The sequence below is a fragment of the Arachis stenosperma genome, chromosome 9 (genome assembly GCF_014773155.1).
Source record: "Arachis stenosperma cultivar V10309 chromosome 9, arast.V10309.gnm1.PFL2, whole genome shotgun sequence".
NCBI classification, from domain to species: domain Eukaryota; kingdom Viridiplantae; phylum Streptophyta; class Magnoliopsida; order Fabales; family Fabaceae; genus Arachis; species Arachis stenosperma.
Window position 1 is genome coordinate 119,001,047 of NC_080385.1, and position 72,089 is coordinate 119,073,135.

Sequence of the window (72,089 nt, forward strand, 5' to 3'; positions counted from 1 at the left end):
ATTTGTTAATTGTCATCATAAAAGTACTCATAATTTTGTTGCATGTGACTATTAGTATTGATATTGATGCTTGAGCTACTCTTCTCATGCTTGTTACTTGCATGTTTTTATCCCTCTCGCATCTAGTTGTTATGATATGCCTTCATGATTTTACTTGATGTCTTACTTGCATGTTGTAGCTACCATGTATTTAAGACATTCTCTTTTCTTTTGGCATTCATTATTACTTAGACTCTCTTACTTCCGGTGTTTAGCTCTCTATATTTGACATTCCTTCTCTTTCTTCCTTCCCCAGGATGACCACTAAGAAAGGAAAAAAGAAGGCTTCTGATAAGACATCAGCGAAGAAGAAAACTAAAAGAGCACCGGTTAAGACGCAACCATCCACAAGGGTCAAGCCACCTACTAAGCGGGTGAAGAGGACCATCCGAGTTGATGAAGCGGAGAAGACATTTCCTGCATAGGACTCTGCACGTTTCACTAACCATTACTGTGAGCGGATGTTTTCCCTCTTAAAAGAGAGAAACTACAATAATGAGCACCTCCTCATGCTTCCAAAGCATTTCATTGACTTTGTGGTGCCCCGCATTGAAAGGAGACAGTGGGGATTCTTAAGGAGGCAGCCGCGAGAAGCCAATCTATCTTGTGGTTTATATATGCTTAATTACTGTCTTATGGTTTATATATGCTTGATTACTTGTTTATTGTTGGTTTTGTGAATGGTTGGTTATAGTTTTCCATTTTCCTTTGCAATTTCTTATGTTTTGGTTTTATGCACACAAGGTGTTTGTGAAAATGCCAACTTTAGATTTTGATTAGATTTTCACACATTGGCTTGGGGTTTGAGTTCCTAGGATACTAGAGTCATAATGTCCAACATTTAGTGGCAATTCTTGGGTAGTAAGTTGATGAGCGGATAATTTATACGCTTTTTGGCATTGTTTTTAGTATGTTTCTAGTAGGATTTAGTTAGTTTTTAGTATATTTTTATTAGTTTTTAATTAAAATTCACTTTTCTAGACTTTATCATGAGTTTGTGTGTTTTTCTGTGATTTCAGGTATTTTCTGGCTGAAATTGAGGGACCTGAGCAAAAATCTGATTCAGAGACTGAAAAGGACTGCATATGCTGTTGGATTCTGACCTCCCTGCACTCAAAGTGGATTTTCTGGAGCTACAGAAGCCCAATTGGCACGCTCTCAACGGCGTTGGAAAGTAGACATCCTGGGCTTTCCAGCAATGTATAATAGTCCATACTTTGCTCGAGATTTGATGGCCCAAACCGGCGTTCCAAATCAGCTCAAAACTGCCCAGCGTTAAACGCCAGAACTAGCACAAGAATGGGAGTTAAACGCCCAAACTGGCACAAAAGCTGGCGTTTAACTCCAAGAAGAGTCTCCACACGAAAATGCTTCAATGCTCAGCCCAAGCACACACCAAGTGGGCCCGGAAGTGGATTTTTATGTCATTTACTCATTTCTGTAAATCCTAGGCTACTAGTTCTCTATAAATAAGACCTTTTGCTATTGTATTTTCATCTTGGTAGCTATCTTTGAGTAGTTTTATGCTATCTTAGATCATGGGGCTGGCCTCACGGCCATGCCTAGACCTTGTTCTTATGTATTTTCAACAGTGGAGTTTCTACACACCATAGATTAAGGTGTGGAGCTCTGCTGTACCTCGAGTATTAATGCAATTACTATTGTTCTTCTATTCAATTCAGCTTGTTCTTATTCCAAGATATCACTTGTTCTTCAACTTGATGAATGTGATGATCCATGACACTCATCATCATTCTCACCTATGAACGTGTGACCGTCAATCACCTCCGTTCTACCTTAGATTGGGTAGATATCTCTTGGGTTCTTTAACCGGAATCTTCGTGGTATAAGCTAGAATTGATGACTGCATTCAAGAGAATCCGGAAGGTCTAAACCTTGTCTGTGGTATTCTGAGTAGGATTCAATGATTGAATGACTGTGACGAGCTTCAAACTCGCGATTGTGGGGTGTTAGTGACAGACGCAAAAGAATCACTGGATTCTATTCCGACATGATCGAGAACCGACAGCTGGATAGCCGTACCGTGACAGGGTGCGTTGAACATTTCCACTGAGAGGACGGGACTGTAGCCATTGACAACGGTGATGCCCAACATACAGCTTGCCATGGAAAGGAGTAAGAAGGATTGGATGAAGACAGTAGGAAAGCAGAGAGACGGAAGGGACAAAGCATCTCCATTCGCTTATCTGAAGTTCTCACCAATGAATTACATAAGTATCTCTATCTTTATCTTTATGTTTTATTCATATATCACCCATAACCATTTGAGTCTGCCTGACTGAGATTTACAAGGTGACCATAGCTTGCTTCATACCAACAATCTCCGTGGGATCGACCCTTACTCGCGTAAGGTTTATTATTGGATGACCCAGTGCACTTGCTGGTTAGTTGTGCGAAGTTGTGTTTATGCCATGGTATTGAGCACCAAGTCTTTGGGGCCATTACTAGGGATTATTTGAGTTGTGAAAAGTAGTGATCACAATTTCGCATACCAAGTTTTTGGCGCCGTTGCCGGGATTGTTTCGAGTATGGACAACTGACGGTTCATCTTGTTGCTTAGATTAGGTATTTTTCAGAATCCTTAAGAATGAGTTCTAGAGTTTCATGATGATCTGTTGAAGTCTGGCTGGCTGTGAAGCCATGTCTAATCTTATTGGACCGAGGTTTCAACTTATCATCACAAGAGCTTGTTGATTTCTATCAATCTTGCTATTGGAGCAATGATCTGCTAAGGCTTGGCTGGCCATTGGCCATGTCTAGTGTTTTGGACCGAAGCTTTCTTTGAAAGCTTGGCTGGCTGTGAAGCCATATCTAATTCCTGGACCGAAGTCTTAGACTAGCATTGCAATGATTCCTGGGATTCTCATTAAGAATTTTGATACCTTTACTATCTTTTCCACTTAATTTTCGAAAAAACCAAAAAAAAATTACAAAATCATAAAAACCAAAAATATTTTATGTTTCTTGTTGAGTTTAGTGTCTCATTTTAAGTTTGGTGTTTTGCATGCTTTGTTTATTTGATCTTGGTTCTATTTTCAAGACAATAATACAGGGAACTGAAGATTCAGTACATGCAGCAGAGAAATTATACAGAAAAAGCTGGGCGTTCAAAACGCCCAGTGAAGAAGGAAAAACTGGCGTTTAAACGCCAGCCAGGGTGCCTGGCTGGGCGTTTAACGCCCAAAAGGGTAGCATTTTGGGCGTTAAACGCCAGAATGTGCACCATTCTGGGCGTTTAACGCCAGGATGGCACAAGAGGGAAGATTTTGTTTTTAATGCAAATTTTTTTCAAGTTTTCAAAGTTTTTCAAAATCAAATCTTTTTCAAATCATATCTTTTCAATCAAATCTTTTTCAAAATAAATTTCTTTCCTTTTTTTTTTAAAAACATGCTATCAATTAATGATTTGATTCAATATTTCAAGTATGTTGCCTTTTCTGCTGAGAGAGGTTTAATGTTTGAATCATATCTTTTCTTGTTAGGCAAGTCATTAATTTTTAAAATCAAATCTTTCTTTTTAAATTATTTTTCAAATCATATCTTTTTAATCACATATTTTTCAAAAATAGTTTTCAATCATATCTTTTTTATTTCTAATTTCAAAATTTTTTTCAAAAATCACTTGATTTCTTTTCCACTCTTGGTTTTCGAAAATCAATTAGTGTTTTTCAAAATGTTTTCAAAAATCTTTTACTTAATTTTCGAAAATTTCTTTCCCTCTTCTCACATCCTTCTATTTATGGACTAACACTATTCCTTAATGCACAATTCGAACTCCATCTCTCTTGATAAGTTCGAATTCTTCTACTTCTTCCTTCTATTTTTCTTTTCCTCTGATACCTCAAGGAATCTCTATACTGTGACATAGAGGATTCCATATTTTTTTGTTCTCTTCTCTTTCATATGAGCAGGAGCAAAGACAAAAGCATTCTTATTGAGGCTGACCCTGAACCTGAAAGGACCTTGAAGCGAAAGCTAAGAGAAGCTAAGGCACAACTCTCTGTAGAGGACCTAACAGAAATCTTCAAAGAAGAAGAACCCATGGCAGCCGAAAACAACAACAATGCCAACAATGCAAGGAAGGTGCTGGGTGACTTTACTGCACCTACTCTCGACTTCTATGGGAGAAGCATCTCTATCCCTGCCATTGGAGCAAACAACTTTGAACTTAAGCCTCAATTAATTTCTCTAATGCAATAGAATTGTAAGTTCCATGGACTTCCATTGGAAGATCCTCATCAGTTTTTAGCTGAATTCTTGCAAATCTGTGACACTGTCAAGACTAATGGGGTCGACCCTGAGGTCTACAGACTTATGCTATTCCCTTTTACTGTAAGAGACAGAGCTAGAATATGGTTGGACTCACAACCTAAAGACAGCCTGAACTCTTGGGAAAAGCTAATCAATGCCTTCTTGGCAAAGTTCTTTCCACCTCAAAAATTGAGTAAGCTTAGAGTGGAAGTCCAAACCTTCAGACAGAAGGAAGGAGAATCCATCTATGAAGCTTGGGAAAGATACAAACAATTGATCAGAAAATGTCCTTCTGACATGCTTTCTGAATGGAGCATCATAGGTATTTTCTATGATGGTCTCTCTGAACTGTCTAAAATATCTTTGGATAGCTCTGCTAGAGGATCTCTTCATCTGAAGAAGACGCCTGCAGAAGCTCAAGAGCTTATTGAAATGGTTGCAAATAACCAATTCATGTACACTTCTGAAAGGAATCCTGTGAACAATGGAACAAATCAAAAGAAAGGAGTTGTTGAGATTGATACTCTGAATGCCATACTGGCTCAGAACAAAATATTGACCCAACAAGTCAATTTGATTTCTCAAAGTCTGTCTGGAATGCAAAATGCACCAAGCAGTACTAAGGATGCTTCATCTGAAGAAGAAGCTTATGATCCTGAGAACCCTTCAATGGAAGAGGTGAATTACATGGGAGAACCCTATGGAAACACCTATAATTCTTCATGGAGAAATCATCCAAATCTCTCATGGAAGGATCAACAGAGACCTCAACAAGGTTTCAACAACAATAATGGTGGAAGAAACAGGTTTAGCAATAGCAAGCCTTTTCCATCATCTTCTCAGCAACAGACAGAGAGTTCTAAGCAGAGCCACTCTGACTTAGCAACCATGGTCTCTGATCTAATCAAAACCACTCAAAGTTTCATGACTGAAACAAGGTCCTCCATTAGAAACTTGGAGGCACAAGTGGGACAGCTGAGCAAGAAAATTACTGAACTCCCTCCTAGTACTCTTCCAAGCAATGCAGAAGAAAATCCAAAAGAAGAGTGCAAGGCCATCAACATGGCCGAATTTGGAAAGGAGGAAGAGGCAGTGAACATCACTGAGGAAGACCTCAATGGACGTCCACTAGCCTCCAATGAGTTCCCTAATGAGGAACCATGGGAATCTGAAGCTCAAAATGAGACCATAGAGATTCCATTGGATTTACTTCTGCCATTCATGAGCTCTGATGAGTATTTTTCCTCTGAAGAGGATGAGTATGTCACTGAAGAGCAAGTTGCTAACTACCTTGGAGCAATCATGAAGCTAAATGACAAGTTATTTGGTAATGAGACTTGGGAGGATGAACCCTCTTTGCTCACCAAAGAACTGGATGACTTGTCTAGGCAGAAATTACCCCAAAAGAGACAAGATCCTGGGAAGTTTTCAATACCTTGTACCATAGGTACCATGACCTTCAAGAAGGCTCTGTGTGACTTAGGGTCAAGTGTAAACCTCATGCCTCTCTCTGTAATGGAGAAGCTAGGGATCTTTGAGGTGCAAGCTGCAAGAATTTCACTAGAGATGGCAGACAATTCAAGAAAACAAGCTTATGGACTTGTAGAGGATGTTTTGGTAAAAATTGAAGACCATTACATCCCTGCTGATTTCATAGTCCTAGAGACTGGGAAGTGCATGGATGAATCCATCATCCTTGGCAGACCCTTCCTAGCCACAGCAAAGGCTGTGATTGATGTTGATAGAGGTGAACTGATCATTCAAGTAAATGAAGAATCCTTTGTGTTGATAGAGTAGATATTCCAACTTGGCTTGGGAGTTGATTAATTGGAAACCCTTGAGTTGGAATACTCAAGTATCAATTTGTAATTAGGAATTGCTGGCTAACTCAATTTTCACTAACTCTAGTCCTTCCCTAGAAAGTGACTAGGACTTGTGAATCACAGTTAGTACTACCCACTTGACTTTTCTTCATTAGTTAAAGGATAACTAAGTGGAAGCAATAAACTTTTACTATTATTCTTGGGAAAATCAACAAGGATAGGAACTCCAATTTTCACTTCTAGCCAAGACATTTTTATTAAATACATAATATCTCTTGTTATTATTCATTGCTTTAATTCCTAGCCATTTATTTTTCTGTTCTCAAACTTCAAAATTATTCAGAAAATTCCTGACCAATAATTTACATCATTGTGTCAACTCTTTGGGAAACAACCCGGGATTCTACTCCCGGTTATTTATTCTTAATTGTGACACACTTCTAAATTGATAGTGAGAATTTTGTCAGTTAAGACTGTACTTGCAACGCTTCTTTTATCATAATTTCTTAACCGATATTTTTTCACCCATCATTGGTCACTATTTTCTAATTAGCGACCAAGATTTTAGCAACCGCCATAAATCGGTCGCTAAATTGGTCGCCAATCCGGTAATTTCTTGTAGTGTCGGTTGCGTAGCTTACATAGATTGTCGCTAGACACATTGGTAGAGCAGCAATCGTGCAAGTCGCCACGGCCTTCCTAAATGTGAAATTGGCCATGGAGTGCAACAGAGGAGGGAGTGCTCATAGTTGGAGTCTTAGAAGCTTGATAAAATGGTTGCCGATTTCACCTAATCCCATAATTGGATTTGCTTATGACCAAAGACGGCGGGGAATTTTTCTCTGCATCATGTGGGAGGGTTGGTTCTAGCCATTTTCGTTGCTCTATAAAGGCTTGCCATCTTGAATTGGTGTATGGGTTGTACATGATTCGGGTCAAACCCCTGTTGAGATTTCACATTGGTTTCAAGGAGGAGCCTGGTATTTATAGAAGAAAGGGTAACTTGGCCTTGAGGGATTCTAGTAATGTATCCTTGAAAAATTGATTACCCCTTGCGACGTCGTTTAGACTTTGCTCGGGGGCTCTTTACTTTCCCGCCAAATCCCAATCCTTCACCATGTGAGCAGGCATGATGGGACAACGTGATTGACAGGGCAAGGTTGTTCATTTTGTGTTCCTCGGGAGACGGACAAGACCAAAATGATGATGTTGGACATCCAAACCATGTGTTTCCATCAACACGTGCCGCAGGGATTGCTGAGAGAGGTCTTCGTGTGGTGTCTTGCACAAACTAACAAGGGCAATTCATTCAGACGGCGTAAATAGTGTTATAGTGGTGCCTTAACGGGAATCTTAACTGGTGGTTTAGAAAGGATGCATTCAGTCTCGGTATTCTTCGCTAACCAGAACACATGATGTTATTCTCACAACCACTCCCACTGTGCGGATAAGTAGGGGGAATCCCTGAAACCCTTTACCAATGCAAAGAACTATTTATCGTCACAGGGGAATCTAACAAAGGTAAACGACAAAATGAGTCAGGTGGAGGTGTGTTCATTTCTGGTGAGGGCTTTCTGATGCAAGACACGTTCTCCATGCTTAGGCAGTACGTCTTCTCACTAAAGCCATGCATGGTTCGATACCCATGTAACTAGAAGCCTCTAAGATGTTGACCGCATTCATGTTACAACTTTATTTCTGCTTCGGTCCCTTCCTTCGGAGGGGGGAATTTGTCGCATTCCATATTCCACGGTAAGACCCGAATGATATGTCTTATCCCATGTCATGTAGTAGCTATCTTTTTTTTTAGGTGGCAAGTTTGAGATGGTTTGCTCCATGATGGCATATTAGGGCTACAGAAAGTTCCGTATTGGGTTTAGGGCTGTCCAATCGTTACACCCCATTAACATTAGTTTTACCTCACAATTACCAACGGGCTCTTTTCGAAAGGGCTAAAGTTGGGTCATTCTAGAGAGTTTCATTCGTGCCTAAAGTAGTCTTGAGATCCTGTTTTGCTAATGAAGTTAGTGGGGTTGCTTAATTCCTGCTTCGTGGCTATACTCCAGCATAAGGTGCCCTTGGTCATGTAGTTGGCGACATCTGGCAAAGCATAAATTGAACAATAGGCATGTGTGTCCCCTTTTTTTATCTTTCATGCTGGGCTTGGAGGCCCAAATTAATACCCACACACTTGGTCGACTTTGAGAGCCCAGTTGCGACTGTTTCTACTTAGTGTGGGCCCGGTTGTTTTTTTCCTGTTTCGTTAGTTCCTAGTATTGGTGGAGTGCGATAACTAGCAGTCCGGATACATAGTTTGTAAAGGTTTTAGTTGTGAATTTTTTGGTTTGCAATGGGCTTGTTCTTGTCTCTTTTCGTTACTTGGGTGCCAAATAATGGTGGGGTTTGCGCACTGGAGCTCCACCTAATTAGTTTATAGAGGGAGCGTTATCCATTAACTCATTATGTGTATGTTTTTTTTTTTGGGTCAAGACCCGAACCGCCAACCCAGCCCATATCCAAAGAGAAACGAAGCTCATTATGCATATGTTGAGTTTGAATAAAGCAATACCCCAGCCCATAGAGTTTATGGGCCAACAAGTTAGAAGATTTTTTTTGGTTCCTTGTTGTTTCATTCGTACATGAATGTGTCGGCCCCAACACCCATTCAGCCATGGTACTCCTGAAAGGGCCCAGCTCTTACCACACCTTGAAAACATGGTACACATCATTTTATTCAAAAGAGGTCCTCATTCGGTGGTCAAACCGGCTCACAGGAAAACAAAAATTGGGCTACATGTTGGCTTTGGATTCCTTCTTAGGAAAAAGATGGCACAGTTTCTTCCGTAGCCTACGCCGTGCCCTAGCCTCCCTTTCTGATATCGCATTTTGTCTGCGGACCTTGGTCGATCGGCGGCATCAGCAACCCCACTGAATCTTCCGTTCATTCCACGGAAAGGAAGCTGGTTTGCTCCTTCAGAGGTGGACATTTCGATCAGATCCCGCCGTTGTATTTCATGTGCGAGTCACACAGATGGAGTAGTCGGGATGGTTTGCTTGGAATCCTGTACGGGTTACTCCAGAGGTCGGCCTGTGTAAAAGCGGGGCTTTTAGTGTCGGGTTCGCCCGTGGTTGTCTCGGTCGATGACACGGCTTGTTGGTTTCATTACTCCTCCACCGTAAGGTCAGCTCTTTGCAAGATTTCGTTGCTGCCGCCCTCCATTTTTGGTTCACTCAATTTCATGCAGGTTACTATCCTTGCTAATAATCGTCTGTGTTTTTATTCCCCCTTTTCTCTTAGTTATGGAAAAGAAGGCGGTTTTGTTATTAGGGGAACAGTATTCCTTGGGTGTACATGGTTCGTGACCAGTTTAAATTTAAAGACCGGGTTCTTGCTGACAGTTGTTGGCACCTCGGATTTGGCTAGTGTGCGTTTGTTTCCCTAATTGGCATTTTATGGTTCAGGGTAGTCGTAGAGAGGAAATGCCTTGAAATACCCTTTAATTGCACGAATGTAAACTCGTGTGTGTTTTGTATTAATTTATTCTACTTTCTCATGGTAATTTCATCTTGTGAACGGTAATCCCCGACTGTTTAGCCATACTTCGTAAACTATGAAAGGAATGGTGGGTAGTTGTTCTGTCGTTGAGTATATGCTACAATGTTTTACTATGTCATTATTTTTCGGTTCCTATCATGGAGATACAAATGTATAGCTTGTTGACTCTTAGCATCATTTATGACCACGATGAATGTAAGCTCATGATCAACAGTAGTTCATGTTTATATGATTTTACCTTGTATTTGTATTTTGCAATCGCATGATGACGTCTTCCAATGTGTTTCTTGCAGGAGTTCCCCTCGTATCTCCATTGGCCAGCACCCAGGCAACAGCCCTTTCCAGTCGTCTAATGGTCCCATTCCATGTTAGCTCCATCCCAGTTCAACATGTTCTGTGTCGTGTGCCCGGAAAAGCACCAAACAAACCCCTGTCAAATAAGCTCGTGCCTATCTGCTTGACATCGTCACATTGTTCTATTAAGTATGTCTGTTCCAAGTGGCCCATTTTGGAAGAGGCATTCTTAGGGTTCAAAATTGTTCTTGCAAGGTTTTGCATGCGGGCGACGATGATTCTCTCGTCTCAGCTGCAAGTTGTGGCTCCTCCTGTGGAGCACACCACCATGTAAGGATCCTCAACTTGCTACTCGAATTGATTCTGCACCTAAGACAACCGCTGGAGATAATGTAAAATCCACTGTTGTTTGTGTCACAAAGAATTGCAGTCCCGTTGTAGAGACCGTTGCTAGCACTGTTTCCGATATGAAGTATAACATCAAAAGATTGTCAAATGCCATTTCCCGACATGATGAGGTGGTGTCGGAGATCAGAGATGCGATCAAAGAACTGGCGGCCGAAAAATCCTTTATGCTGGTAACTGAACCTTCGAAGGCGTGTTGCGACAGTTGCAAATGCTGCCAGATGGAAAACTGGTCGTAAGCCCCTGAACGGTTAGTGAGAAGTTAGAAACCGGCAAAGCATCCTCGACCCGGTAAAATCCAGAAGGCGCGCCCCACAACAAACTGACCAGTTATCAACACCATCTTTAGTGTCAACCACATTCTGTTTAGCACGAAGAGAAACAAGGTGCCAATGTTGCAGCCCCGTTCAAGTCCCAAAGCATCACCGACAAAGCCGTCACCTGAAGTGGTGTGTAGTATTCTAGTAGTTCTTTGTTTAATCATCAAAACTGATTACTCATTAACTTGTGTGGTTTCCATAACACAATTCGGTGGCACATTTCAGGTGGATTTAACCTCTGACAGCATCGGAGACACATTCGCATTGCACAACGATGCCAACATCAAATGTGTGAGTTCTGGAGGAGCCGGAGGGCGTAGGTGCAACGACTGGCCTCATACTCCCGATAACATGGTCAACTTAGGCAATCTACAGAGTATGAAGGTTGAGCGCATCCCACAGGTTAGGATTTACATTCTATCTTTGAATACACCATGCCAAATCTTATTATTGAATAACGTGATCTGGTGTGTGAATTATCGGTAACCTGAAGTATATCTTGCAGATAATGAACCTTGTCTTCCGTCCAAAGGACGGGATGAATTTGTTCGGGCTGGAGTTGGCCATAGCAACCTACGTCTTTAGTCAAGATCTTCCAGAGAGGTATTTAACACTATCCACCGGTGTATGATTAGCCACGTGACATGTGCACAGGTACGGTCCTATTCATTAGAGTCTGGGGGCATTTGCCCCTATTGAGTTTTCAGAAAAAATATATATATACAATACACTTTGTTGTGATGTGTATTTACTCCTATATGGGAAAAAAATTATTCATGCGTTGAAAAACTTTATATTATTAAATAATAACAACATATCAATAAAAATTATCGTGGTATATAAATTTAAACTATCAGAGGTCAAAAAATCAAATTTAATCATAATAAAAAACAAACAAACAGATAAACTAATAATAACAATTGTCACCCCTCTAGCCAATCAGTTAATTAACTAAAGCTAAGTGTGATTTCCATAAAAGATATTATTAGTATTTAATACTTTTCTTAAAATTGATATATATATATATATATATATATATATATATATATAATTATATATAATGTAATTTAGTTACGAAACATAATAATTATACTATCGTTTTTATTTTTATTATATTTAATTTAGTTTTAGTGTTACGCATAATAATTACTTTATCTATCACATAATTATATATTGAGATGTAATTTTTTATTCATCAAGAATATATAATGTGATAGTTACGAAATCTTTGACAAACCATCAGTGCTAAACATTAAACGTAACATTGTCAAAATATTGGGATTAGAAAAAAATACTTCTAAATTAATATGCTTTTTAATGTATTAATTAAATTATAAAAAATTTGTTAACATACTTTTGCTCTGGCGCCAATCAGGATCCTTAATTTTTTGCTCGAGCCCTGAATGTTTCACGACAAACTTGAGATGAATTTTTGGGGTTCTTTTTTATTGCACAGTGTAAAACATAACCGTCGCCGTCTTGTTATTTTGTATATATCCTAAACTTGTTGCCCATTCGATGTCTGCATGAAACGCATTGACTGAAACCGTGCTGCATAAACTTAAAATTTTTTGGGAAAGTATGCACTAGTGTATTGTATACCGAAGTGTGTGTTTTAATTGCAAATGACAAACAGGAGTTTGCATAAAAATGATTCGCGCCTGAAAATTTTATTTTCATGAGCCTTGCACATTAAAAGGAACTCAATATTTTTTTTTGATTCTGAACGCAGTACATGTTAGCAGTATCATGAGTTATCACTTGTCAGTATAACATATTTTGGCTTTAGGCCGGATACACCCACACCAAAAAAAGAAACACCAACAATCACGTTCCAAGAAACAGTAGTTGTGCTAGGAGAGCAACACATTAAAATCCTATTTCATTCACAACTATGCCCAATTCCACATTTTCCTTCCAGTTCAGATGAATTATTTCTTCTTCAGCCGTGATCGACATTCATTTTTCATTTACTTTTAATTTTGTGGGCTAACCTCACTAAATGTTGGGCCGACACACATGGTCCTCTGGTTCCTATGCATACGAAACAAAAATCACTAAATCACCTGGAAAGCTGAAAGTAAAAGAACGCGAAATTCTTTCAATCCAACTACTAACACATGTGTTGTTTGTGATACCTATTTACATGTCACCAATCAAATACACACCTGTTATATTTCTTTAGTCTGCATAAACAGTGACCCAACTCACAAAGGAAGAAGAAATTTGACCAGAGTATATATAACACAAGACAAATACTTGACATGATCCCCACACACATGCACAGAACTGATATTGCTCCTGTAAAATAATATAGAAAGCAATAGAATACAACTTGTTCCTGGGGGTGGTTGGCTCCCAACAAACAGCGATACTCAAACGAGGGCTTGACTCGCAGCAATATCCCGCCTCATTGCTTGGGAACACTTCCAGGTTTTTCGCTGCTGGCCATTATACCGACGACATTCTATGTAAGGCCACAAAAAGTACTCTATCAAACAATTAATAACGCAAGACAGGAGAATAAAAGCACGTAATAAGCAATATCCAAACCGGGTTCTCCAAACTGCACTTGTGTCAGCCACCTCTCAAACAAATCATCATTTGTCCACGCAATGGGATTCCTCAAATTAGGGTCGGCAGCCTGTGCAGATGGCTGACCTGTGTGCCCCGAACAACTTTAAGTAATATAAAATTGCTCAATGTGTTGCCCGCCGAGGAAGAAATTAGCGCCCCCACTCCCAACACCGACTGGGTCGCGGCAAAATAAACTGCTACACCCATGAGCGATCAACAGAGTCGTCCTATCTGCACGCGCTTGGGGAGTGGCACCAGGATTGCCGCTCTCCGATTGCATTCTCTGCTAATCATGTATAACATTTTCACATACATGATCAATTCTCAAGGATTTTGGGTCATGTTACGTACGCACAAGAAATTGTTCTAACACTGCATTTAATATTTTCAAGGATTCATGTCATGTTATGTAAGCATCAAGAAATATCCTATGTAACTTGTCCTTTTGGATACTGTCGACTATAAAGTGCACACTCAAGGTAGCTTAATCTCGAGAGGCTTATGCAAACAGATACAGAGACGTTTTTTGCATAGTGATAATTGTTTTATCTACCTAACTGCAAGATTGCAGAATCTGCAAATCAACACGACTCAAACATTGTAATACAAAAAGAGCTGCTGTATGAGTTACAAAAGGTATGTTAAGGTCAAAAAGAGGTAACACGAGACTCATAGAACGAAAAGCAGCAACACTATGCAAAAACTATACCAACTACGTTGAATTCTTTTCTACCAAAATCACATAATATTTCAAGGTAGTTGAAAAGTCATATTTCTTTATATCCGACATTTACACTCCTCCAATTGACATAGCCGTATTGGATCAAATATTATTTTTACTTGTGCAATGAATCTTTTGTTTTTGGGTGTCACATTCCGGCAATTAACCAAACAATGTTACCCACTTGTTTCGAATCTACATGAAACCGCTTACTTACCTCGTTTGTGCGACAATAACACGTCTGTGGCGTTGCGGAAGGGGCAGTTGCATCATGCGAACCATGCTCCACGTAACTTGGACCACCTGCACCATCAGTCCCCGTAACACCCTCTCCTCGGTGCCACGTTCAAGTCCTTTTCGTGTGACCAGCAACCCCACAGTTGGTACAACGTCATCTCTTTGGTGCCCTTTTACCTTGACTAACCAGTTTGAACTCCTTTTCCTTCCTCGGTGCCCCTTTTGTCTTTGATATGACGGGGTTCTTGATCCTGGACAATGGCGATAGACCAAGTTATGCAGCATCTTTAGCCCCAAGTTGTGCAACTAAAATCATTGCCCCACATAGGGCACCATATCAAAGCAAACGGCCTTCAGGGCCGTCTTTACTATCAACGGGTGTCAATCTATAATCATTTTCATCCTTGCACCATCTTCTCAAAATATGACCAAGCGGTATTTCTTCCAAACCCTCGTGCTTCATCGCATAGAAGATATGACTACAGGGAATCCCCTCACTGCTCCACATCAAACACTCACACTATTTTTTTCTCGTTCGGGTCAAACAATACCTTGTGTGTTCTGTTAGGTTTTCCCATTTGCGAGAATGTGTACACAGTTGTCGTGTTGATGTTGTCTTTGCTCCAAAACAATAGCGTAGCCACAGCCTTACATTGTTTCTTCACTTCTCTAAACACTACTCTTGAATACACCTTTGATGCAAACCGCTCGATCAAATCAAGGCCAGTGGTCAGCACCGGACTATAGTACGTGGAGTAGAATTGGCCTGTAACTTCATTATTCCGATAGTCCATTACAACCCGATCTAAACTATGCACAAGTTCCAAAATGCTATCAGTTGATTTAAGGAAGCCCTTAATGAAAGCATTGATCCCTTCACATCTTGAAGTCGTCCTGTATCCCGCACAAAAGGTTCCCCTAAAGTACGCCATTGCCCAAGTTTCTCTAGATTCATATGTGGACTTAACCCAATTGTTATCATGTAGTCCAAGCGACTCGACGGATGCCTTTCAATACTCCTCAAAGTCACTGATTTCAAATTTTACATAAATTCATTTCCTAAACACCTTGCAAAATTCTGATTCTTTCACTCGTTGGACGCAATCCTTCTCCAAGTGTCAACCACAAAGTCTATGTGTCGCCGTCGGCATCATCTCCGCAATTGCAGTGCGCATCGCCTTGTCCCCGTCAGTCACCACTACACACGGCTTCTTTTGCCCCATAACATCGAGCATGTTCAGCAACGCCCACCTATAAGTGCAGACCTCTTCATCCTCCAGCAATGCGAACCCAAAAATCGATGTCTGTTTGTGGTGATTTGACCCGGAGAAAACCACTAGTGGTTTCCTGTACTTGTTAGATTGGTACGTCGAATCAAAAGCCAAGACGTTACCAAATAGCTGATAATCCGTCATCATCTCACCGTCAGCCCAAATTAGGCTACCCAAATGATTGTCCAGTGTCCATGTGTATCAGGCCACCGTCCTCATGTCAGCATTTGCCTTTCCCTCCAAGTAACTGATAGTCACTGCGGCATCGCCGTCGCATTTTCACGCAACCCTTTGCCTTTGCACATAATTATACAAATCCCGTTTTGTAAATTGGAGCATGCCGTACCCACCAGATTTTTCTGCCATGTAAGCCATTATTTTTGATGTGGCGATTGAAACTATCCATATGTGCCTTGTCACCGTCACTCATCTTCCGATGACTAGGAAGGCAATGTGCAAACACTGTTGGGGCAAGCTCGTGGTTGTGTTCGTCCACGATGGTCCTAACTCTCCACACACTATGCTGCATATTATAATAAATCTTCAACTTTGCCTTACAGTCTGTGTGACTCTCCAACCTCTCCTCCCTTACTCGCTCAGGACGGTCATAGTGCTTAGGATGTCTTGTACCTTGTCGATGGCAGAAAAAGTCTCTCTTAATCAACACCTCATTCACACGAGCTACATCTCCCTTCCGAACTCCAAAACCCCTTAATTTAGCAAATTTCTTGTAGGCAGCATAAGCATCCTCCTTCGTTGCAAACTTTTTTCCCAAGAAGTCCTTCGCACCAACTGGCCAGTGGAGACCACCATCTGCCGCATCATCTGCATCGCCCGACCCATTACAATCAACAGCACCCCCTACACTTTTTTCCTCGCTTTCGCGACCCTCATTGCTCTCGACGTTTTCGTCGTCGTCATATTCATCATCACTCGCACGATAATGTCTACAACTATCATCGAATGCACTCCCATCCGAGTCTTCACCCTCACTGTTGAACAAACGCCTGAAATCCATTGGCAACAAAAGGGCAATCTTCTAGCCTGATCACATACAAAACAGACAAATAAAACTCATAACCATGCCATTGATACAGTCAAAACATCAACTATAGCTATCAAAAGGGGACTATATCTTACTCCACAAATAAGGCAAAACTAGTGCATTGTAACTGTCTAAACATAGAATGACCAAATAAAATATAGTTCTTTCAATCGAAGACCCTTAACCTCCCTAAACTACAAGGACCCAACCTGAGTATCTATCCTAAACTGAACAAACAATTTCTTCGCCCCCCACATCAAAATCTCAGCTACTCCAACTTCAATGTGAAAATCATACATCAACTAACCCGATAGCGACAATCCATGTACATATTCATAACCATATCTCCTGAATCCTACAAAAATACACGTGAACCCCACCACCCATGGAACGAAATAAACCCTCAAGTCCGGACAACTGCATGACTCTACGAACTAATCCCATCAAGCAATGACTGAAAGTGACAACCACCAGCGCATTATAATAAAAAAAACCCTTCATACCACTAGTGAAGTTATGATTAACTAATTAAAACACATTATATGACTTCTAAATTCATCAAGACATTTACCAAAAACAAAAACGAAAAATTTGGGCTTAACCAAACCAACAACAAATATTCGCTCATCTTGTTTTCTACTTCACCGCCTCAGTTTAATTCATGTATCTTTTCGTAGACCGATAAAACTAGGTTGAACAATGTATTCTTTCGCCTAACAGAGCTCACCAACTTTAACGCATTTTAAATAAGTTAAAAACAAAAAATTAAGAACCTACACAGCACCATAAGTTCAACAAGGTTCCCAACAGAATTGTAGCCAAAAGGGTAAAAACCCTTTCCAAATTTTATCGGCAGGAATTAAAAAACAAAAAACAACAATGGGTCTTATAATATCAAAAACATATCAAGATCTAATTAGAAATCAGTTACAACCTTCTTTTCATGATATACGAAATAAAACATCGAAATTACCATGTCTATGTGTCTAGTATCTGTGAAGGTGCCCATACTTAGTAGAATGCTACAAGTCCTTAATTTCACAACAACACCGATATTTAGACACAAACAGGGAAATGACATTCCATTTTGAAAAAACAAACTACTTTACATTAAGGGTACATCAAAATAGCAATTTAACAAAATCACCGTGGAGAAAATCTGAGCCATCAAAGTTCTTACTAAAACATGATAATTACCTCTGGGGCGGTAACAGGAAGTGACCTCTCAACAGCCATGTATACATTATCTTGCCTAGATTGCTAGTAGTACTCATTGCATTAACAATTTTTCAAACCCACAATATATTGAACTTACTAATTTTTAAATAAAATATATGTCTAAAAAATCTACCAATTTGTTCATACACGAGTTCGTCGAATGCGAAGAATGATCTAATTTAACTTAGTCTTTTACTAACTACCTTAGCTCCAACTGGACTCAAACCATGGATTCCTAATCCTTTATCCACAACATCAGGGGCATTTCAAATTTCCACCTCGAAGCCAATACCAGAATCTAGAAATTCACAATACAAGTTTCAAATGCAATACTCATACTCGACATAACTTGAACACGTTTCGAGACCGACACTCAAAGATGATCATTCACTGGGCAGAGCAGCCCTTACCTTCGACTGACAAGCACGACGGAGAACGGGCAGCAACACTGACTACAGGACAGGGGCACCTAACCAGCATGGCGTTTGTGAGCACCACCGCTCCCTGGCTACGACGCATGCTCTGGAGAATGATGTCCATGGAGAAGTCGTTGACCAGGAGGGAGCAGCCGGAACAGACACAGAAGCCAAGCGTTGGAGACAGTGAAAGTCTTGAGACCCGCAGCGGCTGTCTTGGTGAACGCTGATAGGGTTTCTTTTGATGAGAGGAGAAGACTGACCCAGAGAACCAACTTCCTAGGTTACTCCTATTCTTTTTGGGAACAAACCTGAAGGCCCAACTACGGCACTAACGGGACCCTCTACAATGAGAACCCCGTTCTGAATCACGCTATCCAGCCGGCTCACCTAGCCCTCCAATGAGCCTCGCCAACTTCTTGTGAGCTACCTTCTTCTAGCTATACAGAAACAACACGTGTCCGCAACAGATGCAATAAAGACAAAAATTTGTAAATCTATACGAAGATGCATCTTTACACTAGATGGACCCTTACCTCTTATATTTAAATGATATAAAAATTTTCAACTTTACCCAACTTCAAATTCACTTTCCTTATAACAAATTGGATGGACTCTCTCTTTATAAAAAATCCTCCTTAGTATACTATTCTTCGTAATTGTTGATATATAGTATTCCAAAATACTTAATAGACTATGAGTTTAAGTAGTGTTATTTTGTTTAAGAGTGTGTAGTATTAACTACGGAATAATAATTGTTTTATGTATGGTTTTAGGACAACTCTAAAGTTCTTGCAATTGTTACTCAAGATTTTGTAAATTTTAAGGGTGAGCTATGACTTTTTCATATTGTAATTTTTAGAATATTTAAACTTTAATGATGAGATTGTTAATTAGATTCTTATCTCTTTGTATAACTTTTTTTACTTACTTTTTTATAAGATGTTGATTCACAAAGAGGTGACAACCAACTTGATATTGAGTCTTTTAAGTCTATCATATCAATCGAGTCTGGAGAAAAAACAGGTTCTGCTAGTAAAAATCATAAAGTTAATGAAGCTGGTGATGAAAGTGTTACTATTACATGAGACAAATAGAATTTATTTGCAAACCCAGCTCATGTTTTTACAAATGAACTTACAGCTACTTTTGGAAGTGCTTTTGAAACTGCTAAAAGTAAAATATAGGTTTCACAACCAACTCATGTTGCTGAAGATGATTACAATTTTTCAGCAACAAAAATGAGAAGGTTACCAAAGAATAGCTTATTAAGCAGTTTTCATAATTACTTCTAGAACGATAATGCAAGTACTTTTTTTTATTTACTAGGTACCCAACTATCTTATCTATGTAATAAGTTTAATCTGAATATTTTAATTTTGCTTAATTATAAATTAGTTATATAATACACTAGGTAAAAGTTGGAGACTTTTAAAATATAACATTGGTATTATCGACGTATTACTTTATATTTTACCTTTGGCGACCTTGACCCAAAATGGGGGCAAGATTTAGAAGAATCATTTCGGTTAGCTATATGATCTCCTTGGGTTTAACTATGACTAGGTTATTTATGGTCACATTAAGTATATATGTCTGATTTATTGAAGAAAGTAAATTACTAAAACCGATTAATAACTACTTTAGAGTTGATACATTTAACACTAGATTAAAAAACGAACAATGCATAACATATAATTTTTTTATTAACCAAATTAATTTTAACAAAACAACTTAAAATTATAATTTCAATCTTATCACATGCATGACACATATTATTACACTTGTTGAAAAAAAATTGAGATCAAAGAATCCATTTACTTATTTAGTTATCCTCTCAATCTCCTTTGTTTTATCCCATCGTGTTGGAAAGAACTTTAACAATATTTAAAGGTGATAACGGGACAAATAGACTGATTTTTATCCTATTCAACCACTTTTTTCTATAATAATTTATCCCGCCGTTATTCGGGTAGTAACAACCTATACCCTAATACGCCCCTACGTATTTTCTATTAATTATTAAAATTAAATTTTAAAATTTATATAATCATGATTATATACATAATATAAATTAAACTAAAAACCTAAAAATAATACAATATCAAATAATATTATTAATTTTTTTACACATATTAAATATATTATTTATTAAAATTATATATATAAAATTCGTCTTGCACCGGATAAAGATAGGTCGGATATCTGTGAATTTGGATAATATTACCATCCCTGATAACAACAATAACAAAAAGTATGATTTTCTTTCCTCTATTATTTTTTCTTTAGTTTTTCAAAAGTATTTACCTCCGAAAACAATAACTAATTACTTTGCCAGCAACTTTATCTGCTATACGATACTTTACATTCTTAACGTTTGTTATTTATTTAACAATTTTTAATTATTAAATTTATATAAAGACAACTGCATGTGAATTTTTATTTTATTATATTCAACCATGTTATATAAATAATACAAAATATATATTAAAAATAAATTAAATAATATAAATATTTATAAATAAATATATTGTGGTAGATTATTTACTTACCCATGGTGATACTCCTATAAATTTGAGTGCTTATTTTTTTAAGTTAAAAGAGCTAGACCAAAAAAATATAAACAAACTGATAAAGTAGCAATAATAATTAACCAACTTGAACTTAGGTTGATTTAGTAATTAATTTATTATATTTAGGTAAGTGTTAGAACTTCGAATTTTGACTTGTACATATAATAATTTATTGACTAAACAAAAAAAATCATTAAATAAAATTTCAATTTACGTCGAATTAATTTTTAAATGATCAAATTGAGAGATATCATAAACAACAAAAAATAACAATAATAATTTAACTCATTATTTTTTGAGATAACAATAATAAATTGTGCAATCCAAGTACAATAAAAGTTGCCTGATAAGAGCAGGAATATTATATGCTCAATAACTATTATTGTTTTAAATTAGTATTTAACTAATAATAATTTATTTTTATAGTTATAAAAATTTATTCATATAAAAATACATTATTTATATTTATATTTAATAAAATTTATGTAAATAAATTAATATAATTTATATTTATATTTATTAAAATTTGTAATATAAATTAATAAAATTTATTTATTAAAAATAATTTAATATTTGTGGTCGGGGTAATCCAAATTACTAAAAATTTTTGGGTGGGCAGAGTGGACGGTCCAAGTAAATGGGAAGGGGTCGGGTTGACCCGAATGGAGAAGACACGTTACCCGGAAGTCCGTTATCCAGAAGCAGGAATCATCCATCATCATTCATCGATCAGCGAGCACAACAGCACAAGAAAGAGAGAAGAGGCAATGGCGCTGCAAGCTCACTCTCCTTCACGCTTACTCTTACACTCGCAGTCTCCGTTACAGTCAACACAAACTCCTTCCACTCTCACACTCTCACTCACTGCCGCCTTCAACCCCAAACCCCTCACTCTCTCTTTCTCACGGCGTCGGCAGAGGAGTATTACGGTGTCCCCAGTGGTGGAGGAAAGCCAGGAGAGTTCCGAACCGGAAGCGGAAGCAGAAGCAGAAGCAGAAGAGAAAGAAGTGACGGTGGCCGAAGAGCTGAAGAAGGCGATGCAGGAGAGAAGAGAGAAAGAAGGAGAAGAAGAGTTTTGGGGCGGAGTAGGGCGAGAGATCAGGGAGATCGAGTGGCCACCCTTTGGGAAGGTGCTGGGCACCACCAGCGTTGTTATCAGCGTCATCTTTGGTTCCAGCGTCGTTTTGCTCACTCTCAATGCTCTTCTCGCTGAGCTTTCTGACCGCGTTTTCGCCGGCAAAGGGGTTCAGGATTTCTTCACCTAAGTCACTCATAGCCAATCAAAATGCTTGCTTTGGTGAGTCGCTATATCACTGCCAACCCTTCATGTAACTTCTAAAGTTATATTGTTATTGAATTCATTTTTGTTACACTAGTTCCTGTATTAAGAAACTGAATGTAAAGTTTTGATATATAGATAGAATGATTTTCTCTTATCTTTCATCAATTATGTATGGCTTTGAAAAATGAAAAATGACAACTTAACATAATTGTTCAAGATTCAAAATTTCCTTATTCAAGTATTTTCAAGCAAAATTTATGGCAGAATCACAGACAATAGTTTTTTAGGATCACTAGCTACGTCTATTCGATCCTAAGTCATTTCAGCCGTTGTTGCTGTGATTATCAACAATGTTGCTGCTGCTTGGGTGTCATCGGAGTTGCTGCAGCTGCCACGGATTAGGATAAAGGGTTTGTTGCATTTAACAATTTTTACGAGTTTCAACTGATAGAGGGATGAATTTTAAATTAGAGCTCTCAATTTATGACTGCCTATAAAGTTTAATTAATAAGTGCACACGAGTTAATAATGGTCTAATGGTTTGATTATTTTATTGACTCTTGACTATAATTTGGCTGTGGTTGTGTTGTGTTTAATGTTTTGGTTGATTTGATTTTGATTGCTAGTAAATGAACTAAGTTGCTGTCTTGTTGTTAAAGATGGTGAATTAGGAACTACTAGGGTCAAATTGAGTTAGAATAATAATTAACCTCTTTCAAACTTTTAAAAGCCTTTTAGAATTGAATTAGAGTGTGTTTAAAGAATTGGAATCAATTTGGAAGTAAGATTAGTCGTTTAGCTTGTGCAGAAGAGACTGATGGATTAGGAATCCGAAAAATGGGTAAAACTAATAATTTGGAATATTTAGGACAAATTGGCTTTTGAGGCAAATTTCAATTGGCAGAATATGACTACTAAACTTGGTTTCAGTCTTTGAAAGTCGCTAATTGGATTTTGGGTTTAGGTTCCTTAAAATGCAAAAACAGTTTATGCAGAAATTATGCATAGAATCCAACAATTTCGTGGATTTACTGCTTTCACCTTAGAAGTTCAATTGGTGTGAAACCAATGTTAAATAAAACTTTTATTAACCTAGTTTGTTGTCATTAAATTTAAGAATTGTTGGAGTTATGGTTTAGGAGATATGAATTTTTGAAATCTAACACTTTATGCAGTAAAAATTAGATTTTAGTTTCCAAACCACTAAATTTCCATGTTCATAACTCCCAGTTCTGAATGGATATTGAGTTGCAACCAATTGCAAATAAAAGCTTTATATGTCTGGTATGTCCAATCCAAATTTCAGGGTGATCTAAGTTTAACGAGTGAAATTATGCAACTTGGAAGAAGCCATTCACTAGTTTTCAAAACAGGATTATGTAGAAATAGAACCAACTTCCAAGCTACATAACTATCTTATCAGGAATGATATCAATCTGGAACCAATTGCAAAAAAAAAAACCTAGATAAGTCTAGTTGAACCATATACCATATCAATTTTTAGAGTTATTGGATTAAAACTGGATTTTATATGAAATTTTGAATTTGATACTGGTGCTGTCTTTTCTAGTTTTTGGAAGTACAGAGTAGCATTTTTGTAAAAATCATATAAAATCCATATTAGAGAATGCGTTGGGATCAAAAAGTGGTGAAAGGTGGTTGTGTCTAGTGTTATAGTATGAAATTTTACATGGTTTCTTTAATTGTAGAATTTAGTGTAAATTATTAAATAAGGACTGTTTCACTGGTTTTCTGATATTGTTTTAAAAAAACAGGATAACACTTTCAAAATTTGTAACAAATTCTACAAGGATTGGATTTATGTGGGTCCAAACTAAAATGAAGTTTAGTGTCCTTAGGATACTTATATCAAAGAAACGGGCTAGTGCACATTTGTTACGCGATACTTAGAAACTTTGTAAGGAAACAAGGTGTAGTGCTGCCCCGGTTTTCCCCTCATTTCTGGGGCTAGAGTGATCAGAAAATTGTGATTTTTAGCTTGTTTGAAACTTTAGTCCGAGACGGTCCCATCGATATAATGTTTGCGTGATTTTCGGATTGTTTGATATTTTTAAGGTAGGAAAGAAATTGGGCTGCGAAGGCTGTTTTGGCGACAAACTTGAGTACGGAACTTGAAAGGGTACTTTTGATACTACTTCTAGATATTTTAAAAGTAATAACGTAAGAATCATTGTGACAACTTATTATAATAGAAAAATAATTAGGAAAGATTGATAAATATGATGATTTTGATGAAGATGATTGTGGATGATGATGATGGAGTTTAAAATTATATAGTGATGAGTTGATAATATGATAAGTTTGGTTTGATGAATGATAAAGATGAGTATCATGATAAAGCATATTAATATTGAGGATCTATTGTTTGTTAATTGTTGAGGAAAGGTTGAATTGTTGGTTTAGAGGGTACCTTTAAGGGGTGGCTAAGTCTAATTTTAAGGGAGGTTATGTATGAATTTTTCTGAAAATTTAAAAGAAAGAGTTTAAATGATTCCTTCAAGAAGAATAATTGATTTTATTAATATTCTCATGTTATAGAGAAGGTGAAGTTATTGGTTTGTATGGTTTACAATTAACTGCAATTGATTGATGGTAGAGTTAATTCTTTTAATTTTGGGGTTTAACCCAGTAAATGATGAAAAAGAAAATTTTACCCTAATTGAATGTTAAAAGGGTCTGAATGCCCATAGACTAAATGCCTTGATCCTAAGATTGATGAATGAAAGTGTTACCCTAAATGATTGATGAATGAATTACTGAAAATGAAAAAAGATGTCTGAGAAAGATGAATGAAAGACTGAATAATGAATGAAATGACTGAGAATGCTGAATGAAAGATTGAATGCCTGGCAAGGTCGAGGTTTTGTCCCACTTACTCAGTGCTTGAATGAATGTACACTGTTTCCCAAATGTACGCAAATTATAGCATTAAGGTTTGTGATGCAGACTTATGTGGCTTAGGCCATACGACATATGTAGACTAATGCATTTGGGAAGTCATATTTGGAGCTTGTGCTCGAGTAACGTCGGGTTACGGATAGTTAATCGATGCGTAAACTCATGGCCTGCCTAGGATTGACATAAATCATATGCATTTGTATGAATTGCTTGAGTGTGCTTTATATTGTTGTATTGTGTTATTTGTGAATTCCTTGCTATTTGATTTTTCTGCAAATTGTTTGTGTCTTTGTAGTGTGTGCTTTGCTTGTGTTTGATGGACGATTTATAGAAGAATCACAGTGAAAGACTTGGAAGTTTATGATTTGCAAATTACATATGTTCAAGAAATTCTTTTTAACAAATGTAATTAAAAAAAAAAACATCTAAATCGTTTAAAATAAAATTCAAAGAATTTAAAGGCTTGATAAAAGTAATTATTTCTAAGAAGATTTATTGAGGAGCTACGGATGAGTAGAAGAGTTTATTCCGAATACAATTTTATTTTTAGAATTTATTCCCCTTGCCTTTGTTTTTTCAAGAGTCTTGTTTCTTTAAACAGGGACAGATATTGTATTTGAATTTATTTAAATATGTATAACGTATTAATAATTATGTGAACATACTTGTTTAAATATAATTTGTATTGTTGTTAAAAAAAAAAAATGGTTTTTCTTATGATCGTCAACTAGATCAAAGTAAAGGCTCATATATTAAATAAATGTGAATAAGAAAATCTATATAATGTCCCTTGTAGCAAAAATACCATGACTTAAGTGCGGTATTTTACTAGAAAGGATGTTGCAACAAACAGGCCCCATAGTCTCATTTACTTGTATTGCAAGTCCTTAGGATGAAGATTATAGTACACGATGAAATCTTTCAATAGAGATATCTAAATACTTTCACAAAAATTGTAGGGATACAATAAACTTATCACAATAAGCTTTCCAGCATATTCTGTCTTTTTTGCAATCTTCATGGCAGCAACTGTTGCCGCTCCAGAAGATATTCCCACCTGCAACATCATCCAAAGTAAGAGGTTTAGTGAAGTGTAAAATTGGGTAAAAGAACAAACTTATAACCTGCTTCCCCTTTAACTTTCAAATTCGAATATGGATTACAAATTTACAATGGTAGGTCAACAAAGATTGTTTTTTTGATAGGGTACTAGATTGTTTTTATAGGGAGCTCAACAACATACACAATTTGTTTAAAAAATTTTAATGGTATAGAATTGAATTAAATTATATTAAGAATTGAATTGAATTCTAGTATTTGAAATGAATCACTAAAATTATAGAATTGAATTAAATTTTAGTGTTTGGAATGTTTATCAAATGAATTAAAGTTTTATAGTGGATAATTTTATCATTTATTAATATAAAATTATATTTAAATAATAAATATACTTATTTATTAAATTATATGAAATAATTGAAAAAATTATATTTTTCAACTATTTTTTAACTAAAATTTGTTCACCTCTTTTAAAAAAATAAAAATTGGATTAATCTAAAAATATTAAATTAAAAAATATTATTATTAATTAAAAAAATTAAATAGTTTTCCATAGTTGATTTCAACCACAAATCAACAACAAAAAACAAACATGAATTATCAAGAATTAACTTGTTAAGTGGTCTAATCGCTTTTTGTTAGTGTTATGACATAGCTTCATTTAAAATGTTCAGACGTAGACAAACACTTGGTGTCATTAATTTAAGTTAAATAGATAAAATTTATATGTGTGGATATTATTTTAGATCTGCATATTAGACCTTTCAGAAAAAAAAATATAGATATATATTATATTAAGAAAGTTAAAGAAAAGAGAAGGGAAGTGAATGAAGGTGGTGAGAGAAGAGTGTGTGTATTGAAAGGTGGGAGGTGTTGAGAAAGAGGGAGGAAAGTTAAGAAATAATTAGATTATAAGGATATTTTAGACATTTTGAGTTTTAAGTGAAATTATAATAGAATAGAATTCAAAATCAAACCTATTTGAATTGGAATTAATTTTAAAAGAAAATAATGGAATTGTTCCATCTAAACAAATTTAATTATTTTTATTTCAAACACTAAAATTAAATTCAATTTCCATGAGGATTGAATTCTATGGTTTCCAAACATCCTTACACTGATTCTAGTACAAGAAACATTTTTAAGCTTGATTTTTATCAGGTTAGTTTCTACAGATTTGGGAACTTACAAACAAGCCTTCTTTAAGCATAAGTTGCTTTGCAGTTTTTTTTAAGGTTTTAAAAATCGGTTTGAATCGGTCGAACTGTAAATAGGCAAGAAAAGCGATTCAGACAAAAAGAATAAGTGCCAATTGTAAAAATTGTTATTGGACCGCTGAATCGATTGGAAATCATTCAATTGAACCGAACTAAAACTCGATTGATTTTCAAATTTTGGATGAAAACGAGGTCGTTTCATTCATTAATTAGAAGGAAAATGGTACCCCGTTATCTTGTAACCCAGTTCATTAGTTCAGAACCCTAATCCCCTTGAGCACTACCACGCAGCAGAATCTCAATCTCCTTCATTCGAGGTCCTCTCTCATTCCCTCACTTTCTCCGTCCAGCCATGGCCGTGTCACAGCTGTCATCGCAACTGTTCGAAGCCGCCTTCTCCACTTTGGTCATTTTCGTCACTGTTGGAACTTCTTCAACAAGATTGATCTTTTATATGTTTTCTAGAAATATGATTAAAAAAAGTTCCAGAAGATCTTCTAAAGAAAAAGGGTTATGTTACGTTTGAATGAAAATTGATTTATATTAAAAGGATTTTAATTATTTTGTTGTTAAATATAAAAATAAATCTAATAAATGGGTCGCTATCTAAATTCTTTAAGATGAACGAGGTTTAAGGTAAGGTGATCTGCTCTCTCCTTTTTTCTTTGTACTTGTGGTGGATGTACTCCATAAGATGGTAGCTGAAGCTGTGAAGAATAGTAGGATTTCTCCATTGCTGGTCGGACGAGACAACATCGAATTGTCTCACTTACAGTTTGCAGATGACACCATCTTGTTCTGTCCACGGGATGAGGTTACTATCAGAAATTACAAGAAGTTTTTGCGGTATTTTGAGGTGTTGTTTGGTTTGAGTATTAATTTTGATAAATCCAGCTTAATTATAGTTAATTGTGATAGGGAGTGGTCGCAAAGAATGTGTAGTTTATTGGGGTGCAAAGAAGCATCCCTACTTGTTAAATACCTTGGTGTTCCACTTGGAGCGAACCAAGACTTGTCAAGACATGGAAACCGATTATAGATAAGGTGGAAGACAAACTCAGTTTGTGGAAAGCAAAATCGTTAAACAAAGCTGGTAAATTGATACTTATTAAATCAGTACTTAATAGTCTGCCAGTGTACTACCTGAGCTTGTACAAAATGCCAAAAGCAGTAGCAGAGAAGCTAATTTCACTGCAGAGGAGATTTTGTGGAGCAATGAAAATGGCAAGCATGGAATACCTTTAGTGAAATGGGAAATAGTACAAGCCCCGAAAAAGTTAGGAAGTTTGGGAGTGGGGGATGCAGTACTTTGAAATACTGCACTGCTATTCAAATGGTGGTAGCGATTTTCTAAAAAAAAATTGTCCATTATGGAAGAAGATTGTGTGCTCTTGTAATAACTTAAATCTTAATGTGTTGCTTTGTCATCAGTCTGTATTTTCCAAAGGGGGACCATTGAAGGATATTTGCCAATTACAAATCAATGAGCAGAAGGTGAGGGAGAAGATGATTCGGGGTTTATCTCTGGAAGTAGGTAATGGTAGACAAGTGCGTTTTTGGGAGGATAGTTAGTTGCCGACTGGTATGTTAAAGGACACTTTCCCAAGGTTTTTCTCGATTTCAAATCAGAACGGATCTGTTACAGGGGATTGTGGTTTTTGGGATGGGTTAGAATGGCTATAGAATTTCCAGTGGAGACAGGAACTATTCCACTGGGAGTTGGAACTAGTTAACCAACTTCATGAAGTTCTACGATCAGTCAAGTTAATAACTGAGAGAGAGGACTAATTGGTGTGAAAATTTGATAAATCTGGCGTTTATACTACTAACTCCTTTGTGCAGGTTTTGCAGGCGGAAACACTTCCGAAAGAAATTACGAGCTATAGTTTCACTAGTTCCATTTGGAGAGGCTTAGTACCTCCACGTATTGAGTGATTCACCTAGTTTGTGCTAGTTGGTAGAGTCAATACTAAGGAAAGATTACGAAGGCTAGGCGTTATCGATCAGCTAGATAGCGTGTGTATTTTATGTAAAAAGGATGTTGGGGATCTCCACCACTTGTTTCTTTATTGTCAGTTTACTTGGTAGGTGTGGTGTGCATGGTTGTTTGACTATGGCAGATTGTGGGTTGTTCCAGAGACAATTAAGCAACATTTTAAAAGCTGGACGGGAGTGACTGTAAGGAAGGAGGAACGTAATAGGTGGCTAATTGGATTTTTTGCTATTGTTTGGCGTATATGGATGGAAAGGAATGACAGAATTTTCAGGAGTCAAGAAGTAGGAATTGCAGAAATTATTAATAGGTCGCTTATGAGTTGTAAGAATTGGAGTAGAGTTGATCCAAATGGTTGTTGATGGCAATGTCGGAGATGACGGTTAGTTCTTGGTTCTTTTGTTGCTCCACCTTATTTAATTGAGCTCCTTTACTTCAAAAAAAAAAATATAAAAAGAAATCTAAAAGATGAAAATTTTAATTTGGCAAAAATAAATACTTTTATATCATTTTTTGTAATTTAATTTTCTACTTAAGAAATTTCCCAGTCATGCTAAAAAGGCATTAAAAAGGGTAGTTTTAAATAAATAAGGAAAACAAATATTCTTGTGTCTGACTTTAACAACTTATGATTTACATAATTCACACACAGTATAACATTTAATGTCTATTGCCCACCGAAAGGGAAAGATTTTTGAGAAATCTCAGGATTATGCCAAGTCAAATATGCACTAGACAAGTTTACATATTTCAAATTTGATCCAAGCAGATTTTGCGTATATATTGGAACCTTTGAAGTATCTTTTCTTACATCTTTTTTAACATAGGCTATCTCACTGTTTCTTTTGATTTGTATTACTAAAAACGAGCACTATCTCAATTCTCCACAAGAATGGAGTCCTCCAATTCTGACACTCCGGTGAGTGATTAATCACCATTGTTGATCTAAATCTCCACCCTTTTTTTTTTTCATGACCCCTTGATTTATTCTTTACTTCTATTACTTTCTTTGTTTTTATACCATCAGGTTTTTACCTTAAAAGTTGATTTTGGATGCTCAATGGAATGCCCAAGGGATGTGAAGAACATGTTGCAACAACTTAAGGGTAAGCATGATGTTCAATATTTTTCAGTCCTTTCATATTTTCATGCAATGGCTTTGTGGCAGTATGATTTCCTAATATTTCTCTATTTATTCAAATGGAATAATATAACTAGGAGTGAAATCTATTTCCATTGATTCAAACCAAGGGAAGGTAATAGTTGTAGGCCATGTAAGTCCCGTGATGCTAATCAAGCTTCTTCAGAAGATGGGAAGAAAGGCACAACTTTGGTCCTTTGACAAACCAACAATGCACAACACCGGTGGCTTTTCTCCTAAGCAAAGACAGAAATCACGGAATTCGCATTATTGTTGTGAGAGTAGTGACTCCGGGGAAGATTCCAATACTGATATTTACAATGGCCATTTATCTTGTAAACACAAAGATCACAGGGCTCAGCGGCATAATAAAAAGAGCAAGAAAAGGTGTAGCTGTAAACATAACCTACGTTTTGCTGATGACTATGCAGCACCACCATCATTTACAGGGTACCAACCACAACTGATGCAAGGGTACCGACCATACGCCGGATATCAACAACCGATGCTAGGGTACCAACCATACATGGGATACCATTTACCATTGCAGTACCAATCTGTGGCATATGCAAGACCAGTCCCTAGCCATGGTTACTATAGGCAGGTTCATCCTGTCCCATCCAGTTACTGGCATCCACGATATGGCTCGAGGTTTTTGGCTAAACAGAATCCCATGTTCCACTATACCAGTTATGCAGACAATTACCACTATCCTGTGTAGATGCAATAGTCAAATACTCGTACGCTATATGTATGGTTTAGTCCAGGAAATTACTTATACACTACCATTTCACTTTTCATTCCTTGTTTGATACTTTGATGTAATCTTGGTTTGACAGAACAAGTTTTATATGCTGTTGCTTCTCAGTTCTCACTGATGGAGTAGATTTTAAGCACATCTTCATTTTTTTTTTTGGGGTATACAAGCACATCTTTATTTAACCTCCTAATTAATCAAACATACCCTTATTAGAAGGGCAAGTATTTGCTGGTGAGTCGTGTCATTTGAACATCACAATGTAGGTCACCATTCAACACAAAAATGCTCCAATGGGGAATAAAAAGGTTTGTGAGTTAGAGTTGGGTGGCCACACCAAAATCCAATAGAATCAGAGTAGGTTTTGACATGGAGTATGCTGAATTCGATGTTCAAAAAACTTTTCTTTTGTGCTGATTTATGTTGATAGATTCATGATGGTGATGATTATCATTAGCTTTATTTGTTGAGCAATGTTACATGATAAACAATTATTAATTTTAACCAACACTTGGCCAACAATATGATTTTTATATTAAATTCCTAATAGTATAAAATTAAAGTGTGGGCCTAAAGTGTTGAACATATTTATAAAAACTGTTGGCCCTAACATTTCTCATATTTATCTGTTTGATTCGCGTCTCGAACCAAATAATACAGATACAAGTACCTTTGTCTTTCGTCTCCTCACAAATTTTGTATAGATAGAAAATTAGGCAAATTTTTTGTTGAGTGAATTACAACATGAGGATGTCATAGTACAATAACCAAAGGTGAATATACTAACAAAGAGGGCTTAATCTTTTGCTCATGTCACTCGCTATTCAAAGTATCAGATAATCCTTGATTAAAATAATTATCACACTCAAAAATAAATGGTTACCTGAGTGATCGTAGTACTTCAGTGTCAAAACCAGGTCCAGAGTAAAAGTTTGGTAGTGGAGTGTAATCAACGGAAATCCTGGCATGTCATTGACTGAGATATCACTTGCACTTTATGCACAAGCCATATAGACTCTAGCTTTTGCTAGTCCTTGCAATCCCATTAGTCAAAACAACATAAAAATTTGTTTAGACTAACTGACGAAAATCAGAAATTCTGCATCAAATGAGGAATAAAACAGGGAGGTAATTAAGATAGTGATTAGAATAAAAAATTATCTCTTTCTCACCTGAAGGCTAAATGTGCCTACAAAATATTATTATCATTAGCATTTATCATAAAATGTTCCCTTTCAGAAAGGATACAATAAAACAACTAACTTTTCTGACTCCATTGTCACAAATTACATTGTAAATAACTAATTCCAGAACTTTAATCCAATTACATAATATCGGAACGATCAAGCATATCAAAGAAAGTCATCCTCCTTGGAAACCTGGGTGGGAGCCGCAACACCATGGAATCATGTGTTTCAATAGGTAAATGAGTAGCCACAATCACAATCCCTCCATTTTTCCGATGTTCCGAAATGATGTACTCAAGTAACTTCACCCCTTCATCATCCAACGCAACGGAAGGCTCATCAAGCAACCATATGGGTCGATCGAGAGCAATCAACCTTGCAAGTTGCACTCTTTTCCGCTGCCCCATGGATAGCATCCTTGGCTTCTCCTTGGCCAATCTGCCCAGCCCCATCAACTCAAGCGCAGGTAAAGCCCTGCCAGACTTTCCTTCAAGAACCTCAAACCACTGAACATTTTCGAGAACTGTGAACCGATCAGTGATCGCATCCTTGAGGGAGAGCCAGTTGAGCTGGAGCTTGTACTGGTGGAAGATTCCAGAATCTTGTATGTTGTGTCCATTCCAAAGAATTTCACCAGCTGAGGGACGGGAAAATCCAGCTAGCATGCGGAGGAAGGTGGTCTTGCCAGAGCCATTTGCACCAGTTAGGACGAGCGCACTTCCGTCATGGAGAGAGACATTGACATGACGGAGAACTTGCTGAGCATTTCTCATGCAAGAGACATTGTTAAGGAGGAGACGAGGGAATGGGGGTTTTCTAATACACATTTAAGTGAAAAATCAATGCCAATTTGCAGATTAAGGCTTTCTTTCTAGTCCTTTCCTTTGGTTCCCCTCAGAATAAGTCAGTGTTGAGTTTGTGAAAGAGATGAATGTATTGCGAGTGCTGAAACCATTGCATTATTTTTCTACAAAAAAAAAAAAAGGTGTGATTACATGTGATGCATGGAAAAGATTAAGCAAATTAAATGTAAAATAAATATATATCATAGAGATATACACATTAGTTTGTTTCTGGAAGTTGGGAATAGATATTCAAAATGAGTTCAAATAATAATATTGTCTTTTCTCTGTGATAAATATATTGCTTTATCTTATTATGTGCTGTTAATCTTCAAAAGAGTTGAGAAAATCGTTATTCACACTATTTTCATCTTCTATATATAACTTTGCTAACTAATACATTAGGTGGAGGTAAATTTTCTACAGGAAGTAGAACCATGAATATATAAACCTTGGCATCATTAGAAACAATGCATCTCAACCACATCATATAGATACACTGAGAAGAATTCAATCATGAAAATTCACCTCATCATCCGTTTCTTAAAGCACTATGGTAAGAGTAAACACAGATGGCTAGGACACAACTGTGCTACTCAAGTTTCAAAAACTAAGTGTTGTAAAAGCTAAAGGCAACGAATTTATCTCATGAATATCTCAGTTAAAAGTAGAAGTAGAGTTATAAAACTATGTGCCTCTTATCTTCCACAATCAGTAGGTATATCTTTTTTGCATATGCCTTAGCTTCTTACTTATATGTCAAAAAAATCCAATTGATAGCAGTTACCAATTACAGATTAATACAAATCAATCTGATTAATATACCATAAAGCTCACTTATATTATCCCAGAAAGGCAGGGATAATACTTACATGAAAGTGAGATTGGAGTTTTCTCCTCAAAAATTGCTGAAAAGCCATCTTAGTCGTCTATCCTCACTGACAATTATTGGTAACCATGTTAAGATATTAAGCAAATTAATATCTTAAGCAAAAAACAACGGAGTATATGAACAATGTCCACTTCTAAACAACAATGTGCACATATGAAATGGCTTGAAAACAATGAGAGTAAAAGCAGCATAGAGAATCATGAACAAAATTAACTCAGGCAAAAAAAATCCAGTTAATCAGCTAACAAAACTAACTGAGCAAACAAAATCCAGCTAACAAAAATCATGAACAAAATTACCTCAGTAAACACAATCCAGCTACTCAGCAACTCAGTTTCAAACAACAGTAAAACACTAAAACCAGCAAAAATGATTCCAAGTCACAGTGCTTACTGCTTACCGGCGGCGAGGAGGGAGGGGAGTGACCACGACTGACAGAGGAGACGGCGACACTGGCAAACACGGAGAGAGCGCTCGAACAGAGGAGACGGCGACGGCCACAGAGCTTCTACACGACGGCGAGGGAGCTTCCTACGACGACTACGCAGCTTCCTAGGACGGCGGCGGAGCTTCCTACAACGGCAACACAACTCCTGCGACGGCCACAGAGCTTCCACACGACGGCGAGGAGGAAGGCGAGCAACGGCGACGACAGAGGACGCGACACCGGCAAACACAAAGAAGGCGAGCTCGGCGCTGACAACGACGCTGTGGGGGCTGTGGGGCTGCGGTGGCTGCGAGATGCGGTGAATGCGGGCCGTGGTGGCTGCGCCGATTGGGGGCTGCAGTGGCTTCTATGGTTCGTTCACTTTCAGAGAAGAAAGGAGAGGAGATGGGTTTACGGGTCGGGGAGTGAGGAGTAACATGAAAGGGAATAGGGAACTGGAGTGAACTTTCACTTCATTTTTGCCGTTTTCGTTTTCCTTTTTTTTTAGAGATAAAACGGCGCCGTTGGAGGGTTCATTCTTGAACCAAAAACCCTCCAAAAAACCGGTCGGTTCCGTCGGTTCACTGATTAACCTTCGGTTCGACCGGTTCTGTAACCAATTTTTTGTCAGACGGTTTATAAATTTAACCGGATCGACTAGATAATCGCTTTCTGATTAACTCGATTGAACTAGTCGGTCTAATTCGGTTTTCAAAATAATATAAAAATTGACCTGGTCTAGATTTTTAAACTGGCCAAGTCGAATCGGATCGCACCGGTTTTTAAGCGTCTCCAATGCAATTGCTAGTTTGGACTGGTCGAGTGTTTAGTTTATTGGTTTTTTTATTCGACCAAACAAATCAGTCTAGTTTTTACAGCTTTCATGTTTTGCTGATTTCATGGGTTTGGAACAATATCTTTGGTTTATGAGCCTTTGTTTTTAAAAAAAAAAGTAAAAGTAATGTTATAAAATAATTATTATAGTGAATGTCATATTATGGAGTATAAAATATTATCATACATAATTGAATAAATTACTATTTGTACTCATAAAAGATACAGATGCTGACAAATGTACCCATATAAGAATAAAACGACAATTATAACCACAGAAGATGGCTTCCGTGTGCCAAGAGTACCAGGACGTTGGTTATACAATTGGTCCGTTAGCGTATTCTTGGCACACGAAAACTATCTTCCGTGGATACAATTGTCGTTTTATTCTTATATGGATACATTTGTCAGTGTTTGTATCTTTCGTTGATATAAATGGTAATTTACTCTATATAATAAAATATTATTAATTAATAAGATCTAAATTTTCATAATGTATTTTCGCTAATTAATAATTAGGTTAGATAAATAATATCATACTATTATATGCTTTAAAAATCTTCATCTATAAATAGACCCTAAAAAGGATTTTAACGCACATCAAGTTCACAAAAATAAGTAATATAAGAAAACTAGTTACTTACTACTAGCTCTTGTATTTAATTCTTAGGGTTAAGTGCGATTTTGGTCTCTAAGGTAGGGGTTAAAATTTTTTTCGTCCCCAACCATTTTTTGCTTATAAAATCGTCCCTAAGATTCAACTTGATTTTAAAATCGTCCTTCGGATAATTATACCCTTACCCCCTATCATTGTTTCGTCATCTCCTCTCTTGCTCTGCTTCTTCATCTTCTTCATCTTCAGCAGCATCAAGATTCCAGATTCAAGCCAAATCAGAAGCAGAGATTCACCCGATCAACATAGCATGACATTGCAGCAACATCAACATATCCAAAACCCATATCATTAATAGACAAACTCGATATTCCACAAGCAAAAAAATCTACAACAAAAAAGTTAGATATTCCAAATCAGAATCACCAAGTAAAAAATTTAGATATTCTACAACAAATTTCACAACAAATTTAGATTATGTAAGACAAGAAGAAGAAGAAGAGGAGTAGTGACGAGTGGCGAGCAGAGCAGCAAGGAGAGCGGCCAGTAAGGAGGTACAACGGCGAGCGGTGAGGGGCGAGGACCGGTGGCAGTGGCGGCAGTGGAGGACGCGAATCCCTTTAGCTCACGCATCCCTCTCTTTCTCTCTCTCTCTCTCTTCGGGTCAGCGACGGTGGCTCAACGGACAACGACGAACCCAGTACGACGGCGGCTCCCCCCCCCTCGTGATCCCTTCCCCTTTCTTCTTTCCTCTTCCCCCACCCCTGATTCCTTTCCCATTTAACCCCTTTTCTTTTTTTTATTTTATATTTTTTAATTAAGGTTATTTTAGTAATAAAAGTTAAAATTTTGGTAAAAAAAAGATGATTTTAAAATTAGGTTAAACGTTAGAGATAATTTTGTAAATAAAAAAAGTTGGGGATGAAAAAAATTTTTAGCCCCTACCTTAGGGACCAAAATCATACTTAACCCTTAATTCTTATGTGCCATCTTTGTGTAATAAAAAATCTATTCTCATAAATCATCAAGTGTTATATTGTCACGATTTTATCAAAATACAACTCTTTTATATTCTCATATATAAATCTCTACCCTTATTTATCTACTTTTATCATATTTTTTACACATGCTATCAGCACCAAGGCTTTTAAGGTAACAAAATTGTAATTATACCAAATCATTTTTATTTGAAATTTGTACCCCTTCATATTTCTAAAAAAAATAGTTATCATGGATTGTAGGTGCTAAAATTTACCTTGACTCAAATGAGTCTCGGCAATGTCATTAAGGCAAACAATAATATAACACTAAAGAATCGCGCTACGACAATAATTTTCTTTCATCGTCATCTTGATGAATGATTGAAAAATGAATATCTTATCATAAAAAATCTAACTGAACTATGGAAGGGTCTAGAGAAAAAGTATTATCAACAAAAATCGATGATTCTTCTAAATGCCCAATATGAATGGTTACATTTGCAATCACAGAATTTTAAATTCATCGCTGAATATAATTCCGTAATGTTCAAAATAAGCTCCTAATTAAAATTATGCAGAAAAAATGTTATTGATAGAGGTATGTTAGAGAAAATATTTTTGACATTTCATGCGTAAATATGCTCTTACAGCAGCAATATCAAGAGAAAAAAATTACAAAATATTCTAAAATTAATTGCATGCCTTCTTGTGGCATAATAGAATAATGAATTGCTCATAAAAAATCATAAAGCTTACCTCTCTAGCTCTGTGCTATTCTCCAAAATAAGTGTGACACAATGTAATCCCGAAAATGATAAAGATCACTATTTTAGTAACAAATATGACAAAAGTAAGAGGGAAAAAATTCATCAATAATAAAAGTTCCTAACAAGAGTGGGATAATAAAAAAAAAGAAAAATGGGCACAATAAGAATATAGAAAGCAGATGTCGTTATTGTGGTGGTAAAGGTCATTAGTCACGTACTTTGTTGTACACCAACACACTTAATTGAGTTTTATCAAATACCTTTAAGTGCTTGTTTGGATGTCATTATGTTGATAAAAAAAAAGATTTTTTTCAATGAAAAATATCATTTTTTTTATTTTTTAGTGTGTTTGGCAAATTTCTAGTAGTAAAAGTAAAAGTACTAGAAAAATAAAAAAAAAACATCTTTTTAATGTGGATAAGGGTCTTAGAGGTAGATGGAGGGTGCTGATGATGATGGAAGATTTTCTGTTGGTGTCTAATGATGATGACGGAAGATGATTCTTAGGGATACTTTTTTTTTTAAAAGAAGATGGTAATTATTAATTTTTAAAAGGTAAATCTGTCTAAATGCCTGCACAGCGAATATATTACTAACACTAATAAAAACATAATTAAATTCACCAATTCTAAACATATTAATACACTCAATACAGCAAATATATTAATAACATAACAAAACCAATAAATAATAACTTAAAAAAGAAACTTAAGAAATAACAAATAACCCAAAACACTTAAAATAAGAATTTTAAGAAGGAACCAATTCATGTCATAATTAACACAAATACGTATCAATCCTAAATATAATTCTAAAACTTTCGAAAGCATAATTTTAATTTTTCAATTTCACTCAAAATCTTATAAAAATTTGGATAGAATCTCCTGTAAAATTTGAATTTCTCCACCCCTCAAGAGTTCCATCCAAACTAAATATCCATCCAACCCAACATACAATGGTTGAAATCCTAATCCACCCACCAAAAAACTTCAATCATTTTTACTAATAAACTCAAATGCACAGTACAAATAAATCTAACTTTGTAAAATAAACAAACACTAAATTATATAATTTATTTTAATTTCTTCATCATCAAAATAATTTTAATAACCAAAATAATCAACACAAATCTAACATAATCAACACAAATCCTATTTTATAATAACTAATAACAAATATGAATAAACCCTAAATTACCATATGATAACCAAAACGCAAATCCTACATTAAGTTAACCCTAAACCCTAAATTAACATATATGACGACTGAAGAACTGAAGATTGATGGTTTAGAAGTTGTAGTAAACTCTCGTTGTAAGTATAGTTACTAAACCAAGCAATCAACCTTTCTTACAAATATTTTGGTTGTCACAAGTAACAAACCCCTAAATAAATTGATAACCGAAGTATTTAAACCTCAGGTCGTCTGCTCAAGGAATTGCAGGGAGGTGTGTTCTTATTATTGGTTATGAGTTTTGTAAATTGGGGATTTTGAGAATGAGGAACAAGTATGATAAATGACAAATAAAATAAATAAATGACTGTAAAATAAACTCTTGGCAAGGTATGAGAAATTGAAAGTCCTATCCTAGTTATCCTTATCAACGATGATGAAAATTGAATCTTAATTCCACTTAGTTAACCTTTGTTGGTGCGAAGGAAGGTCAAGTGGCTAATTAGTTTGATCTTCAAATCCTAGTTAATTCCTAGAAAAAGATTGGGATTATAGAAGTTCAAGCTAATTAGCAAAGATAGCGATTATCGATCACATTGAGTTTGATAACTCAAGAGTTACTGATTTCTTAACCAAAGCCAAGAATGTAGAAAGCTAAATTAAAATCATAAATATCTGAACTACCTCAAATAACATACATTCAAAGCACTAAAATCTAACATGGAAAAGTTCATAAGCCAATTAGGCAACATAAATCAAATACAAATAAAAGCATTAAAGTATCTCAAAGTAGAAGAGAAGTCAAAATAAAGGAATATTGAACCTAATGTGAAGATGAGATAAATCCCTAATTTCTAAAATTCCTAATCCTAAATCCTAAGAGAGAGGAGAGAGCCACTCTCTCTAAAAACTATATCTAAAACTAAAAATTATGAATTATAAGAGCCTAATGAGTCTCTGCATGTTCCCTGACTTTAATCTGTGTTTCTGGGCCGAAAACTGGGTTGAAATCCGGCCCAGAATCTCTGCCAGCGACTTTTGTAATTCTGCAGATCGCGCACGTCACTCGAGCGCGTCATTCCGCGGACGCGTCATTCGGCATTTTTCTTTTCCATGCGGGCGCGTCGTCCATGCCTCCGTGTCGCTTCTGCTTTTCCAATCCGTGCGTCAGCGTCACTCATGCAGCCGCGTCACTGCGAATTCCTTTCTTCCGCGCGGTCGTGTCGTTGACACGTACGCGTCACTTCTCGCTGATCATCTCCTCAATTTCTTGTGTTCCTTCCATTTTTGCAAGCTTCCTTCCCAATCTCTCACTCATTCATGCCCTATAAAGCCTGAAACACTTAACACACTGATCAAGGCATCGAATGGTAATAAGAGAGGATTAAGATTAGCTAAATTAAGACCAAAGAAGCATGTTTTCAATCATGTAATAATTTTAGAAAGGAAATATAAATGCATGCTAATTATATGAATAAGTGGGTAAATACCATGAAAAAACCACACAATTAAATACATTGTAAACCATAAAATAGTGGTTTATCAACGACATGTAACAGAGGTAGGTCGAGTGGGTCACGTGGTCGTGGTAGAGGGTGGGCTTCCATCGAATCCACAAGGACTACCCAGTCATTGCCCTCTATCCCGAATACCTAGAGAATGGGGGTTGAATCCATAGCCTTCTTTTAAGTTGATTGATTAACCCTTAAAACCAAAAAAATGAAACTTTGCTTCTGTTTGTCTGCGTGATGGATTATTGATGAGCGGATAATTTATACGCTTTTTGGCATTGTTTTTAGTATGTTTTTAGTATCTTTTAGTTAGTTTTTAGTATATTTTTATTAGTTTTTAGTTAAAATTCACTTTTCTGGACTTCACTATGACTTTGTGTGTTTTTCTGTGATTTCAGGTATTTTCTGACTGAAATTGAAGGTTCTGAGCAAAAATCTGATTCAGAGACTAAAAAGGACTGCAGATGCTGTTGGATTCTGACCTCCCTGCACTCGAAGTGGATTTTCTGGAGCTACAGAAGCCCAATTGGCGCGCTCTCAACGGCGTTGGAAAGTAGACATCCTGGGCTTTCCAGCAATATATGATAGTCCATACTTTGCCCAAGATTTGATGGCCCAAACCGGCGTAGCAATTTGGCCTCAGAAATTCCAGCGTTAAACGCCGGAACTGGCATAAAACTTGGAGTTAAACGCCCAAACTGGCATGAAAGCTGGCGTTTAACTCCAGAAAAGGTCTCTACACGAAAATGCTTCATTGCTCAGCCCAAGCACACACCAAGTGGGCCCGGAAGTGGATTTTTCTGTCATTTACTCATTTCTGTACACCCTAGGCTACTAGTTTGCTATTAATAGGATCTTTTGACATTGTACCTGAAGAGCGGATGACATTTTTACACGTTTCTTTGTGTACATTCCACGGCATGAGCCTCTAAATCCCATGGTTGGGGGTGAGGAGCTCTGCTGTGTCTTGATGGATTAATGCAATTACTACTGTTTCTCATTCAATCATGCTTGCTTCCATTCTAAGATAATACTTGTTCTTAATCCGGATGAATGTGATGATCCGTGACAATCATCATCATTCTCAACTATGAACATGTTCCTGACAACCACCTCTGTTCTACCTTAGATTGAGTAGATATCTCTTGGATTCCTTAACCAGAATCTTCGTGGTATAAGCTAGAACTGATGGCGGCATTCAAGAGAATCCGGAAGGTCTAAACCTTGTCTGTGGTATTCTGAGTAGGATTCAATGATTGAATGACTGTGACGTGCTTCAAACTCCTGAAGGCGGGGCGTTAGTGACAGACGCAAAAGAATCACTGGATTCTATTTCGGCCTGATTGAGAACCGACAGATGAATTCCGCTATGACTGTGACAGGGCATATGCAATCGCTTTCACTGAGAGGATGGGAGGTAGCCACTGACAACGGTGAAACCCTACATACAGCTTGCCATGGAAGGAGTCTTGCGTGTTTGATGAAGAAGACAGTAGGAAAGCAGAGATTCAGAAGATGGAGCATCTCCATAGCCTCAACCTATTCTCCATTACTGCAAAACAAGTACTTATTTCATGTTCTTTTGCTTTTCACAATCAATCCTGATAATTTCTGATATCCTGACTAAGATTTACAAGATAACCATAGCTTGCTTCAAGCCGACAATCTCCGTGGGATCGACCCTTGCTCACGCAAGGTATTACTTGGACGACCCAGTGCACTTGCTGGTTAGTTGTGCGGGATTGCAAAAGTGTTATTGCAATTTTGTGCACCAAGTTTTTGGCGCCGTTGCCGGGGATTGTTCGAGTTTGGACAACTGACGGCTTATCTTGTTGCTTAGATTAGGATTTTTTTTTATTATTTTTATTGGTTTAGAGTCTTTTAGTTGAGTCTAGTTTCATATTCTAAGTTTGGTGTCAATTGCATGCTTTTGTTTTTCTTTTAAAATTTTCGATTTTGCATGTTCTTAGTCCCTTTGTGATTCATAAAAATTCTAAGTTTGGTGTCCTCTTTGTGTTTTTCCTTTTTAAAATTTTCGAAAAATTAGTATTAGATTTTCTAAAATTTTAAGTTTGGTGTCATTTTGTGTTTTTCTCTTTCCTCTTTTCAAAAATCAAATCTTTTTCATAAAAATTTTTTCAATCATATCTTTTTAATTGCTATTTTCAAAATCTTTTTAATTAACTAATTGATTCAGTTCTCAATTTGCTTTGATTTTATTTTCTTTTTGATTTTCGAATTTTTATCTTAATTTCCTTTTATTTTATTTTAATTTTTTCATTTAATTCAAAAAAAAAACAAAATTTATCTATTTGCAATCATTATCATTTTCCTCTTGTCCATTATGGACTCAAGTGGGATTAATCAGTCCAAAAGGACTCTGGGGTCATATGCTAACCCCATTACAGCTGCATATGGGAGTAGCATCTGCACACCTCCCATCAAAGCAAGCAGTTTTGAGCTAAATCCTCAACTCATTATCATAGTGCAGCAAAATTGCCAGTATTCCGGTCTTCCACAGAAAGAACCTATTGAGTTTCTGGCACAGTTCTTACAAATTGCTGACACAGTACATGATAAAGAGGTAGATCAGGATGTCTACAGACTATTACTGTTTCCATTTGCTGTAAAAGATCAAGCTAAAAGGTGGTTGAATAACCAACCTACAGCAAACATAAAGACATGGAAACAGTTATCAGACAAATTCCTGAATCATTTCTACCCTCCAAAGAGGATGACACAGCTAAGGCTGGACATCCAAGGCTTTAAACAAGAGGATAATGAATTCCTTTATAATGCCTGGGAGAGGTATAGAGGTATGCTTAGAAAATGCCCCTCTGAAATGTTTTCAGAGTGGGTACAGTTAGACATCTTCTACTATGGGCTTACAGAAAAAGCTCAGATGTCTTTAGACCACTCAGCTGGTGGATCTATACACATGAGGAAGACAATTGAAGAAGCTCAAGAGCTTATAGACACTGTTGCTAGAAATCAATACTTATATTCTAGCAATGAGTTCGTACCAAAGGAGGAAGTCATGGCATTAGTCACTGATCCTAATCCTCAAGAACAGATGAATGAGCTTAATCAACAACTACTCCTGATGACAGAACAGTTAGCAGAATTTAAAGAAATGCTCCATGATACTAAGGTTGCTAACAAGAGAATAGAACTGCAGTTGAATCAAGCAAAATAGCAAATATCTGAACAGATGACAGAGGAATGTCAAGCAGTTCAACTGAGGAGTGGGAAGACACTAAATAACACTGCTCAAAAGAGCAAAAAGCCAAACAAGGAACAATTGACAGAGGAGAACCAAACCACTGTTCAAAATCCCTCTGAGGACAGTAAGAGCCCAGAGAGGAATGTTATTGGCGTTCAAACGCCAGAAAGGGAAGGAAAGCTGGCGTTAAACGCCCATTCCTTGCCCAGTTCTGGCGTTCAAACGCCAGAAAAGGGGGAAAAGCTGGCGTTTAACGCCCATTCCCTGCCCAGTTCTGGCGTTCAAACGCCAGAAAAGGGGGAAAAGTTGGCGTTAAACGCCCATTTTCCTCCCAATCCTGGCGTTCAAACGCCAAAGGAGAATAAGGCACCTGAGAGTGCTGATAATTATCCCTCTAACAAGGCTTCTTCAACCACTTCTGTAAGGAATAAACCTGCAGCATCTAAGGTTGAAGAATATCAAGCCAAGATGCCTTATCCTCAGAAATTTTGCAAAGCGGAACAGGATAAGCAATTTGCCCGCTTTGCAGACTATCTAAGGACTCTTGAAATAAAGATTCCGTTTGCAGAGGCACTTGAGCAAATACCTTCTTATGCTAAGTTCATGAAAGAGATCTTAAGTCATAAGAAGGATTGGAGAGAAACTGAAAAAGTGTTTCTCACTGAAGAATGCAGTGCAGTCATTCTGAAGAGCTTACCAGAAAAGCTTCAAGATCCTGGAAGCTTTATGATACCATGCACATTAGAAGGTGCTTGCACCAAGACAGCCCTATGTGATCTTGGAGCAAGCATCAATCTAATACCTGCATCCACTATCAGAAAGCTTGGGTTGGCTGGAGAAGTCAAACCAACCAGGATATGCCTCCAACTTGCTGATGGCTCCATTAAACACCCATCAGGCATAATAGAGGACATGATTGTCAAGGTTGGGCCTTTTGCCTTTCCAACTGACTTTGTGGTGCTGGAAATGGAGGAGCACAAGAGTGCAACTCTCATTCTAGGAAGACCTTTCCTAGCAACTGGACGAACTCTCATTGATGTACAAAGAGGGGAAGTAACCCTCAGAGTCAATGAGGATGAGTTCAAGTTGAATGCTGTAAAAGCAATGCAGTATCCAGACACACCAAATGACTGCATGGGCACTGACATTATTGACTCTCTGGTAGAAGAGATCAATATGGCTGAAAGCCTAAAATCAGAGCTTGAGGACATCTTCAAAGATGCTCAACCTGATCAAGAAGAACTAGAGGAAGTAAAGGAATTTTCGAAAATTCCTCAGGAGGAGGATAAACCTCCCAAACCTGAACTCAAACCTCTACCACCATCCCTGAAGTACGCATTTCTGGGAGAGGGTGACACTTTTCCAGTGATCATAAGCTCTGCTTTGAATCCACAGGAAGAGGAAGCACTGATTCAAGTGCTAAGGACACACAAGACAGCTCTTGGGTGGTCCATAAGTGATCTTAAGGGCATTAGCCCAGCTAGATGCATGCACAAAATCCTGTTGGAGGATAATGCCAAACCAGTGGTTCAACCACAGAGGAGGCTAAATCCAGCCATGAAGGAGGTGGTGCAGAAAGAGGTCACTAAATTACTAGAGGCTGGGATTATTTATCCTATTTCTGATAGCCTCTGGGTGAGCCCTGTCCAAGTTGTCCCCAAAAAGGGAGGCATGACAGTGGTTCATAATGAAAAAAATGAACTGGTTCCTACAAGAACAGTCACAGGGTGACGCATGTGTATTGACTACAGAAGGCTCAATACAGCCACCAGAAAGGATCATTTTCCTTTACCATTCATAGACCAAATGCTAGAAAGACTAGCTGGTCATGATCACTATTGCTTTTTGGATGGCTATTCAGGCTACAACCAAATTGCAGTAGATCCTCAGGACCAAGAGAAAACAGCATTTACTTGCCCTTCTGGTGTGTTTGCCTACAGAAGGATGCCTTTTGGTCTGTGCAATGCACCTGCAACCTTTCAGAGGTGCATGCTCTCTATCTTCTCAGATATGGTAGAGAAATTTCTGGAAGTCTTCATGGATGACTTCTCAGTATATGGAGACTCATTCAGCTCCTGTCTTAACCACCTAGCACTTGTCCTGAAAAGATGCCAAGAGACTAACCTGGTTTTAAACTGGGAGAAATGTCACTTTATGGTGACTGAGGGAATTGTCCTTGGACACAAAATTTCAAGCAGGGGAATAGAGGTGGATAAGGCAAAGGTAGAGGTAATTGAAAAATTACCACCACCTGCCAATGTTAAGGCAATCAGAAGCTTTCTGGGGCATGCAGGATTTTACAGAAGGTTTATAAAGGATTTTTCGAAAATTGCAAAACCCTTGAGTAACCTGCTAGCTGCTGACACGCCATTTGTGTTTGACACACAGTGTCTGCAGGCATTTGAGACCCTGAAAGCTAAGCTGGTCACAGCACCAGTCATCTCTGCACCAGATTGGGCATTGCCATTTGAATTAATATGTGATGCCAGTGATCATGCCATTGGTGCAGTGTTGGGACAGAGGCATAACAAACTTCTGCATGTCATTTACTATGCTAGCCGTGTTCTAAATGATGCACAGAAGAATTACACAACCACAGAAAAAAATTACTTGCAGTGGTTTATGCCATTGACAAGTTTAGATCTTATCTAGTAGGATCCAAGGTGATTGTGTATACTGACCATGCTGCTCTTAAATACTTACTCACAAAGCAGGATTCAAAACCCAGGCTTATCAGATGGGTGTTGCTTCTGCAAGAGTTTGATATAGAAATAAGAGACAGAAAAGGGACAGAGAACCAAGTAGCTGATCATCTGTCCCGAATAGAACCAGTAGCTGGGACGTCCCTCCCTTCTACTGAGATCTCGGAGACCTTCCCAGATGAGCAACTCTTTGCCATTCAGGAAGCTCCATGGTTTGCAGATATGGCAAACTATAAAGTTGTGAGGTTCATACCTAAGGAGTACAGCTATGTGCAAAGAAAGAAATTAATTTCAGATGCAAAGTACTACCTCTGGGATGAACCATATCTCTTTAAGAGATGTGCTGACGGAGTGATCCGCAGATGTGTACCCAGAGAAGAAGCACAAAAAATCTTATGGCATTGCCATGGATCACATTATGGAGGACATTTTGGAAGTGAGCGAACAGCCACTAAAGTCCTCCAGTGTGGCTTCTACTGGCCTACTCTCTATAAAGATTCCCGAGAGTTTGTGCGTAACTGTGACAGTTGCCAAAGAGCTGGTAACCTACCTCACGGATATGCCATGCCTCAACAAGGGATATTAGAGATAGAATTGTTTGATGTATGGGGAATTGACTTCATGGGGCCATTCCCACCATCATATTCAAACACTTACATTCTGGTGGCAGTGGACTATGTATCTAAGTGGGTAGAAGCAATTGCTACATCCACTAATGATACCAAGACCGTACTAAAATTCCTCCAGAAAAATATTTTCAGCAGATTTGGTGTTCCCAGAGTACTAATCAGTGATGGGGGCTCTCATTTCTGCAACAAACAGCTATACTCTGCTATGGTTAGATATGGAATTAGCCATAAAGTGGCAACTGCATATCATCCACAGACAAATGGGCAAGCTGAAGTCTCTAACAGAGAGCTAAAAAGAATCCTAGAACGGACTGTGATAGCCCGAAGAAAGGATTGGGCAAAGAGCTTGGATGATGCTCTGTGGGCATACAGAACAGCATTCAAGACTCCTATAGGAACCTCTCCATACCAACTGGTGTATGGGAAGGCCTGTCATTTGCCTGTGGAATTGGAACATAAAGCCTACTGGGCAACCAGATTCCTAAACATGGATGCTCAGTTAGCTGGGGAAAAAAGATTGCTCCAGTTAAATGAGCTAGAGGAGTTCAGACTCAATGCCTTTGAAAATGCAAAAATTTATAAGGAAAAAGGCAAAGAAGTGGCATGACAAGAAATTGTCAACCAGAGTCTTTGAGCCAGGACAAAAAGTTCTGCTCTTCAACTCCAGGCTCAAATTGTTCCCAGGAAAACTCAAATCCCGATGGAGGGGTCCGTATGTGATCACAAGAGTGTCACCATATGGATATGTTCAGCTTCAGGATGTTGATTCTGACAAAAGGTTCATTGTTAATGGACAGAGAATCAAGCATTATCTTGAAGGCAATTTTGAGCAGGAGTGCTCAAAACTGAGACTTGAGTGATTCTCAGTGAAGGTCCAGCTAAAGACAGTAAAGAAGCGCTTGCTGGGAGGCAACCCAGTCATTAGGAAGTTATATGATTAGTTCTTACAGAGGCAAGTATCAAAAATGAAGGAATTCACAGAGTTACAGAAGGATTCAGCTCAAAAAGCAGAGAAAATGAGCTTACTGGCGAAAAAACGCCAGTAAGGGGCATTTTGGGCGTTAAACGCCAGAATGGGTACCATTCTGGGCGTTTAACGCCAGGAATGGTGCCATTTTGGGCGTTAAACGCCAGAATGGGCACCATTCTGGGCGTTTAACGCCAGGTGTGCAGCATCCTGGGCGTTTTGGAAAAACGCCCAGTGATAAAGGCTTTCTGGCGTTTAACGCCAGCCAGGGCACCTGGCTGGGCGTTAAACGCCCAAAAGGGGCAACAAATGGGCGTTAAACGCCAGAATGGGTGCCATTCTGGGCGTTTAACGCCAGCAAGGTGGGGGGACCACAATTTTGTTTTCAATTCAAATTTTTTTCAAACTTTCCTTTTCTCACCCATACTTTTCTACAAAATCACACTTCAATCATTCATCCTTCACTTTCAAATCTTCAAAAATCAAAATCATTCTTCAAATTTATTTCAAATCAATTACAAACATTGTTCAAAAATTTGACCCTTTTCTCAATTTCTTTCCAAATCTTCTCAAATCTCCTTTCAAATTTCTCTTCTTTTTTTCGAAAACTCCCCTCCCCACCTTATAAATACACGTTTGGCTCCCTCACTCCACCACACCATTCGAATTTCCTCTCCCTCCCCCTCTCTTCTCTCTTTTCTTTTGCTTGAGGACAAGCAAACCTCTAAGTTTGGTGTGCTTTTCCGTGATCACTAAGCCAAGATTCATCAATATCATGGCTCCTAAGGGAAAACAAACCAACTTAAGAGGAAAGAAAGAGACTAATCCAAAGAATCTTTGGAATCAAGAGAAGTTCTTAACTAAAGAACATGAAGACCATTATCACAAAATAATGGGTCTGAGGTCAGTGATCCCGGAAGTTAAATTTGATCTGAAAGAAGATGAATATCCGGAGATCCAAGAGCAAATTCGAAACAGAGGATGGGAAGTTCTAACCAATCCTGAGACAAAGGTTGGAAGGAACATGGTTCAGGAATTCTACTCAAATCTGTGGCTGACAGATAAGCAGAGAATGACTGGAACCGCTTACCATACCTATAGAAACATGGTCAGAGGGAAAGTTATGTACTTCCATTTGGACAAAATAAGAGGAATCTTCAAATTGCCTCAACTGCAAGATGATCCTGACTCCTTTAATAGGAGAATGGTGAGAGTAGATAAAGGGTTGGATCAAGTTCTAGAGGACATATGCCTCCCTGGAACTAAGTGGATAACCAATTCTAAGGGTGTCCCAAACCAACTCAAGAGGGGAGACCTCAAACCAATCGCAAGAGGTTGGCTAGACTTCATTGGGCGTTCCATATTGCCCACTAGCAACCGTTCAGAGGTTACCATCAAGAGAGCAGTGATGATTCATTGCATTATGCTTGGAAAAGAAGTGGAGGTTCATCATGTGATTGCCTGTGAGATCTACACAATAGCAAATAAAAATTCCACTGAAGCCAAACTGGCTTACCCAAGCTTAATCTCCTTGCTCTGTAAAGAGGCTGGGGTGAAGATGGGAGTAGATGAATTCATACCCATTGAACATCCAATCACCAAGAAGTCAATGGAAGGACAAGTGCAAGAAAACTCTATCAAAAGGAGGGCGCAGGAGTTCCTCCCTGAATTTCCTGAAATTGGCTACTGGGCCAGCCTAGAAGCATCCATCACCAAGTTGCAAGAAACTATGGAGCAACTTAAGGAAGAACAGCAGAATCAGAACTGCATGCTCTGCAAATTGCTGAAGGAACAAGAGAAGCAGGGGCGTGAAATCCAAGAGATGAAACGCCAAAAGCTTTCCTCTCAAGCTGAGGGAGCATCCACTTCTCAAAATCAAGGTTGTTGAGTCCTAACTCTGTGAAAACCTCTATCATTAGGAGCCTATGTTTTGCGTTTTTCTTTGCTTTATTTTCTATTTTTAGTTTCATATCTATATTTGAGTCTTGTTCTTAATTCATAATTAATAAAATTTAAAGTTTAGGCCTTAAAGCTATGAATGTCCTATGAATCCATCACCTCTCTTAAATGAAAAATGCTTTAATCACAAAAGAACAAGAAGTACAGGATTTCGAAATTTATCTCTGAAACTAGTTGAATTAGTTTGATGTGGTGACAATACTTTTTGTTTTCTGAATGAATGCTTGAACAATGCATATGTCTCTTGAATTTGTTGTCTTAAGAATGTTAAAGATTGTTGGCTCTTGAAAGAATGATGAGAAAGAGAACTGTTATTGAGGATCTGAAAAATCATAAAAATGATTCTTGAAGCAAGAAAAAGCAGTAAATCAAAAAAAAAATTTCGAAAAAAAAAGAGAGAAGAAAAGAAAAGAAAAAGAAAGAAATAAAGTTGTGATCCAAGGCAATAAGAGTGTGCTTAAGAACCTTGGACACCTCTAATTGGGGACTTTAGCAAAGTTGAGTCACAATCTAAAAAGGTTCACCCAATTATGTGTCTGTGGCATGTATGTATCCGGTGGTAATACTGGAAGACAGATTGCTTTGGGCCACGGCCAAGACTCATACACTAGCTATGTTCAAGAATCATTATACTTAACTAGGAGAATCAATAACACTATCTGAGTTCTGAGTTCTCATAGATGCCAATCATTCTGAACTTCAGAGGATAGAGTGAGATGCCAAAACTGTTCGGAGGCAAAAAGCTACTAGTCCCGCTCATCTAATTGGAACTATGTTTCTTTGATATTTTGGAGTCTATAGTATATTCTCTTCTTTTTATCCTATTTTGATTTTCAGTTGCTTGGGGACAAGCAACAATTTAAGTTTGGTGTTGTGATGAGCGGATAATTTATACGCTTTTTGGCATTGTTTTTAGTATGTTTTTAGTATCTTTTAGTTAGTTTTTAGTATATTTTTATTAGTTTTTAGTTAAAATTCACTTTTCTGGACTTCACTATGACTTTGTGTGTTTTTCTGTGATTTCAGGTATTTTCTGACTGAAATTGAAGGTTCTGAGCAAAAATCTGATTCAGAGACTGAAAAGGACTGCAGATGCTGTTGGATTCTGACCTCCCTGCACTCGAAGTGGATTTTCTGGAGCTACAGAAGCCCAATTGGCGCGCTCTCAACGGCGCTGGAAAGTAGACATCCTGGGCTTTCCAGCAATATATGATAGTCCATACTTTGCCCAAGATTTGATGGCCCAAACCGGCGTAGCAATTTGGCCTCAGAAATTCCAGCGTTAAACGCCGGAACTGGCATAAAACTTGGAGTTAAACGCCCAAACTGGCATGAAAGCTGGCGTTTAACTCCAGAAAAGGTCTCTACACGAAAATGCTTCATTGCTCAGCCCAAGCACACACCAAGTGGGCCCGGAAGTGGATTTTTCTGTCATTTACTCATTTCTGTACACCCTAGGCTACTAGTTTGCTATTAATAGGATCTTTTGACATTGTACCTGAAGAGCGGATGACATTTTTACACGTTTCTTTGTGTACATTCCACGGCATGAGCCTCTAAACCCCATGGTTGGGGGTGAGGAGCTCTGCTGTGTCTTGATGGATTAATGCAATTACTACTGTTTCTCATTCAATCATGCTTGCTTCCATTCTAAGATAATACTTGTTCTTAATCCGGATGAATGTGATGATCCGTGACAATCATCATCATTCTCAACTATGAACATGTGCCTGACAACCACCTCTGTTCTACCTTAGATTGAGTAGATATCTCTTGGATTCCTTAACCAGAATCTTCGTGGTATAAGCTAGAACTGATGGCGGCATTCAAGAGAATCCGGAAGGTCTAAACCTTGTCTGTGGTATTCTGAGTAGGATTCAATGATTGAATGACTGTGACGTGCTTCAAACTCCTGAAGGCGGGGCGTTAGTGACAGACGCAAAAGAATCACTGGATTCTATTCCGGCCTGATTGAGAACCGACAGATGAATTCCGCTATGACTGTGACAGGGCATATGCAATCGCTTTCACTGAGAGGATGGGAGGTAGCCACTGACAACGGTGAAACCCTACATACAGCTTGCCATGGAAGGAGTCTTGCGTGTTTGATGAAGAAGACAGTAGGAAAGCAGAGATTCAGAAGATGGAGCATCTCCATAGCCTCAACCTATTCTCCATTACTGCAAAACAAGTACTTATTTCATGTTCTTTTGCTTTTCACAATCAATCCTGATAATTTCTGATATCCTGACTAAGATTTACAAGATAACCATAGCTTGCTTCAAGCCGACAATCTCCGTGGGATCGACCCTTGCTCACGCAAGGTATTACTTGGACGACCCAGTGCACTTGCGGTTAGTTGTGCGGAATTGCAAAAGTGTTATTGCAATTTCGTGCACCAATTATGCAGAAGATAATTTAATTTTGTCTCATAAATCACAGAGAGACAAAATAGTGCAGAGAAGAAGAAAATGGCACAAGTATATATCCTGGTTCAGTTGCTTTGTGCAATGCAACCTACAGTGGTGGAATTTTCACTATACTTTCAAATGTTAATTCCCTAGGACTCAACATAATCCTATCTAGGACAAACCAAACTTCAACATAAGCTAGACTTGGCTAGACAAAATCCTAGACTCTCACTACATTAAGTACTTACCCAACTTAGCAAGGGATACATCAGATACAAGATGCAAAACAGAAATACAATCAAATAGAAATCTGAAATCAACTTTGGCTTTTCTATCCAAGTTTCTTTCTTTTCCTTTTCTTTCTATTTGGCTTTTTTTTTCAAATGCCTCACATTTATGCTTTTTTCACTTAAGAGAAAACAGAGAAAGATAAATATTGAAATAGAATAATAAACCAATAAACCATGAAGGAGATGATGATCACAGCTTTAAAGCAATCAGATGAACCAACTTCAGAACTCTCTATGATTGTTCTTCATTTTGGTGGTATGTTTCTTTGATGTAGAAACTCGGTCCAAAGCGTTGAACTCTCATAGGAAATGCTCTCAATGCAACTCAGATTCTGGTTCTCTCTCATTGCCTTCAAATTGAAGTAATTTTTCTATTTGTATGATCTTTGTTTCAACACTTAGAGCTTACTTCACAAAGTCAGCTTCTTCTTTCTTCCATTAGCGCCAAAAATAAGGGATTTGAAAACAAAAACAAGTAATACAACTTCCTTGAAAACAGATTTTTCAATGGATTTGATAAATTCAAACTCTTAGATTTGTGTTTTGCCTCCAAGAAACAATTGTAGCCATTGATTCATAGTAGAGGTAGGATGAATCTATCTTCTCTTTGTTTGCCCAAAAATGGTATGTGTAGAAGACGGTAGATTTCAATCAAGCTATCAACATGCGTATAAGTATAAATAATCTACCTTTATCTTCTGATCAAGCTAGAGGAACCCTTTGCTTTTGGCTTCATTGATTTGACCTCTTCATTAAGAAGCTTCTTCTCCTTTTCTTCTTTGTGTATTATCCAAAAGACAAAGATTGCAATAAAAAAAACTTTCTTTTTCTTCTTTTTGTTATACCCGAATGACACTTAGCATCCCAATTGTTGATTTCTTGCTTTTGGAAAAAACTACGTGGGTGATGTGAAAGAGAAGAAAGAGAATAGAGAGTTGGTTTAGTGGAGAATGGATTAGTTCAGATGCAAATGGAGTTGCATTACTTTACTTAGCTGCCAATTCAAATTGATTGAATGGACTTGGATCTCTTCTTGGACTTGTTATGAATCATGGGCTTGTTTATTTCCTTGGGCCAATTGCTTTCTTTGATCCCTGAAGCATTCTTTTCATTTCTGATGGAAATTTAGTGATGAACAATTATTTTCATGAACTTATGTAAGCGGGCCAACTTCAGTTTGGGCTTATTTTCATTCTTCTTGGGCAAATGTGATTTAATTAATTTTCTGCACATTAAGCACACTAATCACAAATATAATTGGGGCTTTCAACCAAATACCAAATATTTGTCATCATCAATATTATTAATTTTCAAACTCAACAATCTCCCCCCTTAATGACAAATATTATATATGAGGTAATAATCAAAGGAATTGAAATAGAAAAGATTCAAAGACTTTTCTTTGATGATACCAATTTAACTTGATGTGCTCCCCCTCTTTTTCATAAGGGTTGCTCCCCCTTAATGTATGCTTATTGATGAGCGGATAATTTATACGCTTTTTGGCATTGTTTTTAGGTAGTTTTTAGTGAGTTCAAGCTACTTTTAGGGATGTTTTCATTAGTTTTTATGTTAAATTCACATTTCTGGACTTTACTATGAGTTTGTGTGTTTTTCTGTGATTTCAGGTAAATTATGACTGAAATTGAGGGATTTGAGCAAAACTCTGAAAAAGGCTGACAAAAGGACTGCTGATGCTGTTAGAATCTGACCTCCCTGCACTCAAAATGGATTTTCTGGAGCTACAAAACTCCAATTGGCGCGCTCTCAACGGCGTTGGAAAGTAGACATCCAGGGCTTTCCAGCAATATATAATAGTCCATACTTTATTCGGAAATTGACGACGTAACTTGGCGTTGAACGCCAAGTACATGCTGCTGTCTGGAGTTAAACGCCAGAAAAACGTCATGATCCGGAGTTGAACGCCCAAAACACGTCATAACTCGGAGTTCAACTCCAAGAGAAGCCTCAGCTCGTGGATTGATCAAGCTCAGCCCAAAGCATACACCAAGTGGGCCCCGGAAGTGGATTTATGCATCAATTACTTACTCATGTAAACCCTAGGAGCTAGTTTATTATAAATAGGATGATTTACTAATGTATTAGACATCTTTGGTCTCAGTTTTGTTTTATTCTTCATCCTAAGAGGCTATTGATCACGTTTTAGGGGGCTGGCCATTCGGCCATGCCTGAACCTTTTACTTATGTATTTTCAACGGTGGAGTTTCTGCACACCATAGATTAAGGGTGTGGAGCTCTGCTGTACCTCAAGTATTAATGCAATTCTATTTTCTTTTATTCAAATCTCTCTTATTCTTATTCCAAGATATTCATTCATACCCAAGAACATGATGAATGTGATGAGTAAATAACTCTCATTATCATTCTCACTTATGAACGCACGTGATTGACAACCACTTCCGTTCTACATGCAACAGAGCTTGAATGTGTATCTCTTAGATTCCCCAACAGAATCTTCGTGGTATAAGCTAGATAGATGGCGGCATTTATGAGGATCCAGAAAGTCTCACCTTGTCTGTGGTATTTCGAGTAGGATCCTGGGAATCCGGAAAGTCTCACCTTGTCTGTGGTATTCCGAGTAGGATTCCGGTAATGAATGACTGTGACGTGCTTCAGACTTGCAAGTGCTGGGCGTGATGACAAACGCAAAAGAATCAAGGGATTCTATTCCAGCAGGCTCGGGAACCAACCAGTGATTAGCCGTGCTGTGACAGAGTGCGTGAGCGTAGTTTTCACTGCGAGGATGGGATGTAGCCATCAACCATGGGTGATGCCTCCAGATGATTAGCCATGCGAGTGACAGCCGCAGAGGACCATTTTCCCGAGAGGATTGAAAGTAGCCACCGCTGATGGTGAACCCCTATACACAGCTTGCCATGGAAAGGAGTAAGTAGGATTGAGTTGAAGCAATAGGAGAGCAGGCGTCCTTGAGCCATACAGCATCTCCATGCGCTTATCTGAAATTCCCACCAATGAGGCTGCATAAGTATCCCTTTTATTATTTCTTTTCTTTTTATTATTTGATTTTCTAAATTCCATAATTTTATCTGCCTGACTGAGATTTACAAGGTGACCATAGCTTGCTTCATACCAACAATCTCTGTGGGATCGACCCTTACTCACGTAAGGTTTATTACTTGGACGACCCAGTACACTTGCTGGTTAGTTGAACGGAGTTGTGAATTCAACCAATGCCATAAGAAGCTTTCATCTCAAAATAGTTAGAACATGGATCACAATTTCGTCCACCAAGTTTTTGGCGCCGTTGTCGGGGATTGTTCGAGTATGGACAACTGACGGTTCATCTTGTTGCTCAGATTAGGTAATTTTCTTTTCAAAAACCTTTTTCAAAATTTTTCTTTTATATTTCGTTTTTCTAAAACTTTATTTTCGAAAAAATTTATAAAAATCCAAAAAAAATCATAAAATCATAAAAATCAAAACTATTTTGTGTTCTTGTTTGAGTCTTGAGTCAATTTTTAAGTTTGGTGTCAATTGCATGCTTTAAAAATTTTTTCTTGCATTTTTTCGAAAATCCATGCATTCATAGTGTTCTTCATGATCTTCAAGTTGTTCTTGACAAGTCTTCTTGTTTGATCTTGATGATTTCTTGTTTTGTATTGTTTGTTGTTTTTCATGTGCATTTTTTGTTTGTTAAAGTCCATGCATTAAAGATTTCTAAGTTTGGTGTCTTGCATGTTTTCTTTGCATCAAAAATTTTCAAAATTATGTTCTTGATGTTCATCATGATCTTCAAAGTGTTCTTGGTGTTCATCTTGACATTCATAGCATTCTTGCATGCATTCATTATTTTGATCTAAAAATTTCATGCACTGAGTATTTTTGTTGTTTTTCTTTCTCATAATTAAAATATTCAAAAATCAAAAAAATATCTTTTCCTTATTTTCCTCCAAATTTTCGAAATTTTGGGTTGACTTGGTCAAAAATTTTTTAAAATTAGTTGTTTCTTACAAGTCAAGTCAAAATTTCAATTTTAAAAATCTTATCTTTTCAAAATCTTTTTCAAAAATCATATCTTTTTCATTTTTTTTATAATTTTCGAAAATTTCAAAAATCTTTTTCAAAATCTTTTTCTTATCTTGTATATCAAATTTTTCGAAAATTAACTAACAAGTAATGTGATTGGTTCAAAAATTTGAAGTTTGTTACTTTCTTGTTAAGAAATGTTCAATCTTTAAGTTATAGAATCTTATCTTGTAGTTTCTTGTTAGCTAAGTAATTTTAAAAATTAAATCTTTTTCAAAATATCTTTTTCTTAAATATCTTTTTATCTTTTTATCTTATCAAAAACTTTATCTTTTTCAAAATTTGATTTCAAAATCTTTTATCTAACTTCTTATCTTCTTATCTTTTTCAAATTTTGATTTCAAATCTTTTTCAATCAACTAACTAACTTTTTGTTTGTTTCTTATCTTTTTTAAAACCAACTAACTACTTTTCCCTCTCTAATTTTCGAAAATATCTCATCTCTTTTTCAAAAATTCTTTTTAATTAACTAATTGTTTCAAATTTTAATTTCAATTCTAATTCATCTTTAATTTTCGAAAATCACTAACCCCTTTTTAAAATAATTTTCGAATTTCTCTTCTCTTCTCTTCTTCTATTTAATTATTTATTTACTAACACTTCTCTTCACCTCTCTTCATCCAAAAATCCGAATCCATCCTTCTTCTTTCTTATACCCCTTTCTTCTTCTACTAACATAAAGGAATCTCTATACTGTGACATAGAGGATTCCTCTTTCTTTTCTTGTTCTCTTCTCCTTCATATGAGCAGGAACAGGGAAAAGGGCACTCTTGTTGAAGTTGATCCAGAACCTGAAAGGACTCTGAAGAGAAAATTAAGAGAAGCTAAATTACAACAATCCAGAAACAACCTTTCAGAAATTTTCGAACAAGAGAAGGACATGGCAGCCGAAAATAATAATAATAATGCAAGGAGAATGCTTGGTGACTTCACAAAGCCAACGTCCAAATTTGATGGAAGAAGCATCTCCATTCTTGCCATTGGAGCCAATAACTTTGAGCTTAAGCCTCAACTAGTTGCTTTAATGCAACAAAACTGCAAGTTTTATGGACTTCCATCTGAAGATCCTTATCAGTTTTTAACTGAATTCTTGCAGATCTGTGAGACTGTAAAGACGAATGGAGTTGATCCTGAAGTCTACAGACTCATGCTTTTCCCTTTTGCTGTAAGAGACAGAGCTAGAATATGGTTGGATTCAAAACCTAAGGATAGCCTGGACTCCTGGGATAAGCTGGTCACTGCCTTCTTGGATAAGTTCTTTCCTCCTCAAAAGCTAAGCAAGCTGAGAGTGGATGTTCAAACCTTCAAACAAAAAGATGGTGAATCCCTCTATGAAGCTTGGGAAAGATATAAGCAGCTGACCAAAAGATGTCCATCTGACATGTTTTCAGAATGGACCATATTAGATATATTCTATTATGGTCTCTTTGAATTTTCGAAAATGTCATTGGACCATTCTGCAGGTGGATCTATTCACCTGAAGAAAACGCCTGAAGAGGCTCAAGAACTCATTGACATGGTTGCAAACAACCAGTTCATGTACACTTCTGAGAGGAATTCCGTGAACAATGGGATACCTCAGAAGAAAGGAGTTCTTGAAATTGATACTCTGAATGCCATATTGGCTCAGAACAAAATGTTGACTCAACAGGTCAACATAATCTCTCAAAATCTGAATGGATTGCAACATGCATCCAACAATACTAGAGAGGCAGCTTCTGAAGAAGCTTATGATCCTGAGAACCCTGCCATGGAAGAGGTTAATTACATGGGTGAACCTTATGGAAACACCTATAACTCATCATGGAGAAATCATCCAAATTTCTCATGGAAGGATCAACAAAAACCTCAACAAGGTTTTAACAATGGTGGACGTAATAGGCTGGACAATAGCAAGCCATATCCATCATCCTCTCAGCAACAGACAGAGAATTCTGAACAAAACAATTCTAATTTAGCCAATATAGTCTCTGATCTGTCAAAGGCCACTTTTAGTTTCATGAATGAAACAAGATCCTCTATTAGAAATCTGGAGGCACAAGTGGGCCAGCTGAGTAAGAAAGTTATTGAAACTCCTCCCAGTATTCTCCCAAGCAATACAGAAGAGAATCCAAAAGGAGAGTGCAAGGCCATTGATGTGATCAAAGAGGCCGAATACACAAGGGAGGAGGGGGACGAAAATCCTAGTGAGGAAGACCTCTTGGGACGTCCCTCAAGCAAGAAGGAGTTTCCTATTAAGGATCCAGAGGAATCTGAGGCTCATCTAGAGACCATAGAGATTCCATTAAACCTCCTTCTGCCATTCATGAGCTCTGAGGACTATTCTTCCTCTGAAGAAGATGAAGATGTGACTGGAGAGCAAGTTGCTCAATATTTAGGAGCTATCATGAAGCTGAATGCCAAGCTGTTTGGTAATGAGACTTGGGAAAGTGAACCTCCCTTGCTCATTAGTGAACTAGATACTTGGATTCAGAAAACTCTACCTCAAAAGAGACAAGATCCTGGCAAGTTTCTAATACCTTGTACCATAGGCACCATGAGCTTTGAAAAAGCTCTATGTGATCTGGGGTCAGGGATAAACCTTATGCCACTCTCTGTAATGGAGAAGCTGGGGATCATTGAGGTACAACCTGCCTTGTTCTCATTACAATTGGCAGACAAGTCAATGAGACAAGCTTATGGAATAGTAGAGGACGTGCTAGTAAAGGTTGAAGGCCTTTACATCCCTGCTGATTTCATAATCCTAGACACTAGGAAGGAAGATGATGAATGCATCATCCTAGGAAGACCTTTCCTAGCTACAGCAGGAGCTGTGATAGATGTCAACAGAGGTGAGTTAGTCCTTCAATTGAATGGGGACTACCTTGTGTTTAAGGCACATGGCCATCCCTCTGTGACAAAAGAGAGTAAGCATGAAGAGCTTCTCTCAGTTCAGAGTCAAGAAGAGCCCACACAGTCAAACTCTAAGTTTGGTGTTGTGAGGCCACAACCAAACTCTAAGTTTGGTGTTCAAACTCCATATCCAAACTCTAAGTTTGGTGTTGGGACCACACTTAAATTGACCTGATCACCTTGTGGCTCCATGGGAGCCACTGTCAAGCTATTGACATTAAAGAAGCGCTTGTTGGGAGGCAACCCAATTTTATTTATCTAATTTTATTTTATTTTGTTTCTTTGTTATTTTTGTGTTTAATTAGGTACATGATCATGAGGAGTCACGAAAAAAAATCAAAAAAATTAAAACAGAGTCAAAAACAGAAGAAAAAATTTTTCACCCTGGAGGTAGCGCAGACTGGCGTTCAACGCCAGTAAGGTGCATCTGGCCGGCGTTCAACGCCAGAACAGAGCACCATTCTGGCGCTGAACGCCAGAAACAAGCAACAACCTGGCGTTAAACGCCAGGAACGTGCACAGAGAGGACAAACTGGCGCTGAACGCCAGAAACAAGCATGAAACTGGCGTTCAACGCCAGAAACATGCATTACATGGGCGTTGAACGCCCAGAACATTCACCAATGGGCGTTTGAACGCCAGAATGATGCATGAAGGCATTTTACATGCCTATATGGTGAAGGAATGGTATTTGTTTTCACCTCAGGATCTGTGGACCCCACAGGATCCCCACCTAACATATTTCTACCTTACCTTTTAATCCTAATCACACTCTCCTAATCCAAATCTACTCTTCCCCATGTCACATTTCCCAACACCTCTCACCAATCACCTCAACTCCTCTTCCCAATTACCCCATTCACCATTCACATCAACCCACTCTTCCCCATAAACCCCACCTACCTTCATAAAATTCAAATTCAATTTCCCACCCATTACCACCCAAATTGGCCGAACACCCACCCTCCCCTCTCCCTATAAATACCCTTCCCTTCTACTTCATTTTCACACAACACAACCCCTTCTTCTCCCACATAGCCGAACCTCCTTCTCTCCCTCTCTCCTATATTTTCTTCTTCTTCTTCTCCTCTTCTTTTCTTTTTTTTGCTCGAGGACGAGCAATATTTTAAGTTTGGTGTGGTAAAAGCATAAGCTTTTTTTTGCCTTTCCATTACCATTAATGGCACCTAAGGCCAGAGAAACCTCAAAGGGAAGACAAAAGCTTCCACCTCTAAGTCTTGGGAGATGGAAAGACTCATATAAAGCCGTCATAGCTCAGTGGTAGAACATGTGGCTGCAAATCAAGAGATCCCTGAGATACCTCAGGGGATAAGTTGTCCTCCACACAAATATTGGAAGCAACTAAGGGTGGAACATCATGAGCACTCTATCATTCTCCAAGAAATAAGAGAAGATCAAAGAGCAATGAGGGAGGAGCAACAAAGGCAAGGAAGGGACATAGAAGAGCTAAAGAACATCATTGGTCCTTCAAGAAGAAGACGCCACTAAAGGTGGATTCATTCCTTGTTCTTTATTTCTTTCTGTTTTTCGGTTTTTAATATTGTGTTTATCTATGTTTTGTGTCTTTATTTCATGATCATTAGTATGTAACCATGCCTTAAAGCTATGAATAAAATCCATTGATCCTTCACTTCTCTTAAATGAAAAATGTTTTAATTCAAAAGAACAAGAAGTACATAAAATTCGAAAATAGCTCTTGAATTTAGTTTAATTATATTGATGTGGTGACAATACTTTTTGTTTTCTGAATGAATGCTTGAACAGTGCATATGTCTTTTGATCTTGTTGTTTATGAATGTTAAAATTGTTGGCTCTTGAAAGAATGATGAACAAAGAGAAATGTTATTGAGGATCTGAAAAATCATGAAATTGATTCTTGAAGCAAGAAAAAGCAGTGAAAAAGAAGAAGCATTCCAAAAAAAAAAAAGAGTATATAGAAAAAAGAAGGAGCAGTAGAAAAAGCCAATAGCCCTTAAAACCAAAAGGCAAGGGTAAAAAGGATCCAAGGCTTTGAGCATCAATGGATAGGAGGGCCCAAGGAAATAAAATTCAGGCCTAAGCGGCTAAATCAAGCTGTCCCTAACCATGTGCTTGTGTCATGAAGGTCCAAGCAAAAAGCTTGAGACTAAGTGGTTAAAGTCGTGATCCAAAGCAAAAGAGTGTGCTTAAGAGCTCTGGACACCACTAATTAGGGACTCTAGCAAAGCTAAGTCACAATCTGAAAAGGTTCACCCAGTTATGTGTCTGTGGCATTTATGTATCTGGTGGTAATACTGGAAAACAAAGTGCTTAGGGCCACGGCCAAGACTCATAAGTAGCTGTGTTCAAGAATCAACATGCTTAACTAGGAAAGTCAATAACACTATCTGAAATTCCAAGTTCCTAGAGAAGCCAATCATTCTAAACTTCAAAGGAAAAAGTGAGATGCCAAAACTGTTCAGAAGCAAAAAGCTACAAGTCCCGCTCATCTAATTATAATTAATATTCTTTGATATTCTGGAATTTATAGTATATTCTCTTCTTTTTATCCTATTTGATTTTCAGTTGCTTGGGGACAAGCAACAATTTAAGTTTGGTGTTGTGATGAGCGGATAATTTATACGCTTTTTGGCATTGTTTTTAGGTAGTTTTTAGTGAGTTCAAGCTACTTTTAGGGATGTTTTCATTAGTTTTTATGTTAAATTCACATTTTTGGACTTTACTATGAGTTTGTGTGTTTTTCTGTGATTTCAGGTAAATTCTGACTGAAATTGAGGGATTTGAGCAAAACTCTGAAAAAGGCTGACAAAAGGACTGCTGATGCTGTTGGAATCTGACCTCCCTGCACTCGAAATGGATTTTCTGGAGCTACAGAACTCCAATTGGCACGCTCTCAACGGCGTTGGAAAGTAGACATCCAGGGCTTTCCAGAAATATATAATAGTCCATACTTTATTCGGAAATTGATGACGTAACTTGGCGTTGAACGCCAAGTACATGCTGCTGTCTGGAGTTAAACGCCAGAAAAACGTCATGATCCGGAGTTGAACGCCCAAAACACGTCATAACTCGGAGTTCAACTCCAAGAGAAGCCTCAGCTCGTGGATTGATCAAGCTCAGCCCAAAGCATACACCAAGTGGGCCCCGGAAGTGGATTTTTGCATCAATTACTTACTCATGTAAACCCTAGGAGCTAGTTTATTATAAATAGGATGATTTACTAATGTATTAGACATCTTTGGTCTCAGTTTTATTTTATTCTTCATCCTAAGAGGCTATTGATCACGTTTTAGGGGACTGGCCATTCGGCCATGCCTGAACCTTTTACTTATGTATTTTCAACGGTGGAGTTTCTGCACACCATAGATTAAGGGTGTGGAGCTCTGCTGTACCTCAAGTATTAATGCAATTCTATTTTCTTTTATTCAAATCTCTCTTATTCTTATTCCAAGATATTCATTTGTACCCAAGAACATGATGAATGTGATGAGTAAATAACTCTCATTATCATTCTCACTTATGAACGCACGTGATTGACAACCACTTCCGTTCTACATGCAACAGAGCTTGAATGTGTATCTCTTAGATTCCCCAACAGAATCTTCGTGGTATAAGCTAGATAGATGGCGGCATTTATGAGGATCCGGAAAGTCTCACCTTGTCTGTGGTATTCCGAGTAGGATCCTGGGAATCCGGAAAGTCTCACCTTGTCTGTGGTATTCCGAGTAGGATTCCGGTAATGAATGACTGTGACGTGCTTCAGACTTGCAAGTGCTGGGCGTGATGACAAACGCAAAAGAATCAAGGGATTCTATTCCAGCAGGCGCGGGAACCAACCAGTGATTAGCCGTGCTGTGACAGAGTGCGTGAGCGTAGTTTTCACTGCGAGGATGGGATGTAGCCATCAACCATGGGTGATGCCTCCAGACGATTAGCCATGCGAGTGACAGCCGCAGAGGACCATTTTCCTGAGAGGATTGAAAGTAGCCACCGCTGATGGTGAACCCCTATACACAGCTTGCCATGGAAAGGAGTAAGAAGGATTGAGTTGAAGCAATAGGAGAGCAGGCGTCCTTGAGCCATACAGCATCTCCATGCGCTTATCTGAAATTCCCACCAATGAGGCTGCATAAGTATCCCTTTTATTATTTCTTTTCTTTTTATTATTTGATTTTCTAAATTCCATAATTTTATCTGCCTGACTGAGATTTACAAGGTGACCATAGCTTGCTTCATACCAACAATCTCTGTGGGATCGACCCTTACTCACGTAAGGTTTATTACTTGGACGACCCAGTACACTTGCTGGTTAGTTGAACGGAGTTGTGAATTCAACCAGTGCCATAAGAAGCTTTCATCTCAAAATAGTTAGAACATGGATCACAATTTCGTCCACCACTTATCACTTAATCTGAGGATACAATCAATAATGGCAACAAAATAATCCAATGTATATACATGCTTATCTAAGATTCAGCAGCACAAGTATAAGCACAATAACAAAAAATCGTAAGTATCCATGAACTTCAAATGGCTTAAAGTCAAACAAGTTCAGTTCACAAACACAAGTCAATTCACAAACACAAGACTATTTATAAATAATATCCAATAATCTCAGTAACCCTTATGTCTTATCAAGCCTCATATATTCATTTTTCTCCCCCTTTTGTCATCAAGGTGAAAAAAATAAAACAAAAACAAAACCTGAAAAATAGTGTGTTATAGACATGTAAAAACTAAATGTTGTGTCTTGAAATATATATAAAAATTCAAAAGAGATATAAAGATCATATTTCAAGCAGCAACACCATAGTTATGAAAACGTAGTACTACCAATACAAAAATATTATTAAATAAAGAAAAATTTACGATGTGCAATGACCAATTCTTAGTAAAAACTCATATGGACCAAAAAGAGAATTTCAAAGAAAAAAAACACAAGTAACCACATGTGTAATAAGATTCAAGTATGGTCCATGTTCTTTTCTACACTTCAAAAATCAGATCACTCATTTCTTTATCCAACAAATGTCTCTTTGACCTGCAAAACAAAATTCTCAAACAAGAAATTAGCACAATCAAAATAAAGAATCATAAATCAAAATTCCTAAACTTGTTCTTAATTTACAAAACCTATCTTCAGCCAGAGGTTTAGTAAATATATCAGCCAATTGATCCTCTGATTTCACGAATTGAATGCTTATATTTTCTTTTTGAACATGTTGCCTAATTGAGTGAAATCTTACTTCAATGTGTTTTGTTCTAGAGTGTAAAATAGAATTTTTAGAAATATTAATGGCACTCATGTTATCACAAAACAAGGAAATATTATCAGCATTCAATTTATAATCAGCTAGTTGTGTTTTCAACCACAACAATTGGGAACAACAAGAGGATGCAGCAATATATTCGGCTTCTGTAGTGGAGAGAGCCACTGTTGATTGCTTCTTGCTTGACCATACATTTAATGAATTGCCCAGAAAACAACATATACCAGAAGTACTTCTCCGATCCGCTCTATCACCAGCAAAATCTGCATGACAGTATCCAACTATAGAAAATTTATTAGACCTAGGATACCATAAACCATAGTTAGATGTGCCATGTACATATCCAATGAATCTTTTAACAGCAGAAAGATGTGATTCTTTTGGTTGTAATTGGAATCTTGAACACATTCTAATACTCTGTGCAATATCGGGTCTAGAGGATGTTAAGTACAAAAGAGAACCAATCATTCTTCTATACCTAGTCTCATCAACATCTTTCTGAGATTCACCCTTGTCTAACTTTGAGTTAGGGTGCATGGGTGTTCCCATGGGTTTGGCATTTTTGATACCAAACTTATTAACTAATTCCTTGGCATACTTATCTTGATGAATAAAAATTTCATTTTAGTTTGTTTAATTTGTAGCCCAAAGAAAAAATTAAGTTCGCCCATCATACTCATGTCAAATTCACTTGTCATAAGTTTTTCAAATTCAGTACAAAGGGCTTCATTTTCTGATCCAAAGATAATGTCATAAACATAAATTTGGACTAGAATGAAGAAATTATTAGAGTTCTTAATGAATAAAGTAGTGTCAGTGGTGCCTCTTTGAAATCTATTTTTCAAAAGAAAAGAACTAAGTCTTTCATACCAAGCTCTAGGAGCTTCTTTTAAACCATAAAGAGCCTTTGAAAATTTGAAAGTTGAAAACATAATTTGGAAGCTCTTTATTTTCAAAATCAGGTGGCTATGTCACATACATTTCTCTATCAATTACTCTATTCAAAAATGCATTTCACATCTATTTGAAATAGTTTAAAGCCACAATGGGCAGCATATGCTAGAAGGAGCCTTATAACTTCCATTTGGGCCACAAGAGAAAAGGATTCATTAAAATTTGTTCCTTCTTCTTGATCATATCCTTATGCCACCAATCTTGCTTTGTTTCTAGCTATGCTTCCATCTTTACCCAACTTGTTCTTGAATATCCACTTGGTGGCAGTCACTTTCTTTCCATTTGGTTTTAGAACAAGTGTGCAAACTTGATTCTTTTCAAATTTTCGAAGCTCCTCCTCCATAGCCTTTACCCATGAGGGGTTATCAAGTGCTTCCTTGATATTTTGTGGCTTAATTTGGGATAGAAAAGCTAGGTTTGATTCTTCTATTGCCTTTCTAGTGGAAGACTGAGTTTTGACACCTTAGAGACATCCCTTATGACAAATTCTTCTGGATAATTCTTTAAGAATCTCCACTCACAAAGTTTAGAGGACTTAGGAACAGATTCGGTCAAGGTGGGATCCATAGAGCTAGTGTTCCCAATGATTTTTCCTATTTCAGGAGACAAAATAGAACTGTCTCTTGCAGAATCTTCTGCAGTAGCAGTTTCAACTTCGGGTTGCCCAGAATTTTCTTTTTCTTGATTTTGGGCTTCTCTTCTGTTACTTTCAACTTGAGTTCCTATATCACAATCTTCCAAAATACCTTGAACCATATTACTATCACAAAAAGTAACGTGTTTGGACTCCTCAATGATTCTAGCATCTTGATGATAAACTTTATATGCTTTGCTACTTTGCAGTATCCTACAAACAAACATTCATATGCTTTGGGATCAAATTTTCTTAAGTTTTCTTGATTGTTTAGAACAAAATATTTGCATACAAAGATACGAAGATAATCCAGATTTGGTGGGATTCCTTTTCTAAGTCCATAAAGGGGTTTTCTTTAAAAATTTTCTTATGATTGTTCGGTTTAAAATATGGCAAGCCGTATTAACCGCTTTAGCCCATAGGAATTCAGGAACATTACTTTCACATAATATGGTCCTAGCCATCTCTTGAATGCTTCTATTTCTTCTTTCAACAACACCATTTTGTTGTGGTGTTCTTGGACAAGAGAAGTTTTGTAATATTCCAAATTCCTCACAAAAGGATTCAAAATGTTGATTTTCAAACTATTTACCATGATCACTTCTAATAGGAGCAATCTTTAAATCCCTTTCATTTTGAATTCTTTTGCCAAAAAAATCTCAAAAGCCGAAAAGGCATAATTTTTATGTGCAAGGAACAAAACCCAACCAAATCTTGTGTAATCATCCACAATTACCAAACCATATAATTTACCACCAAAACTTTGAGTTCTTGTTGGATCAAAGAGATCAATATGTAGCAACTCAAGTGGTCTTTTAGTAGAAATGTCTTTTTTTTATTTAAATGAACTCTTTGTTTGTTTTTTCATTTGACATGCATCATGAATAATATATTTGTCAAATTTTATCAAGGGAAGACTTCTCACTGAACCCTTTTTAACAAGCTTGTTTATTTGAAATATACTAGCATGGCCTAATTTTTTTTGTGCCATAGCCGTTTTTCATATTCTTTAAAATGAAAACAAGCTACATTTTGATTCTTTAATTTATCAAGAGTGAGTTCATACACATTATCACACCGTTTAGCTACAAACAACACTTCATTTGATTTTTCACACACAACTTGGCATTCTAATTTTTTGAAAATAACTAAATAACCAAGATCACACAATTGACTTATGCTCAAAAGATTGTGTTTCAGTCTATCAACTAAGAAAATATTATCAATGAAGGTAGAGAGATTTTTACCCACTTTTTCAATTGCAATTATTTTTCCTTTGCCGTCATCCCCAAAGGTCACAAAGCCACCATCATAGTTGTTGAGATTGACAAAGAAGGTAGACTTCCCCGTCATGTGCCTAGAACATCCACTGTATATCAAAGTACCATAGATCTTTCTTCCTCTTGGATGCTAGGCAAACCTGCAATCATTTTGAAGTGGCCTTAGGTATCCAAACATGTTTGGATCCTTTGAAGTTAATCCATCTTGATTGCCCAAGTTTATTAAAGTCACAAATAATTTTGTATGTTTTATTTTCCACAATTCTTTTGTTAATAAAACATTGAGGGGAAGAATGATTATTTTTATTGCAATCAGAACACTGATTTTTTATTGCATGATGATGAAAGTAATTGATATTATGATGCTGAAATTGATTTATATGGTGCTAAAAGTGATTAAAAGTTTAAAATTTTCTGGTTTTTGAGTAAGGTGCATTTCTTTTGGAAAATTGATTTTTAGCAACTGCATCTGTTTTTGCAACATATCCCAAACCAGAATTATTTAAAATAGATTTGGTTCTTGAATATGAGGCACTTTTGTTAAAGTGTAGTTTTTCAAAAACAACCTCATTGTTAGTGAAATAACCAAGACCCAAATTTTTGGACAATGATTTGGTCTTTGAAGATGATGCATTTTTATCAAAAAATAGTTTTTCAAAACTAGAATCAGTTTTAGTTGAGTAACCCAAACTGGAAATTTCAAATGAGGGTTTTCTTCGAGTTTGATACTTCGGTATTAGTGAATGAATTTTCAAATAATGGTCTTTGATTAGCAAGTAATTTGTCCAAATTACTAGAACTGTGTGCAAATTTGGCTAAATCATTATTCAACCCTTTAATCATTTCATTTAATCTTTTATTTTCTGCAATCAGTTCTTTTGAAGTGTCAACTGTGTGCTTTCCTTTGAATTTTTCAATTTCAGATTTTAAAGATATATTTTCTTCAACAAGATCAAAAGCACATTCGGTCTCCTTCACTTTTTCTTTCAAAAATTCATTTTCAGCTTTCAATCCTTTATTTTCAGATTTGCATTTGTTGTATTTTTTCAGCAATTTTTCAGAATGGTGAGTGAGATCATCAACAATAACATGTAATTCTTCAAGAGATAAGTCATAGTAATTTATCTCTTCTAGTTGATCATCACCAGCCATGAAACAAACTTGAGCTTCATATTCGGAGTCCTCATCCTCATCCAAATCTTTCTCTAGATCCTCCCAAGATGCCATGAGCACTCTCTTCTTTTCTTTCTTCGCCTTGTCCTCTTTCTTGAGTTTTGGACAGTTAAACTTGAAGTGTCTTATGGCAAATGATCTTGTTGAGATCTTTCTTTTGCTCCTTTAAACTTGATCCCTTGTATTTGCCTTTGCTCCTCATTAGCCTTCTTAGTCTCCTAGCAAAAAAGACAAGTTTATCATCTGAAAAATTGCCACTTGAATCACTCTCCCTAGACTCAACCTTTGATTTTAGGGTCACTCTTTTTTTTCTTTGTATCTTGGCTGGTATGTGTGGCTTCATATGCTAAGAGTTTCCATCTCAACTCATAGTAGGTTAAAGGACTCAGGTTGTTGCTCTCGGTTAGGACAGTGACTTTTGTTTCCCACTCTTTTGTAAGGCTTCTAAGAACTTTTCTCACTAGAGTTTGTTCCGTATGTGTCAAGCCCATAGCATCAAGGCTGTTAATGATGATTGAGAATCTCTCAAACATCTCATCAATGCTTTCTCCATCCTTCATGGTGAACATCTCATATTCTTTTTGCAGCATATCAATCCTTGTTTCTTTGACTTGTTTGGTGCCCTCGTGTGTAACTTGAAATTTCTCCCAGATTTCTTTTGCCGTCTTGCATCTAGATACCTTTCGGTATTCCTCGACACTGATAGCACAGTGTAGCAAGTTTATTGCTTTAGCATTCAGCTTCACCTTCTTTTTTTTATCATCATTCCATTCGGTTTCCTCCTTTGGAGTCACCACTCCATCAGCACTTTTCTTCGTAGGGATTTTAGGACCATTCACCACTATCTTCCATATGTTGTAGTCAATTGATTAAATGAAGATCCGCATCCTTTCTTTCCAGTAAGCATAGTTCTTTCCATTGAATAAGGGAGGCCTGTTATTTAACTGACCCTCTCTTAGAGTGTAGGCCACAGTGGTTGCACCCATGTTGTTTGCCATTTGACATTTTCTCCAAGCTGCGAAGCTAGATTCTTGAGACCTAGCTCTTGATACCAATTGAAGGCACTTGATGACCTAGAGAGGGGGAGTTGAATCTATTTCCTTCTTTTAAGTTGATTAATTAACCCTTAAAACCAAGAAATGAAACTTTGCTTCTATTTGTCTCCATGATGGATTATGTAGGAGACAATTTAGTTTTTTCTCATAAATCGCAGTGAGACAAAATAGTGCAGAGAAGAAGAAAATGGCACCAGCATATATCCTAGTTCAGTTGCTTTGTACAATGCAACCTACATCTAGTCTCCACCACAACGTTGGTGGAATTTTCACTATATTTTCAAGTGTTACAAACACCAATTCCCTAGGACTCAACATAATCCTATCTAGGACAAACCAAACTTCAACATAAGCTTGATTTGCCTCGGCAACATCCTAGAATCTCACTATACTAAGTGCTTACCCAACTTAGTAAGGGATACATCAGATACAAGATGCAAAACAGAAATACAATGAAATAGAAATCTAAAATCAACTTTGCCTTTTCTCTCCAAATTTCTCTCTTTGCCTTTTCTCTCTATTTGACTTTTTTTCAAATGCCTCACAATTATGCCCTTTTCACTCAAGAGAAAACAGAAAAAGATAAATATTGAAACAAAATAAAAACTAGTAAACCATGAAGGAGATGATGATCACAGCCTTAAAGCCATCAGATGAACCAACCTCAGAACTCTCTATGATTGTTCTTCATTTTAGCGGTATGTTTCTTTGGTGTAGAAACACAGTCCAAAGCATTAAACTCTTACAGGGAATGCTCTTAATGCAACTCAGATTCTGGTTCTCTCTCCTTACCTTCAAACTAAAGTGATTTTTCTATTTGTATGATCTCTGTCTCAACACTTAATTAGGGATTACTTCACAAAGTCAGCTTCTTCTTTCTTCCATCAGCCCCAAAAATCAGGGATTTGAAAACAGAAACAAGTAATACAACCTCTTTGAAAACATATTTTTCAATGGATTTGATAAATCTAAACCCTTAGATTTGTGTTTTGTCTCAAAAAAACAATTGTAGCTATTGATTCATAGCAGCGGTAGGATGAATCCATCTTCTCTTCGTATGCCCAAAAATGGTATGTGTAAAAGAAGGTAGGTTTCAATTAAGCTATCAACATGCATATAAGTAGAAATAATCTACATTTATCTTCTGATCAAGCTAGAGGAACCCTTTGCTTTTGGATTCATTGATTTGACCTCTTCATTAAGAAGCTTATTCTCCTTTTCTTCTTTGTATATTATTCGAAAGACAAAGCTTGCAATGAAAAACTCTCTTTTTCTTCTCTGTGTTATACTCGAAGGACACTTAGCATCCCAGCTATTGATTTCTTGCTTTTGGAAAAACTACATGGGTAATGTGAAAGAGAAAAAAGAGAACAAAGAGTTGGTTTAGTGGAGAAGGGATTAGTTCAGATGCAAATGGAGTTGCATTGCTTAAGTTAGCTGCCAATTCAAATTGATTGAATGGACTTGGATCTCTTCTTGGGCTTGATATGAATCATGAGCTTGTTTATTTCCTTGGGCCAATTGCTTTCTTTGATCCTTGAAGCATTCTTTTCATCTCTGATGAAAATTTAGTGATGAACAATTATTTTCATGAACTTATGTGCGTGGGCCAACTTCAATTTGGGATTATTTTCATTCTTCTTAGGCCAATGTGATTTAATTAATTTCCTGCAAACTAATCACAAATATAATTGGATTTTCAACCCAAACACCAAATGTTTATCATCATCAATATTATTAATTTTCAAACTCAACACCTTGTCTACCCGTGTGACATCACAGGCGGGTCCAGTGGACTAGCAATTTATCATGTTCCCAAACACGAACAACATGCCTCCTTTTGCTATGCCCCCTGCTAATCCAGCGATAATAGAGCCCGCAGTGGGTGATTCTTCCAGTGCCCCAGCAGTATGCACCTCCACCACCGCCTGTCACCCGGCTAAGGATTTGGCCCTATGACATGCAAGCGTGAGTGCATACAAAATTTTAATCTTACTTTTGTTAATCTTAAGTTTATGTATTTCGATATGTTTGTTAATGTTAGATTTTTCTTCTACTAGGTTTGTCCCAAACCCCAATGCTTGCACACAAGAGATCTTCGACGCAATAAGTCAATGTATGACCACCCGTGGCTGACCTACACACAATCTGAGACTAGAGATCGATGATTTCAGAAGTGGATTGTAAGAACCAATAATGATGAATTAATTAATTGTAATTG

General features: G+C 37.3%; 3 protein-coding genes and 1 non-coding gene across 8 annotated transcripts; 2 read left to right on the forward strand and 2 right to left on the reverse strand.

The window, feature by feature from the left end:
• Nucleotides 1-4,506: 4,506 nt before the first annotated feature.
• LOC130952306 (small nucleolar RNA R71) lies at nt 4,507-4,614 on the reverse strand. The gene has a single exon (XR_009074487.1). It is a non-coding gene; the product is annotated as a small nucleolar RNA R71 (small nucleolar RNA).
• A 16,873-nt stretch (nt 4,615-21,487) lies between these two features.
• Nucleotides 21,488-22,564, forward strand: LOC130951207 (preprotein translocase subunit SECE1). Of its 2 annotated transcripts, none has more exons than XM_057879841.1 (2): nt 21,488-22,064; nt 22,337-22,564. In XM_057879841.1, exon 1 carries the CDS (start codon nt 21,535-21,537, stop codon nt 22,030-22,032), a length of 498 nt encoding a protein of 165 aa, XP_057735824.1. In that variant the 5' UTR covers nt 21,488-21,534; the 3' UTR covers nt 22,033-22,064; nt 22,337-22,564. The 2 variants fall into 2 exon arrangements, with proteins under 2 accessions (XP_057735824.1, XP_057735825.1); XM_057879842.1 differs by having other exon boundaries at nt 22,346-22,523.
• A 7,510-nt stretch (nt 22,565-30,074) lies between these two features.
• On the forward strand, nt 30,075-31,152 carry LOC130947674 (uncharacterized). The gene is made up of 3 exons (XM_057876377.1): nt 30,075-30,156; nt 30,265-30,343; nt 30,456-31,152. Exons 1-3 carry the CDS (start codon nt 30,130-30,132, stop codon nt 31,097-31,099), a joined length of 750 nt encoding a protein of 249 aa, XP_057732360.1. The 5' UTR covers nt 30,075-30,129; the 3' UTR covers nt 31,100-31,152.
• A 1,154-nt stretch (nt 31,153-32,306) lies between these two features.
• On the reverse strand, nt 32,307-34,895 carry LOC130951137 (ABC transporter I family member 1). Of its 4 annotated transcripts, none has more exons than XM_057879765.1 (3): nt 34,457-34,895; nt 34,037-34,102; nt 32,307-33,289 (listed from the first exon to the last, which is right to left on the reverse strand). In XM_057879765.1, exon 3 carries the CDS (start codon nt 33,147-33,149, stop codon nt 32,460-32,462), a length of 690 nt encoding a protein of 229 aa, XP_057735748.1. In that variant the 5' UTR covers nt 33,150-33,289; nt 34,037-34,102; nt 34,457-34,895; the 3' UTR covers nt 32,307-32,459. The 4 variants fall into 4 exon arrangements, with proteins under 4 accessions (XP_057735748.1, XP_057735750.1, XP_057735749.1 ...); XM_057879767.1 differs by having other exon boundaries at nt 34,450-34,895; XM_057879766.1 differs by lacking the exon at nt 34,037-34,102.
• Between the last annotated feature and the right edge of the window lie 37,194 nt (nt 34,896-72,089).

Bases quoted from the DNA above. Each gene is read 5' to 3' on its own strand.
- LOC130951137 (XM_057879766.1), bottom strand. From the start codon at position 33,149: ATGTGTATTAGAAAACCCCCATTCCCTCGTCTCCTCCTTAACAATGTC.
- LOC130951207 (XM_057879841.1), top strand. From the start codon at position 21,535: ATGGCGCTGCAAGCTCACTCTCCTTCACGCTTACTCTTACACTCGCAG.
- LOC130947674 (XM_057876377.1), top strand. From the start codon at position 30,130: ATGGAGTCCTCCAATTCTGACACTCCG. The intron at 30,157-30,264 runs GTGAGTGATTAA...TTATACCATCAG, and splicing joins CCTCCAATTCTGACACTCCG to GTTTTTACCTTAAAAGTTGA. The intron at 30,344-30,455 runs GTAAGCATGATG...TAATATAACTAG, and splicing joins CATGTTGCAACAACTTAAGG to GAGTGAAATCTATTTCCATT.